General features: G+C 33.9%; 5 protein-coding genes across 6 annotated transcripts; 1 reads left to right on the plus strand and 4 right to left on the minus strand.

Annotated features, from left to right (window-relative positions):
* Window positions 1–3948: 3948 nt before the first annotated feature.
* On the plus strand, window positions 3949–8868 carry LOC108341439 (cytochrome b561 and DOMON domain-containing protein At5g47530). The gene is made up of 4 exons (XM_052879580.1): window positions 3949–3989; window positions 7730–8015; window positions 8097–8258; window positions 8332–8868. Exons 1-4 carry the CDS (start codon window positions 3949–3951, stop codon window positions 8866–8868), a joined length of 1026 nt encoding a protein of 341 aa, XP_052735540.1.
* Window positions 8869–16233: 7365 nt separating this feature from the next.
* LOC108342254 (uncharacterized) lies at window positions 16234–19388 on the minus strand. Its single transcript, XM_017580001.2, has 4 exons — window positions 19043–19388; window positions 18099–18294; window positions 16823–17500; window positions 16234–16662 (listed from the first exon to the last, which is right to left on the minus strand). Exons 1-4 carry the CDS (start codon window positions 19198–19200, stop codon window positions 16471–16473), a joined length of 1224 nt encoding a protein of 407 aa, XP_017435490.1. The 5' UTR covers window positions 19201–19388; the 3' UTR covers window positions 16234–16470.
* Window positions 19389–24700: 5312 nt separating this feature from the next.
* Window positions 24701–27705, minus strand: LOC108342015 (50S ribosomal protein L19-2, chloroplastic). Its single transcript, XM_017579714.2, has 5 exons — window positions 27542–27705; window positions 26182–26436; window positions 26012–26098; window positions 25784–25917; window positions 24701–25040 (listed from the first exon to the last, which is right to left on the minus strand). The coding sequence occupies exons 1-5, from the start codon at window positions 27671–27673 to the stop codon at window positions 24938–24940; spliced, it is 711 nt and encodes a 236-aa protein (XP_017435203.1). The 5' UTR covers window positions 27674–27705; the 3' UTR covers window positions 24701–24937.
* Window positions 27706–30932: 3227 nt separating this feature from the next.
* On the minus strand, window positions 30933–33349 carry LOC108341051 (zinc transporter 11). Of its 2 annotated transcripts, none has more exons than XM_017578660.2 (3): window positions 32776–33349; window positions 31675–31730; window positions 30933–31563 (listed from the first exon to the last, which is right to left on the minus strand). In XM_017578660.2, the coding sequence occupies exons 1-3, from the start codon at window positions 33248–33250 to the stop codon at window positions 31030–31032; spliced, it is 1065 nt and encodes a 354-aa protein (XP_017434149.1). In that variant the 5' UTR covers window positions 33251–33349; the 3' UTR covers window positions 30933–31029. The 2 variants fall into 2 exon arrangements, with proteins under 2 accessions (XP_017434149.1, XP_017434150.1); XM_017578661.2 differs by having other exon boundaries at window positions 31714–31730; window positions 32776–33348.
* A 29040-nt stretch (window positions 33350–62389) lies between these two features.
* LOC108341438 (isoleucine N-monooxygenase 1) lies at window positions 62390–64401 on the minus strand. Its single transcript, XM_017579122.2, has 2 exons — window positions 63399–64401; window positions 62390–63123 (listed from the first exon to the last, which is right to left on the minus strand). Exons 1-2 carry the CDS (start codon window positions 64380–64382, stop codon window positions 62494–62496), a joined length of 1614 nt encoding a protein of 537 aa, XP_017434611.1. The 5' UTR covers window positions 64383–64401; the 3' UTR covers window positions 62390–62493.
* Between the last annotated feature and the right edge of the window lie 7688 nt (window positions 64402–72089).

Consider the following 72089-nt stretch of genomic DNA (forward strand, 5'->3'; position numbering starts at 1 on the left):
ATATAAACTTTCATTTTCATGAGACCCTTGTTTTTTTTTTGCTCATATAGTCTATTAGATGACTTCAAAAAAGAGACAGAGACACTTTCTTTTCTTAGACACTATTTATGATTTTATAATTCATTAGATATCTTGGTCTAGAAAACGTTATAAAGTATTTTTTAAGACGTTATATCTTTAAACGACTTTTCATACACAACAATATTTCATTTAATACTTTCTGTTAAACTTCAAAACCTGAGTTGCTTAGACGGTCTATTCTCTAGATGATCTTGTCTTAATAGAGTCTATTACGGTAGAACGAACTAAGATTTGAGTGTTGTATTTTCCTCTTTTGAGAGGGTAGAAAGGGATAAATGTCTCGCCTGTAGAGTTCTGGCTCGTGTTGAGTATTGTGCCAGACGTGAGCAGCATCGAAATTTTTATTCATAAGTCTTTAAGGAGCAGGGGAAATAGGTCTGAAGCTGCGGTTGAAGACAACTTGAATCACCCTGTTTTGGTGAACAAGATTGGTGTAGTGGAGTATGGAAGATGACATACCATTGTAGAGATTGTTAATATTGACAAGGGTTGCTTTTAGATGATAAGCCTGTGTAGCGATTGTGGGTATAGGCATGATTCCTTCTAAGGGAAAGTATGGTTTGGGATTGGATTAATCATTATAGTTTTACTACGTATTGACTTTGGTTGATGTGATAGGTTTATAGTATTGACTTGAGGATTGAGATCGACGTATTGATGTTTTGATGTTTTTTTTTTCAGTTAGCTCACCCATATTTATTTGTGTGTGGGGGATGATCATATAACGTTTGTGTTATATGGGAGCAGATGCAGATATTTTAGGAGTTGCGTAGATATTGAGAGATGGGGAAAACTAATGTTAGGCTTTTGTAAGAGTTGTATTTTATTCTAAAAGAGGTTTTATAGATTTATGTATTTGCAAACAATTGAACTTGAATATTTGTGTTGTAAATATTAATTGTATTCAATTTATTTGAGAAATTATTCTTGATTGAGAAAATTTTTATTTTTGACTCATTTTAGTGACACTCAGGAAACTAAGGTGTTACAAAAAGTTACATTAAATGTATTTTCACTATACGCAGAGTCTTTTTTTTTTCTTATGCTAGTAACAATGAAGTAAAACTTATTAACTATATGAATAATGATTGGGAAATAGATGTTTAAATAAGAAAACTCACATTAGGATATGTATTTCATCTAGGTAGTGAAGTAGTATCATAGTCTTCAAAGGAATAATGAGTTATTGTCCATCTATGTTGAAGCAAAATACATTGTTACAACTAGTTGTTCAAGTTAAACAATGCGACTAAGGATAATTTGAAAGTAATACATCATAAACAACATACTTTCATAAAGATATCTTGTGACAAGTTTGCGATTACATTATGAAAAAAATCTGGTATTCCATAGAAGATCCAAATACATTGATATTAGATTTCAATAGATTTTGGAGTTGGTTGAGGAGAAGAAAGTGACAATCAAATATTGTCCAATTGCATAACAGGTTGTGCATATTTTCAATAAGGCAAGTTGAGTTATTTTACAAATCGAATAAAATGTTTGACATGATAGAATTTAAGCCTCATTAAATAAGAAAATGATAGAAAACAATATAATTTTACCAAGTCTAACATATATCAAGTCACCTTATTTTTCTCAAATATTTATTGTTGGTGAGTTTTCTCTCCATTTATCATATTTTCTTTATTTGCATATTCTTATTGCTTGTTAATTTAATATTCTACTAATATCATAGTATGTATGTGTGAGGATATTAGGATGACCTCATATGAATTTGTTAGTATTATGTAAGTGAATCTATGATGTAATAAATATCATTTTCTTTCAATAGTACTTTAAGTTACAAAAATTAAAATATCAGGCAATAAGAATCGAGGTGAAAGGTTTGTCAAAAAAAATAAATAAATAAAGGAAAAACTCTACTGCTTCGGTTACCTATGAACCAAGAAAAAATCCTACTCCTTTCTATCTTGGTTTTGAACCAAAACAAAAAGTGGTAGACTTTTTATCTCGCCTGTATATGTCTCGGTTCAAGAACCGCTTCATATAGACAAAAATAACCACTGTCGTTTCCCTTTACTGCACTAGTGATCTATCTATCAATCAATCTATATATATATATATATATATATATATATATATATATATATATATATATATATATATATATATATTCTGATAACTACTAAATAACTACTAAATAACTAGTATCATATTTTGTTAAGACTAATATTAATTAAATACATATAAAAGTTTGAATTGGACGCCTTACATATCAAATACTAATTATAGAATTATATTCTTACCGTCAACACTAATTAACTACATATATAATTTCAATTCAAGCCATAACTTAACATGTAGAAAGTAATTCAAATTGAAAAAAAAATTGCCAGTGAGAAAAAAATGGGGTAAATAGGAGGACATATTCAAATGAGTAAAAAGAAAAAGACAATGATGATGAGAATTAACGAGTTGACAACATAATACAATAAGTAAAAAAAATGAATAATTTATTTTATAAAAGTCAATCAACATATAACAAATTTTGTACTTAAAATAAAATGTTTTTGAGCTAAATGAAGAAGAAAAATTCTTAAACAAACACAACATATGGGTGTGATTGTATTAATGTTGTTTTAATCTAATAACCACCTATGTTTTATAGTTAAAGAGTCTCTTCTTAATTTATGGATAGATAACCAAGTGTATATCATAAGAAAAATATGTGTTATATGCTTTCTTTTTTAAATAAGATATTTTTCTTTCTTTTATAATTAGGTTTAATTATGTATTTGGTCTTTCTTTTTTGTCCGTTGAGTTGATCCTTTAGTTTTTTTTTAGTCTCAAATTTGATTCCATTTATACAATTTGGTTATAATTTGTGAAAAATTGATAGTCTCAATTTGATTCCATTTATACAATTGGGTTATAATTTGTGAAAAATTGATGTAATTTAGTTCTTGCCATTAAATTTTTTAATACAACTCAATTTTTTTCATTAAAAATGATACTATAATTATGTATTACATCAACAAAACAATTACTAACAACTTCACTTTTGATCAAAAATCTTTTATCAATTTTAAAAAATTTAACAGAAAGAAAGGACCAAATGACATCAATTTTTCACAGATTAAGACCCAATTTCATCAATTTTCACAAATCAAAATCAAATTGAGACTAAAAAAACTTGATGACCAACTTGATACTTTTATTTTATGAAAACAAATACCAAATAAGTAATTAAACCATGTATTTAATGCATACGCAGTCTTTAGTGAAACCATCAAGTGAGATATATTCAATGTTACAAGTCATAATTTTGAAAATAATAATATAATAAAAAGTGTTTTGATTTTCATCATAAAATTTAAAAATTCAATACAATAATAAAATCCTTTAAATTTAGGACAAACATATAGAAAAAGAAAAAAATTATTTTATAGTAGGATAAAACTTTAAACAATAAAAAAAAGACATAAAAAGTAAATATCGATATCTATAGTCTATCTTTGTTGTTGACTAATGGTAGAATGTTCTTAAGAGTTTGTGGTCCTCTCGTTGCAAACTAAAATCCGTGTTATGACCTCGAAAGTTATAGTAATGGTAGCCAACAATATGATTATGCCAAAATAACTCTTCTTCCACACATTCTCAACATTCAAAATATCAAAATCTTTCAAAACATTCCATGTGGTTAAGGCAATAGTTGTGTAACCAACTACGTAACGAAACATGTTCCAAAATATTTTGTACTTGTGATCCTTCTTAGGCCCAAAAAATACAACAATACAAATTTGTGCAGATGCAAGACACATTAGAATGATTCCAAAGCATTGAAGAGGAGCATGATGAACCCCATAATGATTTCCAATATACAAACCAGTCCCAAACCCAACAATGGCAATAAAAAAGGCCAATGATTGGCATGCTCGATGCAGGTGAAACCAATTGTCTCATAAACTGTCAAACACCTTCAAGTGACGACCCATCATCACTCCAATAGGCATCATTATTCCATGAACCTGCATAATTTACAAGCTCAAAACACACTTCAATTTAAAATGGGTAAATATGAAAATACAAATTATTTCTCATTTCTCAACACGGTTCGTGAGTTCACATCTTTAGTGGCTTTAGAATCCTTGCTGGATATGAAATCAATGGTTCCATAGGATCGGGGATTAAAGATTGAGAAAGAGTGAGGCCTAAGGGCGCCATTGTCAGAAAAGACACCATCTTACCAAGCATGGTTCACCACATTTTTGTTGGATGGAAGTTGAAAACCTGCAAATATGATGATGCAACCATTTGTGTATGAAGTAGAAAGGCTATAAACTGAAAAACATGGATTACTCTCTTGTAGCATTGTAGCATAATTGGTTATCAACGTGTGTATGCTCGAATGGTGACATTTGATGTATGAACTACAATGAATGCTTGTGAACCCAACATGCCATTTAATGTAGGATTATTGGGCCAAGCAACCCAACTTGAATCCTTTGCATTGACTTTGTTGAATGCAACATCAACTATATACCTGATGAAGGATGATAATTTCAATGCAAGGAGAATTCAAGAACAGAAAAATCCTCACAATCTGTATAGTTAATGTTCTTTGAAAACCTATATGATTTCCATGATTGTGAGATGCTAGGAACACTGCTAGCAACTAAAAATGTTAACAATAAGAATATTATATTTTCAATCGATAATGATACTTTAACAACAATTTTTTGACAATATTTTAACACTATCTACGTGTATTTCTGTGATTGGTCCATGTTGGTGTTTATGATTATTACTATTGATTGTGAAGTAATTTTGGACCAATCACAGAATAACATGTAGATAATGTTAAAATGTTGTCAAAAAAATGTTGTCATAGTAGCATTATTCATTTTCAATTGAACTCATAATGGAAGAGAAAGAAAAAAAGTAGAGGAAGATAATCAATTGTTATCGTGTTAAATATTGGAGTCTACGTAAACAAAATTACACCTATAATTTAAATGGTTTTTGAAATAAGACATTGTTATCTTATATAACAATTTAAAATATCTTTTTAAAATAATTTTTATCTTTCTATCTTAAAAGATGGAAAATATATTCTTTTCAAACTAAAAAAAATCCTAATAACGTATTTTTTATCCAAAATATATTTTCATCAAATACAGAAAAAATAATGAGATTGTCATGCATATCATAAAATCAAAGTTAAGATAGTGTACTTCTTATTTTAAAATATATTTCATATTTTTATTTTATTATCTTTATGTTTGAAGAAGTAGGATTTAAAACCCATTAAAAAAATATCTTTATTAAAAAAAATCCAATAAAAATATCATTTTGAATTTAATTTAATTTTAAATTTCAATTATGGGAAAGATCTTGTTCTCAAATTTGATAGAGAGATCTTAAATAAAAATAATATAATTGAGAAAAAAAATGCACAGAGTCATCCATAAAAAGAAGTAAATGGACTTTAAAAAAGAAAACCTTCTTTAATTCTTCTATACTATCAAATGTAAAGAAAATCATGAATAATATAGATCAATACATTAACTAAACTATAGTCAATAGAAAATTTAAATTGATAATCTGAAATATCTCAATAGAATATAATAGTGGATGAAGTAAATCGGCGCTCATATATTCACTCTTCCAGATAATTAAAAATTTAATCGAAATATATAAATTGAAGGAGTTTTTTTCTAAAAGTTCAATTGGAGGAATATATATATATATATATATATATATATATATATATATATATATATATATATATAACAAAATCTTCTCTCCTCAATATTTCTTCTTTTAAGTTAATTTTTATTTAAGATCTTGTTTAATCCTGATACGTTTTGAGAATAAGATATTGTTCAAAATTACTTTTTGAGTTTTAAATCATATGTTTTCAAATGTAAAGATAATAAAAAAGAAGTATGAAAAATATTTTAAATTTAGAAATACAAGTTCTTAATTCTGATTTTAAGATATGCGAGATTAATATTTTATCTGTATTCAACGAAATATATTTTTAACAAAACAAGATTGTTTAAACATTTTATCTATTCAATATTTATAGATAAAAATATAAAAGTATGACATTAACGATATATTACAAGTTTATTTCTAATAACTTTAAAATAATTATGGATTTAAAGTTTTAATTCATTACAATTTAATTAATACAAATAAACTATTTTATACACATTATATATATATATATATATATATATATATATATATATATATATATTAAGGTATGCTAAATTTTTATTTAAGATATATATGTCAACTCTTTTCTTAATTCTCTAATTTCTAGTTGACATATAATTTATTTTATTTGGAGAAGATTATATTCGCTTCGACTTTTGTATAAATTTAATTAAAAACAAACTAATCTTTCAATTGTATAATATATTTTAGTAAAAATATATTTTTTATAAATTTTAATTAAATACAAACTAAAACATATTTTAGTAAAAATATTTTATTGAGTTTTAGATCTTAACTTTTTTTAAATATAAAAGAAAAATATCTCAAGATAAATGTTCTTTCAAAAAGATATCTTAAATGATAATTATCAAACTTATAAACCTATAAAATTATTTTTATGAATTTCAAATATTATCTTTACTAAATATAGAAAATAAATAAAATTAATTTCAACTTTTAAGATAAAAAAATAAAAAGATAAAAAGAAAATCTTTAGAAAAGATATTTTGAATGGTTAGATAATTTAATATATCTTTATTTATCAATCTTAAAAACCTATAAATACATGTGTAACCATTGTTTATTCACCCTCAAATATCTTTGGAAAATTTAAAGTTAATTGTTTTTCTCTCAGTTCTCAGTTCTTCTCCTTATGGCTTTTACTGCAAACACAATCTTCTTGTTCACATTGCTTGTTGTCATTGCTGTTCCTATCACTTCACAGTCATGCAACTTATACAGGTTTTTAAATAATATATTTTATCATGGGAATAACCATTTTTCTTTTTCTATTAGTATTGCATATGTTTAGGGTGAAAAGTATAATCTTTAAATCTTAGATTCATTATCGATCTAAGTTTATTATTAGATTAGCTATTAGCATTTGATATGACATTCCTAATATAGGTAGTTCATATGTTTGTCATTTGTTGAATCTTGTATTATCGTTTATATGCTTATATTAATTGCTTTTTTAAATGTATGTATATACATGATATGTGCTTATCACTTAATTGTAAAATTATTTTAATTTAGTTAAATTAAAGTATTTTATGTTGTATTGCAATTCCATCTAATTATATTAATAAAGGTGGTTCGAGTTTTGAGAATAATTCTTATGAATGGCTTCCTTTCAAAAAAATAATAGTTTTCTTGACAATTATAGTTGTCATCATTGTCCTTACCACTTCACATTGTTGTAATTTATATTGGGTTTGAAAAAAATCATCATTTATTATGTGAATGAAAATTTTCTTTTTCTTTTTTTTACTGCTATTTTTTTCTTATATTTGGTTGAAACGTATGCTTTTAAAATGTATAGCTACATTATTTTTTTAAATTATGAATTTAAATTTTAAAAATTTGAATTCACTACTATTCAAAACACTATCTTTTTCTTGTTGACATTTTAAGTAGTTATTATTGTCTCTAACATCTCACAATCATGCAATTCATACAGATTTTCAAAGAACATCAACTATGAAATTTGTGAGGATCTTCCGATTCTTGAATCCTCGTTACATTGGAATTATCATCCTGCATCAGGTGTAGTCAATGTTGCATTCAACAAGGCCAACGCAAAGAATTCAACTTGGGTTGCATGGGCCATTAATCCTACCTCAAAGGGCATGTTGGGTTCACAATCATTCATCGCAGTTCATAAATCAAATGGCACCATAAGAGCATACACATCTCCAATAACCAGTTATACGACAATGCTACAAGAGGGTAATCTTAGTTTTTCAGTTTATAGCTTTTCTGCTTCATACACAAATGGTCGTGTCATCATTTTTGCAAGTTTTCAACTTCCATCCAACAAGACTTAGGTGAACCATGCATGGCAAGAGGGTGTGGTTTCTGATGATGGCACCCTCAGACCTCACTCTTTCTCACCCTCTAATCTTCAGTCCTATGGAACCATTGACTTCATATCTGGCAAGGTTTCTAAAGCCACTGAAGATGTGAACTCACGAACCATGTTGAGAAACGTAAGAAATAATTTTTATTTTCATATTTATCCATTTTAAGTTGACGTGTATTTTGAGCTTATGAATTATGCAGGTTCATGGAATTTTGAATACCGTGAGTTGGGGAATAATGATGCCAATTGGAGTGACGATGGGTCGTTACTTGAAGGTGTTTGATGGTTTAGGAGACACTTGGTTTCACTTGCATCGAGCATTTCAATCACTAGCCTTCTTGATCGCCATTGCTGGGTTTGGAAGTGGTTTGTATATTGGAAATCACTATGGGGTTCATCATGCTCCTCATCGATGCATTGGAATCACTTTAATGTATCTTGCATCTGCACAAGTTTGTGTTGCTGTGTTTTTTAGACCCAAGAAAGCTCACAAGTATAGAATATTTTGGAACATTTTTCATTACATAGTTGATCACGTAACTATTGTCTTGGCCATATGGAATGTGTTAAAAGGTTTTTCCATTTTGAATTATCACAATGGATGGAAGAAGAAGTATTTGGGCATAATCATATCACTGGCTGCCATTGCTGTCATTTTGGAGGTCATAACATGGATTTGGGTTTGCAACAAGAAGACCAAGAACTCTCAAAACCATGTTACTATTAGTCAGACATAGACTATATCATTGTTTACTTTTTCATGCTTTTCTTTTTTTCTCTTAAAGCTTCATTATACTATAAAATACTATTTCTTTCATTAATGAATTTTTCAAGTTATTAAATCTAAGCCTTTTATGTCATTTTCTACGTTTCATTATTGTTTTGGATTCTCTAAGAATTATGGTAAGAATCAAATCACTTTTTACTATTTTATTTTTTTAATTACCATATCGTATCCCATGTAATAATATATCTAACTTTTTTTTGTTGAGTTTCAATAAATGCTACATAGTAATTACAAAATAAACATATCACGTGTTTTTATTTTCTTTCTTTTATATGAATATGGTTATCTGTTGATAAATTGATAAGGATCTCTTTATTTATGGAGCATAAAGTTGTAGGTATTCAATTATAGCAACATTAATAAAATGATTTTACGTGTTTAAGAAATGTTCTACTTCATTCAACTAAACATTTTAGGTTATAAAATAGATCATGTCGGTTGATTTACCTTTATTAATTGATTTTTTTACTTATTTATATATTTTTTACTCATTTTAATTATCATTATCATTGTTTCCTTTTTTATACTTATTTAATTAATGTCATCCTATTTTCTCTTTTTTATTGGCAATACTTTTTTTCCTGTGAATTTGAATCATATTTTATATTTATGTAAAATATAATACGTTAAATTGAAAGTAATTGTATAACTAGTAATTAAGAAAATAATATGATATAATATTGTATAAATGAGTGATTTTTATGATGAATTGATTTTGATCTAAAGTTCATACAAGATGATACACAAACTAATTTCAAGTCATGTGTATGCTATTCTACTTTTTTTTTTCTCATTATGACTGTATTTGTGAAGACATAATTTTTTTTAGAGTTAGGTAAGAAAATTTAAAGAATAAATGAAAAATGATAAATATAAAAACAAACAATTTTATTCTTCATTTATTTTAATTAATTTTTCTCTAAAATTTTAGAGTTTTTCGTCTTATCCTTATTTTTGTGTTTTTACGATAGTATACACCTTTAAATTGTTTTACCATTAATGTGTATACATATATATATATATATATATATATATATATATATATACATATATATATATATATATATATATATATATATATATATATATATATATATACATATATATATATATATACATATATATACATATATATATATATATATATATATATATACATATATATATACATATATATATACATATACATATATATATATACATATATATATATACATATATATATATATATATATATACATATATATATATATATACATATATATATACATATATATATATATATACATATATATATATATATATATACATATATATATATATATACATATATATATATATACATATATATATATATATATATATACATATATATATATATACATATATATATATATATATATATACATATATATATATATACATATATATATACATATATATATATACATATATATATATATATATATATATATATATATATATATATATATGGGTTTGCTAACTCATACTTGTTTTTTAGTTGGTACATTTTAGCAATGTGTATTAAATTTTAGCAGACAAAAATACTCTTATTTTTCTCTGTCATCTTATGGTAACCCAACTGAAAAAAATTAGAAACATTGTCTCTTAAACAATCTTACAAAAAATGATTTTATAATGAGTTTTCATTTTATAATTTTTGTCTTATCTAATTTTATCCAATTTTCACAAGCATAAAGGAATTGATAATTGACCTGGAAAAAATCAAAAATACTCGTTAAACAATTTCTTACAAAAAAATGATTTTATAATGATTTTTCATTTTATAATTTTGTCTTATCTAATTTTATCTAATTTTCACAAGCATAATGACATCAAAGAAATTGGTAATTGGCCTGGAAAAAATCAGAAACACTCAGTTTGTAAGGACCGGTATTTTAGGAGTAGTGGGGACACGGTGGTCACCCACCTTTTTCATTATTGGGGTACAATTATTGGAGGTGCTGATTTCAAGAAGCTTAGCAAGGTGAGGGTTTTCATTTTTGGCATGTGAGAGGAAGAGAGAGCAGCCAGAGGGAAGGAACTCTTCTCCCGTTTCCAACCGTCCAAAAAGCACCCAAGGGAAGCAATTCCAATTTTAGAAGAGGTGAGAGGAAGGCTAGGAGGAAGCAACAATCAGAAAGAGAAAGGGAGAAAGAAAAAGAGAAAAAGGGAACCAGAGGAGAAGGGGGATTCCACTGGAGAAGGATCGGAGGAAGAACCTGTGGGGGAAGATCAAGTTCTTGAAGGAAGTCTTCAAGAGGTAAGGGGAGTTAGATCTTTTGTTTGATTGTTGATTCATATTGTATTAATGCAAATATGGAATTTGGGGATGAATATTGGGTTTCTGGGTTTTGGGTTTCTGGATTTCGCAATTCTGCAGAATTCTGCAAAAAGCGCGTACGTCCAATTTTGATGAGTCAAAATTGGACGTTCGTCCAAGTTGCTCGACTAATTAGTGGTCGGCAGTAATAGGTTGAGCGTTCGGTTATGGTGTTCTAAGGTAACGAGCGTTCACGTTCGTCCTTGTTTGTAATTTAGACGTTCGTCCTTAATATAGTGAGCGTTCGTCCATAAGTGTTATAGTGAGCGTTCGTCCATAAGTGTTATAGTGAGCGTTCGTCCATAGTGTTATATTAAACGTTCGTCCTTCTTTCTCAGTTTACCGTTCGGTCGAAGACATGTGTTCGGTTAAGTGTGGTTCAGTGAGGATGGTAGACGTTCGTCCGACTTTGGTAGTCTAGGCTGGTGAACCTGAGCGTTCGGTCTTGAATTGATTGGTTGCAATTTTGAGCGTCCGGTCATGGTGAAATAGTGATCGTTGGTGTTCGTCCCTAAATTGGTATTCTCAGGAAGTGATATTAAACGTTCGGCCTCGGTAGGGTTGTGAGGGGAGCGTTCTTACTTGGTATTGTTGTGAGTATGAGCGTTCGGCCGTGAGTTAGTGTTCTTAGGTTTCAATCGCTGAGCGTTCGTCCAAACAGTGATCGATCCAATATTTTATTCGGTCTTAGCATTCGGTCTAATAGTGTTCAACTCAGGTGTTGGGTTTAGTGTACGGCCAACTAGTGTTTAATACAAAATGGTGTTCGATGTTCTCAGCGCTCGGCCTAGGATTCGATAACGTTCGTTCTTATAGTATTCAGGAATTAGCGTTCGACAGAGAGCGTTCGGCCTTAAACTTTGGGTCTCGAACGATCGGTTTTTGAGTATACGTGAGCGTTCTGTAGATCGCGTTCGCCAGATAGCATGCGTCAGATAGCGTTCGACCAAATAGTGTTCGGACTTGATCTTTGAGCGCTCGGTCAAACAGTGTTAATTCAATAGGGTATTCGATGGTTTAGCGTTCGGCCTGTTGGTAAATAGCGTTCGTCCTAAGTATCAATTTCAGCGTTCGGCCTAATAGTGTGTTCGGTGAAATAGCGTTCGGTCTGTTGGTAAATAGCGTTCGGCCTAAGTATCAATCTTAGCGTTCGGCCTAATAGTGTGATCGTGAAATAGCGTTCGGCCTGTTGGTAAATAGTGTCCGTCCTAAGTATCAATCTCAGCGTTCGGCCATGTGGTGTGCAATTTAATATGTACTCTGATTTAGCGTTCGGCCTGATAGTGTAGGATTTGATAACGTTCGTCCAAACAGTGTTCGGCCTGGTGTTTGTTAATTTGCGTTCGTCCAATGGTGTTAGGTGTATAGCGTTCGTCCAATGGTGTTAGGTGTATAGCGTTCGTCCAATGGTGTTCGGTGAATAGTGTTCGTTCAAATAGTGTTTTGCAAATGGTGATGGATTCTAAGTTCACTGGTTCTGGGTTGAATTAAATGTGTAAAATGTTTGGAAGGTATGGTATGACGTGATTTATGTGGAATGTATATGTTTGGAACATGTGATGTGATGTATGTGAAAAGTATGTGAATGAATGAGGTATGTTGGATTTACTGTGATAATATGGGGGTATCTGGTTATTCATGACTTGGGTTAAGGTTCAAAGTAAAAATATGATTCATGAACGTAATTCCATGATCCTCAAGGAGAGGATACATGGTGGTGTTTTGGGGTTGTATAGAATGATTACATGGTAGCTCAGTTTTGGGGGTCATCCTGAAACTCCAATGGTCTTTCTTCTCATGTAGAGAGGATTGAACCATGTGGTGAGGAGTAGCAGGAGGTCCTAGTCTTGGGTGCTTCCATATGATCCAAGGTGAGTGATAACGGATTAACCTCGTGACTGTGGCCGGGCGGTAGTGCCCAAAGTTCCACCGGGCGGTAGTGCCCAAAGTTCCACCAGGCGGTAGTGCTAGAGCGGTAGTGCTCAAGTTCCATAAAGCCACCACGAGTGCAAGACCCGCCATAGCTCGGTAATCATTCTAGTCCGGACGAGTCGGGGTATAAAGTAACAAGTCTTGAGATGTCAATTTACCATGTTTGGATGACTTTTGCATGTTGTGTGAATGGGTGGAATTGTGGTTTAATGAATATGCTCTACTTGTTCTTTTATACGAATCTAAGTATGATAACATGAATTAATTGTACTATATGTATAACATGCTTTTTATACCTAGCTCACCCTTGCATTGTTTTATGTTGTGTGCTGTTTGGGTATGTTTCTTTGGCGATGATCATCCACTTGGATGGGAGCAGATGTTGTCGCGGAGTTTTCCTTGGAGCAAGAATTGGAGGTTGCTGATATTGCGGAGTAGTCTTCTTAGGAATTTTCCTGATTGAACACTTGTAGTGTTTAATCCTTTCATCTGTTCATGTTTAAATTTTTACTCCTTTTATTTGGATGACTGTAATTTCATATTTAATTACACGTCATACTCCGACTGTTCTCTATATTTGGATGTTAACGTCCTTATTATATAATATTGATTATTATATAATCGGGATGTTACACAGTTGTTAAACAATTTCTTACTAAAAAAAATGATTTTATAATGAGTTTTCATTTTATTGTCGTATATAATTTTATCTAATTTTCACAAGCAAAATGACATCCGAAGGAATTGGTAATTGGCCTGGAGGGTTTTTTTTAGAGATGATGATTCAACATATGCAGATGATAAAATTAGAGAGGTCAGTGAAGATGATGAAATTGAAGAGATCTTGAATGAACCTTTGCCTGAAAGTGAATATGTCAATAACTTAATTCTTTACAAAGGCAAATTGTTTAACGGCAAGTGTTTATGATTTTTTCAATTGGGGCTACGTTAAGGATGACAGATAAAAGGTTGGAGTGAGAGAGATGAAAGAGAAAGGGTTGAGAGGAACAAGGTGAGTAAGGGTTTAGGTTTATTTTTTTTAGTTTTGAGAATGAAAATTATTAAAATACCCTTAACCTTAAAAGTTGGAATCCATGATATATAAGGGTATTTTTGTGTACTAAAACCCGATACACATGACTAAAATGTACCAACTTAAAAAACAAACATACACACATTACTAAATCCCATATATATATATATATATAACTTTCATTTATTGAGTATCTCTCCATAATAAATTACGATAAATTAAAATTTTTAACCACTAAATCTTAAATAACTCTAATTTTGTGATCAAATATATCATGTATGATTAATCTACATTTAAATACAACCTAACCCAACTTACCACAAAAAAAATACACAAAAATTAATTTTTAACTACTTTAGATGAATTTTACAAAATATTAAAAAAAACGCGTTGGAAGCAGAGTAGACAATATGTATAATGAAACAGAAAAAAAAGAAAAAGAAATTAGGGAAGAAGACAAACATTTAAGAAGGAAGGGAAGCTTACTAAATTTTTGGCATGACATGTTTTCTTGATATTAATGATGTATTTGTGTATTGTGGGGATAAAGTTAAAACAGGCTTCTCCGATTGGAGTTAGGTGGATTTTTATTGGATAAAGCCGAGAAGGAATTGGCAAATTCTTTTTTAAGGATTTGGTGTTTTGGTTTTTTAGGTTTTGGCATTAAAGAAGTTTGCGGCTTATAAGTTTTGGTATTAAGTGTTAAACCATCTTTTTAAAAAAAAATAATAATAACAAATACATGTTCCTGGAATAAAACTTTGATTTTAACTAACAACACTAAAATTATACGACTTTCCATAAAACATAGAAACAAAATAAATCTATAATTTAATTTAAAAATAAAATACAATTTTAAAAATAATTTGACGATCAAAAAATATATTTAATCTATTTAATAATCATGAAGTGCGTCTAAATTTAAATTGTATTTAGTCCCAAATTAAATATAATATTACATCTTATTTCTAGAGGATTAAATTAAATTAAAATTTTAAATAATCACTGTAATACAACAATACCATTGCCACAGCCCATACCACTTGACACTACCAAAATTTATGGTATTTATGTTTTTTTAAAATAAAAAATATAAAAAATTACGGATTAATACGTGATATGTACAATGACAAAATTAAAATTTTTTTAAAATTAAAAAACCAAATTAAACCAAAAAATAATAAGAAAATCAAAAAAATGAACCAACTATTCAAACCTATTTAATGACATATTTTCAACCGCGCAAGACAATTTTTTTTATCAGCAACAGCACAAACACATATATGTTCACACTCTTGTTTAACATGGAGTAGTATATAATAGAACTGGTGAACGGGTAATTCAAAGTTAGAATCAATAAGGATGGGATAGCTGCAGGGGAGATTTTCAAATAATCACCCTGAAGCCTCATTAAAGATATGTTAGCGAGTGGCTCAAGAACACATAATAATCTTGCTATTGCTCATGTTTGTTTTGCCACATCTACCATTATCCCTCGTGATTTTTTATAGTGACAGAGGCAACCTCCATCAGAAACCAGAAATGAATTCGAGTCATTTCTTTCAGATAATTTCTGTGCCATTGATGAAAAATACAAGGTCTTGATCATTATTCATACAGTCACTTGCTTGCCTTTGACTCTGTGAAGTACCAGATTTTCCCCTATATATTGATATTGTAAGAGCCATTGCAACTACAGTGCTACAGCCAAGGGAGAAGGGGGATGTTCTATAAGGGTGCTTCCTTTTTTTATTACAATTTGTTAGACTCTTCGTAATGAATTCTGTGCACCTATATTTGGAGCATTGTACGGTGTTGGACTGTAGTTATTAATTTAAGCGAGTTTATATATGATCATGAATTATGTCAACTGTTAAAACTTGGATTATTTTGTGCGTGTTCATTTTTTATTGCTATTTTTCTTTGGATCTCCCTGTTTGAAAAGTACTAACATGTATGAACATAACACGAATCGCGAGATCTAAGACTAGAACACAGAAAGCACCTGATCAATTGTAAATGCCTTCTCCTTCATTAAATCCCTCGTGACAGAGTTCAAAGATGTTTCTATCCCTTGTGAAATAATAATAGGAGCGTCGAGCTTAATGGGAAAAGATATGATCTAAATCTAGACTGGTGCATAGAAAAATAAGAAACCAACGATAAATAATTAGGTGGAGCAGGTTTGTGAAGACTAAAACCAAAAATTAATCAAAAACCATTGAGCAAATTACACAGTTCTGCTATGTACCAACGTTAGGTGCCAGGGTTGACACTGGTGGACCACGAGAGTATCTCCATTGATCACAGGCATAGCACTTATCCAACTTCACATTGTTCTCCAACGTACAGAATTTGCAAGACCAAGTGTTGTACTTGGTACTAACATCTTTTGGCTGGTGAGTGCCGCACAACTCACAAATGGGAGCCAATTTCTGCAATGATCCACATCATTCACACATATTAGAAAAGTCGTTATTTTTTAATGCCAGAAATAGGTAGTGCTAATTATATATATTTAGAAGAATGAATGAAAATAATATACTTTCTAACTACAGAAAAAAACAATGTCCGCAAAAATATTTGGATACTTACGTTGTTCAATAGAGTGCACATCGTACATTCCCACATTCTAGATTCATCAGAACGAAATGTTCTACTATCACCAGATACGGACACACTTGATAAATTTGCCGAACTAGGTCCTTCATGAAAATTGGATTGAGAATGTGAAATGGTTTCAGACCCACAGCATCTTCGTTTAGATCCCGTTTTTGGTGTGTCCATAGTCAAATCTATTAATTCAGAACTACTAGATGATGAGCCAACAAGTAAACTTGAAGAGGTATCCTGACTTCTTTTTCGAGATAACAGCTTTGATGGTAGAGTAGAATTGTCTGTTAGTCTTGAGGTTCCCACATTTTCCCCCTTATGCACAATGTTCTCAGCATCATCATAGTCACCGTCTTCCTGATCCAAATGTGCGGAAGATTGAGAACCACACCATATTTCATCCTGCAATCTCTGTTCTGCAGCCATTGCAGCAGCTTGTGCTGGACTAAGGGCTTTCATTATAATACTATCTCCACCAATACGTTTTGGTCCAGATGGAAGAAGAGATCCCAATCGTGATCTCTTTTCTGCAGCTTCCAGAGCAGTTTTACGGAGGGATGGAAGTGGAGGTTGCCGGGAATAACCACCTAAACGCCTTCCTGGAAGGTCAAACCCCTGTCCTGCACCAGTTATTCCCTTAGCCATCAACTCTTCACATTCCTGTGCACGATTAACAACATGTATATATGAAGGACGCTCATAAAATTAATAACTTGCTATTAAGAATTCACAGCGGTAAACGAGTATTTAGAACAATCATAAGCATGAGTTATCCAACTATTCCTCTAATAAAAATTTCTCCACTTTAAAATATATTTTATTGAAAAGTGAACATAATTTATAAAAAGAGGATGTTAAATGGAGAGAATTCTGCAAATGTCTATATTGTTAGAAACCTTCCGTTTCTAGCATGACCAGCAGCTAAGGATAAGTTGCTGGGAAAATAAAATTCCTGCCTCCTATTACATTTCCTTTCATACTTATTTATTTACTCATTTGTGTTATTATATTTTTTTTGTCAGGGATCTTAGCTAATAAAAATGCTAAACAAATATACCTTCTCATCCTATGCTAATATCTTCCGGTATGGAAAGAAATGATAAACTTGAGGACTAAACCAGTAAAATATTAGCTAAAAGAATACACTTGAACGTAAATATGACAAATAAAGGTCACATAAAATCCAGAGAGTATTTCTAATGCAGGAAATCTAAAGAACATTTACAGATTATAACAATATCAGAGGAACAAGAAGAACCTTTCTAAGCTCATCCCAAAGCTTGTAGAAGTTGGCATTATGAGGGCCATGGGCATTATGGCAAAGCTCATGAAGCATCGTATCAAGAACTTCATTAAAAGGGTAGAAGTCCAAATCCCTGTTCGGCCTCCGTAACCGCAACTTCACATGTATACCAGCCCCAACATTCAACCCCAGGAGAGATGAATTTCCTGGGCTACAATCACAATAACCAGCCCCTTAGTCACTCCCCCCAAAATTAAAGGTGAACAGATGTAAATCAAGCCAAAATAAAAACCTATTCACCAAATGAAAAGCAATTTTCTCCTGTATAAGCAAAAGCATAACTCAAACTAAAAACTTTAAAAGAAATCAACAATCACAAAAACTGAAACATTCCTACTTCGAATCACAAAAAGCTGTTAATTTAATTACTTCCTACCAACATATCTTTGGTGATTAAAACAGTGTTATTTACTCCAAAAAGAAAACTCCACTCTTTCAAACGTCAATGCTCCATTTTACCTTAATTACCCATTAACAGAAAACTCAAAGGAAAAATGAAGTTTTTATATACGGTCAATAACAGGTATCATCCAGAGGAGGTAACAAATATCTTTCACCCGAAACTGTCGTCCTGGGTCCGAGTCTGATCACTGTAAGCAGAAAACTCTATACTGTCCATCCAAGTAACTTAAATAAAGAAAAACCTTAAGTTCCGGTTCTGCTTCTCTCCCATTATAATAGAAGTTTCACTTCAATAAGTTGCATAATCCATTGTTACAAATATTTACTACGGGGATTGTCGAGCTTAAACACCAATTATGATCGAAGAACAGCAAAAAAAAATACTGGCTGTAAGTTTTCTCCTTCAAGTAATTGAAACTGAATGGCATTGCACTCGTGAACAAACAAACAAACAAACAAATAAACCAATAAATAATGAAAATGGAAATTTGAAGTACCAAAATTCAGAGAGGAGCTTGACCCTCCATTTGTGTTTGCGCATGATGGGTTGGACCTGTTTAGCGATCTTCTCCAACATCTTCGTCGCTTCTTCTGTCGCGGGTTTCCTCTTCAGAGCTCTGATTTCCCATACCTTGTTGAGGTCGCCCACGTTCATCCTCCAAAACCCTATATCTCAAACTAAGCAAAATATACAGTAATTGAGAGAGAAGGAAGGGAATCGACGGTGAAAATTGAAGAATCTGAAAAGGACGATGATGGTTGGTGAACGATCGCAGAGAATTTGGTGTGAATGGAGAACAAAAAGGAGTGGAAACGACGACGCAATGAAAGGATTTAATTAACGCGCGAGTCTGGGCGGCATTTTGAATCTGTCACACGTGTGGCTGCCTCTTCTTTTTAGTTTATTTTTCGATAAATAATTATTGAATTTTACAATATTTTTAAATAAAATAAAAGAATATTTTTTTTCAATTCTTTTATAGAAATGCATAATCATTTATTAAAATTTAAGAAAAAAATATCTCAAAATATGTAATAGATTTAGTACATTTAAATATAATATTTATTGACAAGAATAACTTCAAAAGTATATTAAAATTTATTGGAAAAAACTCGTAAGACAATTTAGGATGTGAAAATAAGTGGATTTAGAATGAAATTTGTAAAAAATTGTGAATGATTTAACTAATATAATAGATAAAATATATTTAGTAGATAAAAATTGAAAGTTACCCAATTTTCTTATATGTAAATGTAATATAAAATTATTTTTGGATTAGTTAAAATTATGTTTTTAAAAATAAGGTTTATAAATAGTTTTGAAGAAAAAAGTAATATTGTAATAAATAAAAAATACAATGTATTTGGTATAAATTTATTGGCATGTTGAAATAATTTTCATTTTAATAATAAATTTTCAAAGCTTTATATTTAATTATTACTAATTAATTAATAATGTTTATTGTTGTGATTATGATTGCTCAAAAGAAAAGACCATTCATTGAAATATATTAGTTGAAATAGAACACCCTTTATAAATATTGGAAATCTTAGTATAGATATATTTAAAAATTTTCACATTACACATTTTATTAACATTGAACAAAGTTTATATTTCAAAACTTTAAAAATATATAATTCATTATTATTTTTTAATTATTTAATAACATTCTATAATAAAAAATTCTATTTAAATTATTTTCTTTATGCGAGTTTAAAAATTAGAAAATAGAACGTCTATTGAAATATTTTCGTGAAGGGAATAACTTTGATTAAAAAGAAAATAAAGAACGCTTGTAATTTTTACATTGATTATTTAGAACGTATTACATCGATCTTGTATCTGATAAAGATACTACTAATGTAATAAGTTTAAAACTTTATACATCGATTGTAGAACAACCTATGAATATATGACACTGAAGTGAAAAATAAAGGGCTCTCCATTCATCTCCCTTGCACATAGAAAGGCGGAATACTAACAAACAATAAATAAAGCCCTAAACCTGGTTACAAGTCCCCATTTGGTTATGGAAAGAAGAAAGCAAAGACCCACTTTCCTATCATTGGTGGCAACTTCTAGAATAAGAGAACAATCTTCCTACCATCTGTAGTGAGAACGTTAACGTGGGTGAGACAATGGGCGAGCAGAGGCGTGACCGAGAGAGGTAGTGAGCCTTAACTAGACCGAGTGAAGCGACGACGAGCTTCAATAAACTTCTTCCACGAATGTGATCGCGACGACAATGAGACATGATTTTGAAAATAGGTCATGAACTACAACAAGAGAAGATTCAAAACGCTTGGAAAACACAATGCATACAACGAGAACACTAAATAACCTTAAAATAGTGAGAATGAAAGAAAAAATGGATTGAAGAAAGCTTCACAATGTTGTCATGAAGTGAGGGAGAAATGAAGAAGACAAAACATGATAAGAGAAGTGCAAAATATATTTGTAGTGTAGGTATGAAAATAAGGGATACTACATCTTAATATTAACTGATGTAGTATCTTTTTTTAAATTATTTTTTAAATTGGAAATTGGTTGCATATATATTCTACAATTTTGTGTCCATAGTGGCCTAGTCTATGATGCCACAAATTAATATCAACACGTTCATAATAAAAAGCAGTTTTAGGAATGAAATCTTGGTCAGAAATGGAAAAGGACCACAAGTAATAGAGATCTTTCTAGACATTAACACATTCAATCATCTTCAAGGTAGACTTGTCCTATATCTGACACATCTTAGAGGAAAAGGTTAGGGTGTAGTTTATGTCCCTAGTTAAGCTTTGGACAGATATTAGGTTAAAAGAGAAATCAAAGATGTATAAGAGATTAAAGATAATAAAATCTTTTGAAAACTGAATGGTTCCTGCATGTTTGACAGTCATAATGGAGTTATTTGGCAGTTTAACAAATATGGGTTTGATCCTATGAAAAGTGACAAAGTGTTTTTTCTCATAGGTCACATTATCAGTAACCATAGTGTCTATAATCCAAGAAAATGTACCTAGTTTATCTTTTGTTGTGTTCCTCTGTATTTGACTAATGTTATGTGAAGGGTTATTAGTGTTTTTTCATCATCTTTAGCAATTTTTGCATATGTTATGGAGTAAAAGAACTGAAGACAGTGTTAGTGTTTATAGGTTATGCTTTTATAAGGGCAAAATCACTCTTGCAGATGTTGGTAGAGTTCCAAACATTTTGTCATCTTCTATCTTGATTGTTGTTGTCATTTTTTTTGTACCGCGGTGGGTAACCATGTTTAGAGTAGCATTCATCCACAGTGTGATTCATCTTGTGGTAGTAGAAGCATTGTTTCTCATAATTGGGATTTTTTCCTCTCCCTCTTTCTTGACCACGTGATCTAGCACCACGGCCTTGGGACCTTCAGGTTTGTTCTAGTTTTCACTAATTCTATTTATCAGCAGTGTTAGCTAGAATCTTGGTTTCAGTATTCTGATTGGTGATCTCGATACCTTGTTTTTCTTGCATTTCTTATTGCACAATGAGGGAGAATATACAATTGATGTTGGAAAGAGGATCCATTAGCAAGATTTGTGTTCTCACAGTATTATAGGTCTCATTTAGGCCCTTTAGAAAGAAAACAACATGTTCTATTTCTCAGAATTTGAGAGAGATTTTAGATAAATCACAACTACAAGGAATATCACAAGTACAACATGGTATGAGTCTAAGAAATTCTAATTCTTTCCAAAGAATCTTCAAATCAGTAAAATTTTTGACTTGCACTCCTTTCTCCTTGTTTAATTGAGTGAATATCTTGAAGTAAGTCATAAATCTTGAAGTAATCACTTTTTGATAACCTTTCTTTTAATTCATCTCATAATCTTTAGCATTTTCAACATATATGACCTTTCTACAATTTGTGAAGAAATGGTCTTTATAATCCAAGATAGAATCATCATTCTTCCTAAGCATCATATATCGGATCATTTCTTTTAGGTTTCTTGATTCCACTATATATGAATTTGATTTTGTTCTTAGAGAGAAGAACTCTCTTTATGTTTCTTCTCGAAGAAGAGTAATTAGTTTCATTCAGAACCTAAGAGATGAGAGTGAGGCCTAGATTTTTCCTAGGATGCAGGTAAAAGAGGTTGGAAGGATTGGGAGACTGGTCCATGGTCTCCATCATATTATTGTCCTAGCTTATATCTTACCTTCAAATTGTCTCACCTCAAGTGAGATTGAAAAACTCACTATCTTACCAATTTTCTTTTTTTCTTACTTTCAAATCGCATGAAACGAATACAAATGTGTCCTACAAATTTGCGCTTCACATTCCTTTCAAACAAAAAACATTCGCACAAGAGAGATATTATCAAAATAATTCCTAGAAATATAAACTCTATTAAACAATAGAAAAAAAAATCTCTACTAAATTAATTCCTAGGTAAATCAACTCATAAAAAAATATGATCCTATGTTTTTGTAAAATGTAACGAAATAGAGATATTGAAAGAGAAAAAAAGAAATAAAGAGCAATATGCAACAAATGAATGGAAATAAAATTTATTTTGTTGAAAATAAATAAAATTTGAAGACACGGTTTTTTAATAAAAAAAAACTGACAGTGAAATACAATAAATGTATTTTTAGGTATTTAATTTTACAAATTATATTATTATTTATTCATAATTACTAATTACTTATTTATCATCATTATACCAATTTATTTATTATTATTATTATAAAAAATTAAAAAACCAAAGAACATTATTACTAGTGCTGCCAAATTATGTTAGAACTCGTGGATCAATCCGACTCACTTAGAACCCGACTCACGCAGATTGAATCCATAGTGAGTTGGGTTGGCTCATCAACCCACCTAATTTAATTTAATTTTTTATTAATTTATGTTTCAAAATTATTAGTTAACACTTTTTTTATTGTGTTGTAGTTGGAAATGAAGAAAAATATATTTCTAAGAGAGAAAAGTATTATGAATTTATCTATTCAAAACTTTAATATTATAAAACAGATAAATAACACAAAAATGATCAAATTTTAGAAACTTATTTGTTTGCTTTTTGTGTTTGTTTTTGTATTACATTTAAATTGTTTGATACTTTTTTATTTTGAATTGTCTTTGAAATTTAACATTATTTTAGAAAAATTTATTTACATTTAAATTACAAAAAAAATTAATTTTTTTAAATATAAAAAAAATTATAATTAAGTAAACTAGTGAGTCAATCCGTTTAACCTACCAATCCATAATGGACCGAGTTAAATTCGAATATTTTTTATTCACTAATAAATAAACCGAAATGGTAAACAAAAAAGATTAGCCATTTTGACAATCCTAATTACAACCATTATTCAGGCATGAAGCACAAAAGAAAAAAGTTTTCATAATTTGTAATATATTTAAGTTATGTCTTGTAAAGAGTTTTGGCGTTTTTCTTTTTTCTGAATTTTAGTACTTCAAAGTTTCACTTTCATTATTTATTTTGTTTTTATTGATTTATTTAAGCAATGCCATCCACTTGTCTTTTGTATTTTTCTAAAGGAGAAAAGTATTACTGCTTTTGCTGTTTTCAAATTAAAAATTGCAGTTTTATAGCAACAATTGTTGAAATAAAAGTATGTATTAATATCTATGAACATTATCGAGGTGATACTATCTATACCTAAGTTTTGTCTTTATTTAAATTTAAATACTCAGTTTTAGAGTTCAGAGTTTGCTAGTGGAACACAGCTAAAAAAGATCGTCTCCTTTCAAAGATTGATGTAGCTCCAACAGAGGCACAAATCATTAAATTACCACAAATAATTAAATTACCCATAATACCCTTTTTTTCGCTTACTAAGTTTCTTTTTTCAAAGAACTATAGTTTAGAAACATATGCCTAAGTGTTTGCTTCACCAGAAAGTAGATTAGTAACCATTTGGTATGGATTGATAAAATTCTATAAGATAGTAACCAGACTGTAACTACCAATAAAAGGGGGGCCAACTGTTTTATCACAGCTTGAATGTTTCGATGCAAATGTGAAATTGGACAATTACATAATAATCAATCAAATCCCTGAAGCCTGCTGATCACAATTTCATCTTACGTCAAAAGGCAGCTAAAATACTAGCCCATTTTTCACAGATTTAACATAACAGGGGGAAACTTGCCTTCGATAAAACTTTAACTTCTTATTACTCGAGATAATACCCACCATTCAAAACGTGACAAGTTTTAAATCAGATAAAACTGATGGACCATATTCTTAGGTTGTAATAAGCCACATTGAAAAACAAAAAATCTAGTTGACGACATAACAGCAGCAAATAAATTAATACACATGTAAATGTAGATGCTAAGTATGAGAAATGAATCATAAAAAAATGTCCACCAAGATGAAGATTGACGTCAACCTTTAAGTGCGTTCATTCTGTCCCTCAGATAGTAGAGTTTAGCCCTTCTCACTTTCTTCTTGTCAAGCACCTTTATCTCCTTTATGTTAGGTGAATACCTATTATAGTTCACATATGGCATAAATTTCAGGCATTAAGCTTTATGTAATATGACTACAAGCACAACCAGCTGAAAATTAAAAAACCCCAACACAAAATCACATCAATTCCTCCTTCCCAACCCCACACAATAGTACATAAATCATATGGCAGACTGAAATGAGGATAAACAGAGGACCCTTTTAGTATAACAAACTCAAGAACTCATCCCAAACACAGAAAAACACCTCAAATTAAGCTCATGAAAGAGAACAAAAATTACAGTCTGAATGTACACTGAAGTAAAATAGACCACTTTTTCCCTAAAGATAATGCTTGGGGAAAATTACAGATTGAGCTGAAATTGAAAATCAAAATGTATATTCCAACAAGTCCTTTCCAAAAATCTAATTCTTCATTTGAATAAGTTTGGAAACAATCATGTTCACACTTTGTAGCTTATAAGAAAAGCAGTAAAATTGCGTTTTCCTTCCTTTTATTTTTTTTCTTAAAAAATTCATTAATCATCAATACTTTAGACATTTTAATTAAAAGATGGTAAACAACACAAATAACTGGGCCATAACTAGAATTTTAAATAATTATCACCACCTCAAATAATTATTTCTATAATCCTTTTATCTTTATGGTGAGTGAAGCAATTTAAATACACCGTCATCCAATGCCAAGATATGTGAAAAGATTATTTTACCAGTTCAAATAGAATGTATATATACTTAAAATATGGGAAGGTCATACTTACAGAGGGAATAGAGATTCAATCCCAACCCCAGCCACCTGCCTCCTAATTCTGAATGTAGTATTGAGTCCAGCATTACGCCTGGCAATAACAATGCCTTTTATAATAGAAATGCGCCTCTTATTCTCAGGTGATTCCTGTTACACCAGATGTTATTAAACACAAGATCATATCCCTATCACAAACAAACACGAAGAAAAAAAAATGAATAGAAAATAAAAACCTTCATACCACTTTGAGCTGCACAATATAACCAGGCTTTATGTCAGGTATCTCTCTTTGCCCTCTCACCTCCTCTACTGCTTCCTTGTCTAAAATCTAAAGGATATAAATACCAACCATTTTTACAAATGACAAAAAATGAATTTCTCATTAAAAAGCAATCCAGATCAGTCACATGCCTGCATAATATGCCGGCCAGTTTTGTCTAATCTCTTAAATTTGATACGAGGAGGAACTTCAGGTTCTGGCATCAAACTACCTTGAGAAGAAGAATCAACAGAAGGTGCCTCTGTTGACATATACCTGCTAGCTAAAGGTGGTGCGATCCCCCTAGAATTCTTAAATGGTCCCAGTTCAGAACTTCTCTGAACTGATGCTAAACCATAGCCACATTCAAATCTTGAGAATGCCCCAGTCTGAGGGGATTTCGTAATCTACAAAAGCAAGCACCCATAAGAGCTGATATCCCACATAACTTGTGCTAAAGTTAATCAGGTCACACTTTCAAAAAACTAAACTGAAACATAGAATTAGCTTGGACAATGATAAACTCCTCTATAAACACTTTTAGGAAAATAAAATAAGCATGTCCATAAGTTAAATTAGTTAGGCATAGGTTAAAAATTAGCTTTTGAAAAAGCTAACCTGAAAGAACTTCTACAAATTAGCCTCCTTAAGCTAATTTTCAGAATGAAGAAGCTTATTTAATTTTTCCTACTACTTTTATTCTCCTACATGAGTGACGTGGAGAAATTTATTCAAACAAACCCCAAATTAAACCCATTGACGAGCTCTTGATACTTTGTCATTTCAAATTCCTTTATTCATTCCACTCAATCATGCATAATTAACAAGAAAGAAACAAGAAAACTGAGAAGATCAAACTTTTAGTAAACATTATTATCTGCAAGTTAACAAATCTCCCAATCACAGTTCAAGATTATATCTTATTAATAGATCTTCTTTGTTACTTTATTTATATGTGCCAAATAACACACTTGAGATGAGATTTGGGATTCTACCGATAGAAACAAACACGGTACTAAAAGAGACAATTCTTGTAAAATACTATTCAGTGAATTAGAAACATGTCACACTTCCCGTCTCTATTCATTCTTTCTTTATGGGATTTTGATATATAAATTTATTTGACGATAAATCATGTATTTAATTTTAATTTCAATTTCAATATACATAAATTTAGGAGTATGTAGTATTCTTTATTAATTCTTATACCTTCAACCATTTAGCACCTAGCATGTAGCAGAGACCAACTAAACGACCGAAAATGGTAGCTTTTGGTGAGAGGATGACATCGTGCTTAATTATACGGGTAGAAATGAAAAAAAATGTAAGACAGGGATAAGCAATTGTCGGACTCATGAAGTACGATGATATGAGGACATATTTGGTAGTTATTTTATCAACCAACACGAGAAAATACACGGGTCTTCTTTGTTACTTTATTTATCATCATCACAACAACAAAATCAAGTATAAAAAAGTGTAAGGATATGAATGACACGAGGTGATGCTTACGGCGATCGGAGAAACATGAGAGGTGCATTTTGGGAGAGAGAACGACCGGGAAGATGCCGGAGCATGAAATTGCAGCGGAGATCGACGGAGAAATGGTCGGAGTAGAGATGATGAGAGCCTTCGAGAAGCCATAACCGAAACGCAGTGAGAGTGAAAGGGAAAAGCCCTTCGTTTAGGTTAGGGTTTATGGCTTGGACCATACGATATGGGTCGGGCGAATAAACCGGATTTTCGACCCGAACCGTATTATTTTAGTTAAAAAAATTCTATTAGTTTTTACTTTAATAATAGATTTCTGAAAATGTGATCCCTTCAAAATTTATTAAAATATTTAATGTAAGCCATAATAATAAAATCTATTTTAAAATATATATAAATAATTAAATTTAAAACATGATGAAACAATTAAAAAATTATAAAGATTTATTTAAAAGTTTATAAAAGATTAATTATAAACAACAGGTAAATTGATTTTTTAACATTACACTGTTCCAAAACTTAAATTCTTAAATTCAAAAGTATTGATTTATTTATTCAAGGTTTAATAATATTTTTTCTTAAAGATGGATTTGAGGAGAAATAAACGTATGAATTTGAAAATAAATTTTGTGTTGTTTGTTTTAAAAGATTTAAAAGCGAAAGTAAGTAATTTTGAAAATAAAATTTATAAAAAATTAAGTAATTTGTTTGACGTGATAAATGAATAAAAAATTTAATAGATTAAAAATAAATATTACAAATTATCTTTAATATTAAAACTAATATGAAATAATTTTGGATGAGTTAATTTTTTTTAAAAGAAAAACTGTTATTTAATAATTTTGAAAAAATAATAGTAATAAATAAAGAATACAATTTATTTAACATAAAAAATTGAATATTTAGATATTAATTATTCTAAAAGCTATTAGTTATGAAACATGAAACATGATTAATGATTATTGTTATGTTCCTCCTCAGTGGCTCTTGAAAAGAGGACCTTTGATCATAAGCTTCATCCTCATAGTTCCTTTTGTAGAAACTCCCCCATCTATTATACATGCAGACATCCCTCATGTGCCACCACTTTTTCTGCCTCATCCTCCGCCTACGGCGGGCTGCGCGTTCACTTCCAGACCTCTGGAAGAACCTTCCAACTCTGATGATAAACTCTATGCACGTGTCCACCCGAGACCCGTAAGCCATCTACAAAACTCAAATAATAGGACAAAAACTTATATTCAACGGTGGAGCAGTTTAAATTAAAAACTGATTTTTCAGACATTTAGAATCGGTTCATCAATAAGGAAACTGATTCCTACATATGCAGAGTTCTTGAAATCGATTCCATCACATCCAGAATCGATTCTCATCACTCCAACGTACAATTTATATTTCACAATCATCTTCCTTGACCAATGGAAATTTAGAATGTAATTTAAAAAAGAGTATCATTGTCAAAACTTATATATTATCCTCAAATCGTATCACCTCAAGCGAGATTAGAAAAACTCACCATCTTACAAATGTTTTCTCATTCTTAAATTGCATGAAATGAACAAAATAAACAAAAACGAGTCCCACAAATCCGTATCTCAAAATCCTTTTGAATAGAATTTTGTGTAAGAGAACATAACCTTAGAGTCTTTTCTAAATTAGCACCAACATTGCCATTTTGATATGAAACTATATAATATAGCACGACCTGATATAAAAATAAGATAAAATCCAATTAGATGAATAATTTTATTAAAATGAGATTGATTTTAGTCCTTTAAATTTAAATTCAATTGTTTAGTTCTATAATTTAAAAAGTTACAAGTTATTCACAAGATCATTTATTTTAATTTATAATTTTCATCATCAAAAACTCAAAAACATAATTATTATTTTTTTCTTTTAAAGTGTCCATTTTAACTAGGTATTAAAATAAATATTAATTTTTCAAATCACAAAGATCCAAGAAGATGACTTTAAATTTGAAAGGTAAAACAACATCAGCCGAAATTTCAATTACTAGAAAACATACTTAAACTCTCTTTTTAAATGTTGATCTTTCAAAACAAAAGTCAATATTATTAAATCATATACAATAACCTTTTTTTTTTTTTTTCATAAGACTACATGAATTAAAAGAGAACCACTTTATGATGTAAATAATGTTTGTACTACATGAATTAAAGAGAGCCGTATATAGTATTTTGATGTAAATAATATTTGTACTATAGATTTGTATATATTTCTTTTCCGTTCAATGTGAACAATAAGAAAGTAATTTATTTATTTGAAGAATTTAATGTTTTTTTAAAATAAAATTATTTGTTTGGACAAGAAAATTAAAATTGATAAAGTTTAAAAAGGTATTTTAAATAACTAAATTATAAAATTTGAAATTCAAAAAAAGAATGTAAATGAAATTCCTCAAGTTGTGGGATTTTTTTTAAGATGAAAAAAAGTCGACAAGTTCAGAAAGTCAACTTATATCAATATTTAACTCGGGTCAAGTTGTTTTGAAATTTAACCTGGGTTGATATAACTTGATCATGAATATGAGTTGATTTGTCTCAACCTTTGTCCAAAGTCGACTCGTCTCTATCTATGGTCAAGAGCAACTTGTTTTTACCTTTTGTCTAACCAATTTAGCTTGACTTTTCGACTAAGTCAACTCAACTTGATCCTTTGACTTGGGTTGAACCTCCATCCCGAGTGACTTGACTTTACTTTCAACTCGAACCTACTAAGTTGAACCTTTAACCTGAACCTACTCGACTCAACCTTTGACTAAGGTCAAATCGTCTCTATTTATAGTTAGAAGTGAATCTTCTCGACCTTCAACTAGGATCGACTAATCTCAACTTCTATCTAAGACCAATTAGTCTCAACCTTTGGCTAAATCCTACTAGTCACGACCTTTAGTTAGACAGACTTATCACAACCTTTGACGCTGAAGGTTGAGCCGATTTAACCTAGGATGAAGGATGAGTGGAGTCAACCATAGTCAAGGGTCTAGACGGGACGACTTAGGACAAAGGTCGAAACGAGCCAGTTCAAACCGAAAGTTAAGTTGAATTAGTCCGACCCAAAGATTAAACCAAATACTTTTAAAATAGAATTTTGATTCAAAGAGAAATGAATTTGCTTTATCCAAACAAGAGAATTGAAAATTCAGAATATTTTAACTATTTAAGAAATAAAGAAAACTAGTTAAGAAATAAAGAGAATTCAATAGTAAGCAATTCAAATATCATATATTTTAATTTTTTTGGAAATTTTAAAATTCCTTATCTAACAAGGTTAATTCTTCTCCATACTTCTTGCTCATCTTTTGCATCATTTGAGGAAATTTATGTAACCTTTTCAATCGTAGGAACTAGCACAACTTTTTCTAAAACGTATTCATCATCAACCCAGATGAAAACAGAATAAGAAAAAGGTCTGCATATGCTGTAAAGAGAAGTTATCTTGGAACTTAAGCTATCATTATGTATGTCTCCTATTTATGGACAACCTTAGGTATCCCAAATCATCACAACTGCTATCACTCCCACGCCCAACAACACTGCAAAAAACTTGAAATAGGCTGAGTCAACCTTTGTCGGGTTGTGTGGTTTGTATCCCTTTGCCAACAGATGGTTTACTGATACATAGATAAACACTCCACAGGCCAGACCCATCGATATGGCAAAGATCCAATCTGCCACATGACCTTGTGTTGTGGCATCCAAAATGATTCCAATGGCCACACCAATTGGACTGGAGATGGCAAAAGCGAAAGCATAGGCTGCACATGACATAAGGGGACGGTTAGGAATCATTCTAAGGAGTGCAATTCCCATGGCTATGGCTGCAAATATCTTGTGCAGACAGATTGTCCATAAGGCCTTCCATGCATCTGCTATTGTCTCAGCAACTCCTATTGCTAAGCCCTCAAACACAGAATGTGCACAAAGGGCAACAATCAACAAGATGGTGTCTCCAAGTGAATGGGCATAGCCAAGTGCAGGGCTTGCGAAGTTGTGATCGGTGCTAGAAACAGAATGGTTCTGATAGCACAGAGAAACAAGAAGTTAGTACCAAAAAAGAGGTAGCAAGCCTAAGATTACAACATCTTTTTCACCACTCATTGAACTGATACAAAAACATGAATATCTAACTTGGTTTTGTGACTGAGAAGTAACACCGTTTCCACTTACTTTGCTTGTATCAGCTCCTGCACAAGTAAAATATAATGTTACATTTTTTTCATTAGAGATAGTCGAACTTGAGGATATTCAAATCCAATTTCATATTTGCCAAATTGATAGGCCATGACAATAATGACAAATTCAGAAGTGCTACTACAATTCAATACAGCACAATGATCATGCTGAAATGAAGCAATATATGATCTTTGGTTTTTCATTTGTTTATGGCATTCAACCATCACCATAAACACACTTTTATAGAAAGTGGATGAATAAAAATAAACATTTTTTTAAATAAGAATTAATTACAAGAGAAATTATATCACAAGTGCTTAATTTCGTATAATCATTTACATGAGTAATTTTACGGTGGTTTGTAGTCTGAATCATGCACCGCCGCAATTCAAGCATTTAATCCCAACAACAAAAAACAAAACATAGTTCAGAGGAAGAGAGATTTCCAAAATCAAATTGAATTGCATAATCAGAAGGTATTGTAATACTCCATCACTCACAGCGACCAATCAGCTTATGAAAAATACAAATTCAACAAAACAAATTAAACAAAAAGAACAGTCTGTTAGCTGAATCATTATGCATTCCCCATCAAAATTATAATCCAAAATCACACCTCAAAAGAAGAGAACAAAAGTATGACAAAACTTGGATGCAAGTTCTTGTACCCTTTTGATTCTGATCTTCTATCAAAATTGAAGCTTCGCCTTAGCAATCTATATGGATCACAGAAACCCTGATTACACGAATTACCAACATACAAATTGCATCGAAGTTTCGGCTTAAAAAGGAGAATTCAATTTTTTTTACTAAGCATCCTACTTTGATAAAAAGAAAATATTGAAATGGAATGTCTAAAAAGTTTTGAAAACATATTTACTATTCCATTCGATACTTATTTACCCAAAAAACATAACACTGTTATTCCCTGAAAAAAAGCACGACTCAACACAGTAAAATACTTATAGCAGTAGTAGTAGCAATTCTAACTGAATCACATTTTCATTTTCGCATACCATTCAACGAGCCAACACAAGCAGAAGCCAGAGTACCAACCTTGAACTTCGACATCTACTGCATCTCCATCACGCCCCACCTTCGCTAAAACCGAAGAAATGACAGAATCAGCAAGCATGGTCAGCAAATAGCCGGCACAAGCCAGCATGAACGCGAAAGGGTACTCTGTGGTAGTCAAATCCCCGAAAGTCTCGTTAGCATCACTGAGAAAATGCATCATGGCAGTTCCCAGAAACACTCCTCCAGCGAACTGGGTCCCCAGAACCAAGAACCCCTCGTTCCATTTCAACACATAGGGAGACACCCCAGACACGAACGTGGCCAAAAAGATCACGATCAGACACCACACCTTCGCCAGGATCAAAGTCCTCGAGTGGAGGTCAACGGGAACGGCGTTGGAGTCGGGTTCACCGTCGCCGCCGTCGTCGTCGTCGTGGCCGCCATGGGCGTATATGAGGGAGAAGAGAAGGGAGAGCGTGAAGAGGAAGAGGAGTATGCGTGAAGAAGGAGACATTGCTGCAACGTTAGAAGTGAAGAAGAAGAAGAAGAGTAGACAAAATTTATGGAAATGGATGTGAATGTATTAATGGGAAGGGACCGTTGCTTTGTTTTTGATTGGTGGTAAGGTTTTAGAAGTTTGTTTTGTACTGCGCCTAAGTGAGAGTGACACAGTTTGTACTACGTTGGACCACTCAAGCCATCATAATCATGTTTTGCTTCAATCTCAATTCTACTTCTTTCTTCTTATGTTTTAAATGTAAAAAATCAAAATAAAAACTCATTATATCACAATTTAATGACAAAAGAGTTCTAAATTTACAGCCAAATTTCTTCTTAAAATTATATATATTTTAATTACGAAATAATTTATTTTCATTTGATGCCGCAACGTGTTGTTAGTTCCAAGTGAACCGGAGAAGAAAGCGTGTGTACTACAAAATCTGAGTCGTACTAAAAGAGGTGTCACGGGTCGTAAGTCATTGGAATCTTAATTATTATTTTCCAATGAAAACACGCGTTTTGATCTATAATTTTGTTTTCTTCTTTAAATTTGACGTATAACGGTCTCTAAACCTAAATTAATTATCCTTTTGAAACATTATATATTAAAATAAGATTGTATTTATGAACATTTTCTACCTACTCTTGTTATGGTATATATTAAAATAAAATAGAGAGAATTTTGGTTTCAGATCTATAAAACGTTTCTTCTATATCTGTTTCTTCATAGACTTCTACGTCGTTTTCTTTGTAGACTTTAACGTTGCTCTCTTACCTTCTTTGGCGTCAGGTTACCGTAGTCTCATTGATATTTTGTAACTGCAGACATCATATAAATGTTTGGTTTACGTAATTTCAATCATTAATTGACGATTGAGTTGAGAGATATGGTGAGTGAGAGAAGACTTTGATTAAGTCTTCTCTTGATATTTTTACTTTATTTGTTATTTTCTCCTGCATGCAATTTTTACTATAATTACATGTCTTAATGAAAATATTGAATTTAGTTTTTTTCTTTAATTACTAGTGTATTAAACTACTTTTATTCTCAATTTTTGTTATCACTATTGTACCATATGGACCAGATGGTCCAAGACCACACAGGATCAGTCTAACCGGACGGTGGGAGAATAACCGGTCGGTAGGTTATCTGGGTCATTAAGACCATGATTAAGGTAAGCAGCAATTAGAGCTATTGGGCTAAAATTGGACAGTGATTAACTTTTCACTAATCCCAAGCCCATGGCAAAAACTATAAATACAGGTCAAAGGTAAGTGGTAGGTACGTTGCATTTACTGCACATTTATTACTATTCTATTGAATTGCCGAACGGTTCACACACTGACTTTGGCATCAGAGGATCTTTGACAGGTTCCCTCCCGGATGGAAGAGCAAGACAACGGAGCTTGGAGTGAGACCGAACGGCGAGAAGGCAAAATTGTGAAAGAGTTTGGTGACTCAGCCCCATAACCGAAACATTTTGGCGCCCACCGTGGGGCTGAGTTGCTTGATAAACCCAATGGTGACCATGAGAAACATGAGTGTTGACGACCCAGTTGAGATGATTTGGATGTTGCAATAGAAGATGGAGGAGATGCAACAGCGCCACGAAGCAGAACTCGTAGCAGTAAGGGCTTAATGCTCGAGTTGAATTGCCCAGGAGAGGGAGTCAGGAGTAGGAGAGAAGGAGGGAGAGCAGCACGGTAAGGAGCGCGAGAAAGTTATGGTGGAAGATAAAACCGAGCATAGCGGTTCACTGGATGAAACGTGGAAGCCCACAAAACTGGAGGTTAGGGAAGTAAGGTCAAATCCATACATGCAGAGAGTGCCGTGGAGGACAAACAGTTGGTGGTGAAAGCCGAAACCTCATCAACCTTACTCCCCTTCGTCCAGGGAATCATGGACGTCCACATATCCGAGCAATTCATCCCGCCCCAGTTTAAGATATATGACGGGACGACGGACCCGGAAGCCCACATCAAGACCTTTTCAAACACAATGGCGTTCCGTACGGGCAATAACGCCATCTGGTGCCGAGCATTCTCCTTATCACTGGAAGGGGAGGCACTTGAGTGGTTTAACTCGCTTCATCCCAATTCCATAGAGAATTTCGCAGGGTTGCAGCGCATGTTCAACCGTTAGTTCGCCGGCAGTAGCACTCAGGACTTGACTATCTTTGAGTTGGTCAACCTGAAGCAGGGGAAGGAAGAAACTTTGAGAGCATTCATGGATCGCTACCAGAAGACCGTCCGACGGGTGAAGGGTTTAAGCCCGAAACTGGCCCTATAGTACGTTCTACCTGCTCTCAAGACCGAACCATTCAAGGACAGCGTATGCCGACGAGCATCCAAACCCATGGAAGAACTGCGAGAAAGGACGACCGATGAGATAAGGGTGGAGGAGATGAAGCAGTTGTACAAGAAGGAGAATCAGGAGAGTAGAGGAGAAAAGACCAACAGAAGAAAATCGGATGGTTAGACCGGGAAATCTGGAGGGTTCAAGCAGAGAGAACCACCCAAGGTACCGCGATTTCAACAGTACACCCCATTGAACGCCCCTCGGGCAAAAATTTTTCAGGAAGCCCTAAGTGCTGAACTGATCCCAGAACCAAAGAGACGACCTACTCCACCAGGGGCAGACGACAACAAACACTGTTTGTATCATAAAAACATGGGCCACACCATAGAAGAGTGCGTGACCCTAAAGGATAAGATAGAAGAATTAATCTGGGCGGGGCAGTTAAATAAGTACGTAAGGGTTGACCGTCCTTGAGCACCCTTGAATCGACCAAGTCCGTGACGGACTACTCCCAAAAGTCCGGAAAGACAAGAAAGGTCTAGGCATGACCGAACCGATCACCCACGATCTGAGAGTCGGCGAAGCAGGAGCCGCAGTAGGATCCATGACCGTCCCCTACAGGGGCATATCAACACAATATCCGACAGTTTCATGGGGGAGGATCTTCGTCGTCTGCTCGGAAGCGTCAGGTGTGGGCCTTACGATCTGTTCACGTGTGGGAATCAAACACGTCACTAGTTCGGTGGAGCATCCTCAGACAAACGGCCAGGTGGAGGCAGTGAACAAGACAATCGTGGGCGAACTAAAGAAACGATTGGGCAAGAAGAACGGAGCATGGATTGATGAGCTCTTGGAAGTGCTATAGGCTTATAGGTGTACCCCACACAAAACAATCGGAGAGACGCCCTTCAACTTGACATACGGTACTGACGCCATGTTGCCGGTCGAGTTGGGAGAACCTTCTTTACGGCGCCAGATAGAGAACCTTTAGTTCAATGACGTGGAGTTGCAGGTAGAGCTTGACACCCTGGAGGAGCGGAGAGATCGAGCAGTTTTAAGGGCGGAAGCGTGTAGGCGAATGGTGGAAAGAAGGTATAACTCTAAGATCCGACCTATGAGCTTTCAGAAGGGCGATTTGGTGTCGAGAAAGACTAGGGAAGCACGACGAACGACCACTCACAACAAACTTGCAGCCAAGTGGGAGGGACCTTTTCGAATTATAGAGGCCTTGGGCAACAGAGCTTACAGACTCTCGTATCCGGACGGACGCCCCATTCCAAGCACTTGGAACGCCACTCACCTCAAATTTTATTTCAGTTAATAGTTATTTCAGATTGTACATTTTCTTTTGGGATGATTAATACAATGACAGGGCGTCCCACTTTTGGCAAAGATCTCTATGATAAGGACATAATCCAATAAGCGTTTAATAAAAAAGAAATCCAAGTTGATGAACGGCGAGTTCCAAACAGAACCACTGTTAACTTGGCCGGGCGGTGAACGACGAGTTCTTCCCATGGAACCACTACCGCCCGGATTGTGAGAAAGTCCAAGTTGATGAACGACAAGTTCCAAACAGAGCCCCTATCGGCTTGGCCGGGCGGCGAACGATGAGTTCTTCTCATAGAACCACTACCGTCTGGATTGCGCAAAATTTCAAGTTGATGAACAACGAGTTCTAAACGGAATCACTGTCAACTTGGCCGGATGGAGAATGAAAAGTTCCTCCTAGGAGAACAATCCACCCGGTGCGTATGACGAAATGCGGATTTTACATATGAATTTCTATCGATAGAAGTCATTGACAAAGATAGCAAGATAATAAAATCAAACGACCGGCAGAAAAATAATAATAACAAGCGAATCGGAAAGAAGAAATTGTATTGATGTATATGGGGGTATACAAAAAGTCAGTAGCGGGCCGGTAAAGCCAATGCCTAAACACGTTAAGATGTTGGCCGCCCGGCCACACGAATGATTACATCAAAATTTTTAACAAAAAAAAAAAGAACCCCTAACATACGAAATTAAAAACTCTATTCGGCACCATGACCGTCATCATCAACGGCAGCATTAACCCCTTCGGCGTCACCGGCCTCTTCGTCTTCAACATCTTCAACCTCAACCTCTTTATCCAAGGCCTCAACGTTCGGAGGATTCTCCAAATCCATTTGCGTCTCCTCGGTAGCCGATGACTCGAGGGGGACCAGGACCCCGTCGAACACATCCTTCTCTATGTCAAAACCCAGGGCAAAAGGCTCCTTGAACCCCATCAAGACGGACGCTTGGCGAAGAGCTTGGTTGAAACCCTCCTCATGCTCGAACACGATACCCGCTTCTAACTTGGATATCTTCTCTTTGGCTTTCGTCAAATCGTCTGCCAGTGCCCGATTTTTCTGGATAAGCCCACTCTCCATTATTTTTTGGCGAGCAACTACCACCTTTAGTTGCCCGCACTCCTCCACCAGCCAGTCATAGTTCGCCCGGGCATCACGAAGCCGATTAATGGTACCAGCTAGTTTTTCCTTGGCCTCATCGAGCTCGACTTGAAGCTCGTCATTTTTCTTATCGGACTCATCCTGAGCCAAAAGTACCTCCTCATTAGCCGCCCGAAGATCATCATAAATCTTCTTCTCAGATAGCAGCTCAGCTCGGACGTCCTTCGCTCCTCTATGATCAGCATATTCCCTGAGATACTAGGCTAGAGAAGCCGCCCGGGTAGACATCTCCAACATCGCGTGGTCAACTCCGACTCCAACAGGGGCTCGATCAAGCCCGGTGTGTAGAACTCATGTGGAAATTTGTCCGTTTTTTTATGCTGAACGTAGGGCTGAATACCCCATTCGGAAGCGGTCGGAAGGAGGATCCCTCTTTCCCTTTGCGCCCTTTCTTGGAAGCCGACCGAGAGGAGGATCCCTCGTTCTCTTTTCGCCCCTTCTTGGAAGTAGATCTTTCCCCCTCTTTGTGCCCCTTCCTCTTCTTGACGAGGGGTTGGATGGAGGATGTGGCCGCTTTAGAAGATGGATCTAGGAATACAACTGGGTGTTCTGGGGGGGATTGTTTCCCGAGTAGCGATGCTTGGAGGAACCACAACATTAGCAGCTGGAGAAGCCTTGGAGCCGACCGGAGGAACAACAGGTATCCGATTGGTAGAAGATGTGCGTTTGATGATGGGCGGACAGAGAGCGGTCGGGGCAACCTGTTCCCGGCCGCTCTAGGAGCTAGCACCGACTTCTTTCCTCGAAGCCATGAAGTTGGATTTGCGGGGAGGAGGAGCATACATGATATCTGACAAACACACAAAAATTAAGCTAAGTTAACATCGACTTATTAAAATAGACAAATCGAACATAAAATACCATACCGAACGCCATTCGTTCACAATCCTCATGACGAAGGCATTCGACTAAGCCGCAGGCAGAAAGGCGGCGGGGAAGAGCGTTGATGATTCGCACGACCTCCAAGTCGACCAGTTCATTACACCAATCGTATTGGCTTTTATTTTCTTGGGGTTCCTTGTCCAATAAAAGGGAACAAGGAATTTCCCGCCGCGTCATGAAACTCATGACGGCCGACCATGTCAATGATGATTTTGAAGAACCGATTCTTGAAATTCTTGTACTAGTTAGAGTACGGACGGAAGAGGGTCCTATCTTTGATGGATGTCAAAGAAACCAACCTACCCTTGGGGAGCGGGCGAACATCGAAATAATGAAAGAAAACCGGGATCGTCGGGGTAATCCCAATGGCCGAACACATCGCCGTAAACGCTTGGACGACCGCCCTAGCATTTGGATGTAGTTGTGCAGGAGCAACTTTCAACTCCCGGAGAACGACCATTTGAAACATAGTAAAAGGTACCCAGACGCAGAGTTGATCGAAAAAATTGGCGTACATGAAAAAGAAATCATCCAGACTTGACCCCTTCCCGTGATAAACTAGCTTGTTCCTCTTGCTCTCTCCCGCCCGTATCAGTCGGGAGTCCTCTACATCTCTCACAATGTAGAGTCGACCGATTCTTCACGCCAGTGCCTTCTTAGTACCTTACTCTGATGCGAACAAGCTAGCATCATGCGACACCTAGTCGTACCTCGGAATAGCTGTCACGTTACCAACCGGATCCAATGGCGCATCATCTACGGGAATACCACCCTTGAGAAGATGGATGGGTATCCTGAAGATAATCCTCTTATCCACATACGTGGGGGAGTTAGGCTTTAGCGACTGACCCTCATTATGTACAGGAGAGCTTAACCTCGGTGACCGGTCAGACTCTTCCAAAAAGGAGGACGACATCGAGCTCGGAGAAGAACCACGCTCGCTATCACCGCCCGTTGACCCCCCGCCACTTCTACCCGACGACTCCAAAGAAGACTCAACATGGACGATCGCCACTTATTACCTGAGGGAAAAAGAATACTCTAAAGACAGAAGAAAAAGAAGTGAGAGTGAAAATGACAGCGTCCCCACCCTCCTATTTATAGGAAAATTTTTTATAACTGTCAATGCATCTTCACCGTCAAAAATTACCACGATTAACGGTCTGGATGCGGAGACGCCTCAGCTCCCACCATCACGCGCACGACACGTGTTTTCCCTCCTAAACCCATTTTAAAAAATTAGTGGGTCGTAGGATTTCTACAGCGTCGAACCGATAGTCACATGGCGCACTCACCAACACAAGTACATTACCAAGGACGAACGGTCCGCAAAAGGAGCTCACACACCCGCAACCATTAAACCCAACGTCCAGTATGTGCACTAGGGCTTGGGGGGCTTGTGTACCATATGGACAGGACTGTCTAAGGAAGACCACACAGGATCAGCCTAACCGGACGGTGGTAGAATAACCGGCCGGTAGGTTATCTAGGTCATTTCTTACCATGATCAAGGTAAGCAGCGATTAGAGCTATTGGGCTAAAATTGGACCGTGATTAACTTTTCACTAATCCCAAACCCATGACAAAAACTATAAATACAAGTCAAAGGTAAGTGGTAGGTACGTTGTATTTACTGCACATTTATTACTATTCTATTGAATTGCCGAACGATTCACACACTAACTTTGGCATCGGAGGATCTTTGACAGGTTTCCTTCGAGACAGAAGAGTAAGACAACAAAATTTGGAGTGAGATCGAACAGCAAAAAAGCAAAATTGTGAAGGAGTTTGGTCACTCAGCCTATAACCGAAACAACTCTTAATACAAAACACATATACTTTTAATATTAAGGTAGGTTTCTTCTTTTCTCATATATCACACTCCAATACCTCCATGGTTGAATATGACAAACTTTGGAATTTATGGTCATAAATATCAAACTTTTTTCCAGAAAGGGAAATTCAGGTTTCCCGCTCCGATTTCCTTCTTTTGTTTTCTCTTTTGTTTTTTATCCATGAAAAGTTGAGTTTTAGCACTTGCACTACTCAACCGTTCTTATTAAGTATTTAACTTTAAAATTATTTTTTAGTTAAAAAAAATATGTATTATATTTTAAATTATAATACAATCAATAATAAAATTATTTCTTTGTGTTTAATTTGTATTATTTTTAAATTTTGTAATAAATTTTTAAATTTTAATTTATATATTAATAACTATTAAAATTAACTACTTATATTAAAATTTATTTTAAAAATAATTATTCAAACATGAAAAAATTTATATTTATATTAAACTTAATGGTTCTTTTTTTCTGGCTATTCATTACGTTTCAAAAATTTAAAGAAATTCATTTTGAAATTATTTATTAATTAAGAATATTTATGGATTATATTTTTAGATTATAATAAAGTTAATGATAAAATATTTGTGTTTTATTATATTTTGATTATACCTTAAATTTTTGAATATTTTTTTCTGTCATTCACTACATTTTAAAAATTTAAAGAAATTGATTTTGAAATTATTTATTAATTAAAAAATTATGTATGGATTATATTTTTTTAATTATAATATAATTAATGATAAAATATATTTTTTTATTATATTTTGATGACTTTAAAATTTTTATTCATTTTTCGTATTTTTTTAATCTATGTATTAATTGCTATTGAGTTTTTTTTTTTGTTAAAAACTAAATTTAACAAAAGTTTTTGAATTTTTTCATTTAACTTAAAATAATTTAGTTGGTCAACTAGGTTATTTGTTGCATTTTTTTTTAATTTTTTCAATTTTTTTTAATCTTAGGTGTTTTTTGTGGTATTTATCTCACATAATCAAAGTAAATCATTCTTAGTTCAATAATCTTTTCACACAAGTTTGTAACTAGTGTGTGAAAATTGAAAAGAAAAAAGGTTTATAAAAAATGTTGATTATTTAGATATATTTTTTTGCATTTATTTGAAAAAATTATGGAAAACTTAATTCATTTAATTCTTAGTTTTTTTATAATATTCATATATAGGAATCTATCGAAATTATTTTTAAATCCATAACCTCTTCACAAAAGTTTGTAATAATAAGGACGTGAAAACGGAAAAAAACAAAAGATGTTTATATAGCATGAGTTATTAGGGATGTGCATTATTGTATTAGTCTTAAAACGTCTTTCTTTATGCCTCCCAGAGCACATGCATTAACCCCAAAGCATATGTATTAAGATACATTAATTACATCTTTTATTTAAACTTGAGAGACTCTTGAAAAGTATTTTCCTGCATCCAAATTATGTGTCATCCATAAAGAAATCCAAGACATAAGACAAAGAGATAGAGAGAATCTTAGTTAATATTGGGAAAGATTTAAGAAACTATGTGCTTCATACCCTTAACTCCAAATGGAAGATTTCGTTTTAAGCTTTTATGAAGGCTTAAGTCCAACAGATAGGTCATGAGCAGATACTACAAGCGAAAGATCTTTCTTAAACAAGTCACTAGAGGATGATATAGATCTAATAGAATGGAAGGCAGTAGATAATCAACAGTATGGAACAAGAGAAAATTCAGTGACTATGTTGAAGAGAGTGCATGAAATCGAAAATGGTGCAGTTGGATGAAAAAAGATAGATGAAAGATTAAATAAGCTAGAGAGAAAACTCAATGAGATTTCGAGCTTGTGTTAAAACTTCAACTCCACAAATTACCAAGAAATGTGGAATTTGCATCTCAACAGAACATTATACTAATGAATGCCCTAGCTTGGTAGAAATTACTGTGGAAAACCCATCTCAAGCTTTTGCTACAAACATGTTTGAAGGAAATAGACCATACCAGAATTATCAAGATTCATCCTCCAATAGGTATCAGCAAAACAGGCAACCTTATGTTCCACCTCAACAAAAGCAACAATCCCAACCTGAATTGTCACTACAAGATTTCATGAAGACAATACTTGAGCAAAATTCAGAAATCAATTGTAGAGTTGACTCAGAGGATGGATAAGTTAGAGGCTAAGGAATCAAATAAACTACCTGCACAAACATCAATCAAGCCACGAAATATAAGTGCTATTACTTTAAAAACTGGTAAGCAAGTACAAGGCTCTAAGGGAGCCCAAGAAGATGAAGATAAGGAGAAAGAAGACACACATATTGATAACAATGGAGGGCTAAATGAACTATCACCTGAGGCTACCACTGATAAATCCAGGTTAGTATCTTCTAACTCTTCTTCTAAAAAATTTTCTTCATCTTATTCTCCACCTCCTCCATATCCAAATCGATTGAAGCAGAGAAACAAAAAATGGAGGAATTAGACCAAGAGATCTTAAATACTTTCAAAAAGGTGGAGATCAACATTCCCTTGCTAGATGCTGTTAAGCAAATCCCTAAATACACCAATTTTTTTAAAGAACTTTGCACAAGTAAAAGGCGCATTAGGGATAATGAGATTGTGAATTTGGGAAGAAACGTGTCAAGCTTGATTAAGAAGCATATTTAAATACCGCAAAAATGCAAGGATCCATGTATGTTTTCTGTTCCATGTGTTATTGGAAATTCAAAGTTTGATAATGTCATGCTAGATTTAGGGGCTTCCATAAATGTAATGCCTTTATGAGTGTTTACTTCTCTATCTTTGGGACCTCTTAAGACTAAGGGTGTGGTCATTCAAATGGTCAACCGTAGCACAGTTAACCCTGCAGGTGTGCTTGAGGACGTGCTTATCCGAGTAGAGAAGTTAATTTTTCCTACAGATTTCTATATCTTGGATATGAAGGATGATGAAGGAATCAGTCCAACAACTATTATCTTGGGAAGACTGATACGCTGTCGTTGAAGCTATCATATTAATATTACTTTTTAAGACAACTTCAGTATTTCCAAGTAGTATTCAAGAAAGTAGATAGGGTTAAAGTAATCCTGAGTCGTCTCCCAACGAATACAAAATTGCTTTTCAATATTTGAATCTTATGAATGCAATGAAATGCTCAAGAATAAAAGTGAGAAATTATGCTAATAGAATTAATGTTTGAAGAACAAAGAGGAAACTTAGAAATAATTATGATAAAATAGGCTAATTCCACTGTTTTTCCAAAATAGATTCATCATCGGTTATCCACAGATTATTGTTCAATTCATTATTGTTCAAGTTTCAAATTAATTAAAGTACATTCTTAATTAATTTGAGGGTGATCATGCATTTAACCAAAGTAGATTCCCAATTAAATGCAAGATCTTTCTAGATTATTCATAATGAATTCAACCAAAGTACATTCTAGATCAAATTCTATTGTGTTTAATCATGTCTATTCTTAAATATCCTAACCAAATTAAAAGCTAATTAATCAAATTAAATTCTCAATTAATTATAGTTGAAATTATTACCACCAATCAAAGTACATTCTCAATTAGTAGCAAAACCCCATTTAATTATATGAAAGTTCCTAAATTTAATCAAAGTAGATTCTCAACAAAACCTAAAAACCCTTGAACTCATGTAATTAATATGCATGTAGATTCAAACACTTTATAATGCAAAAATCATTGCTTTTAATATGATTGAGAGATGAAAGACATTGAAAGAGAGCAACTCAAATCAATAATCAAAAGAAACAATTGCATTAATCCAACTTAACCTCAGAATCCATAATGAAATTATAGTTGAATAGCCTAGGAGCTTAGCCCTCCATGAATGGAGTAGATTACATGATGAAATAAAATGAGAGGAGTGGTGGATGAATGCTTCCAAGTGGAGGAGTCTCAGAATGAATGAAGTTTGCTTCCTCTGGGTCTCTTTATATAGGTTTTGATTGGGCTTGGACTCTGAATATTCTGTTGATAAAATCTTTTATCTTATATCTTCCAAATAACTGAAAGATTTAGATAATGATAAAATTATTTAAAAGATGGAGTTGAAGCAGCGACGACCATGGAGGTTGCTGGGTTGAAGCAGCGACGGCCATGGAGGTTGAACGTGGAGTCTGGCGGTAGCGGTGGGGAATCCACGAGGGTTTCTGGGTTCTGGACTATTGTACAAATTTTCCTTTCTCTAGTTCCGATTTCTGATGCAGGTTGGTGAAGGAGACGATTCTCGCGGATGATGGAAGCACTATGGCGATCTGGGGAGGGTTGTGGTGATGGCTGTTGGCGAAGATGGTTGGGCGGCGTCTAGGGTTTGGCTGGATTAGGGTTCTGTTGTTAGAGAAGATGGTGATGATGTGGAAGGTGATGTGACAGGGCTACTGATGTGGCATTCTGTCATTGGATGAATGGTGAATGCAAGGATCATTAACATGGCAACATCTGGTGGGTTTGATTTAGGAGTGGTGTGTTTAGGGAAATTTAGGGTTGTAAGAGAGAAGGCTTAGTGTTGGGTTTATTGCCCATTTCAGAAATAGGAATGTATGTAGGAAATTTTAGGAGGTGCAAGGGTAAAGAGTGCATGTCTGGCCCATTTGTATATTATTTTCCAAACAAAATCTGATTTTGGGTCTTAATTTGCAATTTGGGCCACTTATCTTCCAGCTTTCAATCAATTAAACTTTAATTTTAGCTGCATTAACAAACATTGTGACATCCAAGAATAATTTATGCGCTAAAAATTACTTTTTACGTCTCTTTAACTTCCAAACCCAATAAATCCAATCGCCACAAATTCACTTTAAATCAATCATTAAAGAACAAGAATCTCATAAAAACTTTGAATTTTAAAGCATAAATTGGGCATAAATATGCACTCATCAAAGACCCTTCATGGTGACAGCACGAACGAAGATAGATGTGCATGCAAGATCATTGACATTGGAGATAGGAGACGATAAGGTGCATTTTAACGTATTGGAAGCCATGAAGCAGTCAATTAAAGAGCATTCTCTGTTTTATATTGACTTATTAAGTGATGTTGTAAACAATTTTTCTTTTAGTTTCTTAGACGTTTTTTCAACTTTTTCTCTATCTTTGGATTTTTCTTTTTCAAATATGTCGTGCCTAATTTTAGACGACAAAGAAAATTGTAAAGCAGGTGATATTAAGGACGCGGTGTCAATCGATGATACCTCTATGACGTATGAGTGTGATGTTGAGGTAACTGAGATTATCTTAGGTAGTAACACTATAAGAAGTAATGGAATTACCTACAGAACTTTATATACGGATTTAAATTCGTATATAAATAAGGTATTATATACGGAAGTTATATACGGATATCAGAAAAGGTGTTATATACGGATATTATATATGGATTTTTATATACGAATTTTTCTGTATATAAATTCCGTATATAAAGTTGGCGCGTGGTGGCGGGAAAATTACCCTAGGATATATCCGTATATAACCCGTATTATCCGTATGTAGTTAGAACAAAGTTGTTAACTGCGGATATTATATACGAATGTGGGAAATAATTTAAAAAACAATGTTTTTCTGATTAATTGGATGGTAGAGCTACGTATCACTCTCATTCTGAAGTTTTTTCCCCTCTTTCTCGAACCCTACGAACTCTCTTCTCTCTCTCGAACTCTCTTCGCTCTCGAACCCTCTTCTCTGTCGAGCCCTCTTCATCAATCCTTCATCAAACACAGTCACCTCTCCTCTCCAACCTTCAGTCATCTCTCGTCTCGAACCTTCAGTATCCTCTCCTCTCGAACCTCTCTTCTCTGCAGCTGTCGGTTGACTTCTCCGGTCGCGAGCCCTGTTAATCATTATGTCGAACCTCTCTTCTCTACAGCTATCGGTCGACTCCACTGCTCTTCTGTCGAACCCTATCGTGCCCTAAATCATTCTTCTATCGAGCCCTAAATCATTCTTCTGTCGAGCCCTAAATTTGGTAAGTGATTCTTCTCTTCCTTCATTTATCTGGTAATCTGTAATGCCTATAAATCTTTAAAATTGAACCTTAATCTGTGTTAATTTTATTTTAATATGCCCATTTTTGGTTCGTCTGGCAAGGCGTAGTTGGATTTTGACGAGGCATCGATTGAGGCTACTGTGTTGCGGTTTAAGCTAAGACATAGAACTTGGTGATGCAAAGGCTGAAGGAACCAGAAAAAGGTGTTTCTAATTTCCTCTCTTGCTCGGTTTGGTATGCAATGTACTTCGGTGTGTGTATATATATATATATATATATATATATATATATATGAACTATATATAATGTTAATTTTTGAGTATTGTGGACTGTATTAAGTATGTAAAGTCGTGAATGTTATGATATATGTTAGTGTAATGCATGAACATGAATTTGTGGTTATTCTGCATTGCTAGAGTTGGTTGCCTTGTATTATAGCCTTTTTGAATCTTAACTTAGTGTAATATGTTGTTTTTATTTGGTTTAGAATTTTCTGGTGTAAAGTCAAAGAAATCCTCTGGTTCAAAGGACTCTAGCTTGCTTCCTTCAAATCTTCCTTCCTTTGTTCCTTCATTACAAGGAAATTTTTCTTCTATAGTAGTGGTAACAAATTAAGTATGCTCTCAAGAGGTGTCTTGTTATGGGTATTGTTGTTGTTGTTGAGGTACTGGTGTTGGATGTTACTAAGTTTTTTTATGGTGGTGTTAGTTGCTATGGTTGTGGTTGGTCTTCTACCACTATAACTACACTAGATTCCCCCATTTGAAAGGGTCTGTCTCCAGGCCAAGCCATTAGGTTCAGAACATGAAACTTTGAAAATCTCCTCAGTTATGACATCTGCTATGTCCAACAAGTATCCTCTTTTGATGTAGTATATGAATTAGGCTTAAGCAATGGTGAAGCTAGGTACATGGGAGCTGGGGGTCACATTAGAAATCAGAAAGAGTTTTTTATATTGGGTGTTGAAGAGTTTATAAGTAAAGCTTGTGAACAAGAACGTTATCGCATAGATGGGGTCTTCGATGTCCATGTTTAAAGTGCGATTGTACAAAGATTCTGAACGAAAGAGTTGTAAAGGTTTACCTCTACAAGGTCGGTTTCAAGCCTAATTATTTCATTTAGGAGGATCATGGGGAAAGAATGACAAAAGATGATGTAGAGAATCATGAAAGTTGGATATGTGTAGATACCAAAGGTGGTTCAATTAACCAATTTATGACAATGGAAGACATGATGCATGATGCTCTTAGGCAAAATGAGTCGTGCCAAGCATCTAATTCAGATACCATTGAAGAGGCTCCGAATGAAGAAACACAAAGGTTTTATAATCTTTTGTTGGATGCAAACAAGTCGTTGTATGAAGGAGCATCAGACTCGAAATTATCAATGTGTGTCAGGCTATGGACAGTACTACTCTCAATAAATGGCAGGAATGGCCTCTAACCTTTTAGAGTTTTGTTATCTAAGTGAATTGAGTCAAGGATCATGGGATGATCAACAGTCATGGGACAATAAAGGTGGCCATGGCACAAGCATATCCATCAAACAACATATATAGCTTCACATATATAGTTTCCTTCTTTTCCTCTTCCTTTTTCTCTTTTCTTTCATCACCTTCTAAAACAGGTTTAACTTTCAAACCAAAAATCAAACTTCTCTACTTTATTAACCAATATCATCGTGGCAAGAAGGACACCCAGAATCCCAAATAAATCTTATGACTTCTATTTTCTTTTTCGATCAAATTATAACAAAATACTTACCAAATAAATTCTAAACATCTTATTAGGATCAATTTCTCTAAAAATACTAAGAGTATAATGTTATAAGAAAATTTTATCACTTGCATTTTCTTTTTCAATTAGGATTAATGGTCTCTTTGTCATGCTTAAGTTCATTGGTAGCAGAAGGACTTAGGTTCACTTTGTCATGCTTTACTTAGAAGTTGAGAGGAAGATCATTTCTAAATGCTTTTCTCTTTTAATGTATCCAATAACCAAACATTAGAATACCTACTACAAGGAGGTTGTCAGGTAGTACAAACAATTCAAAACTAAGACATCCACCTCCAAAAACCATTATAAAATTCTACTTTGTCTTCAAGTGAGTCTTAACACATCAAATTTCCATAGCATTATATTGGATGTGTCTTACAATTTCTTTTTTGATTTGTTACAGAAAGAAGAGTTTTCTAAGAAAGTCTTGATTATAGTTTTTAAAGTTCTGCAACCTAACATGAATACAATGAATTTCTCTTGTTGATGGAATCATGTTTTCTGGCATGTAATTTATATTATTACCATTGCAACATATTTCTCTTGTTGATTGAATCATGTTTACACTCTTAATTCCATCATTACACCTTCAGCAATATGGCATCAGGTGGTTGTGGCCCTCCTCTTCCACCTTCAGGAAAATCTGATAAGGGGAAGGGGAAGAAATCTTATGTAGTCAAGTTGATGGAGCGTTTCAATAATGAAATTGGTTCAAGCAGTCAGCCAACTACCCCTACCTCTACCTCCACTGGTAGATCTGTTCCATCTCAATTACAAGTTCCTGGCTTCACTCCCACTTCACATACATCTACACCAACCTCTCTTCCATCTCCATTACAAGTGCCTGGCTTGACACCTACTCCATACCAAGTGCCTACTAATCAAATGGCAGCACTCTCTCCCAATGTTGGTTCTAACCCATCAACTCCCACAAATATTACACCATCACTTAGTACAGTGGATTGAGATCCACATTCCAGTTCAGTCGCCAATGACGTGGAAGAATGTTCCAACAGTCATCCAATGATTACACCCATTGGAGGAGGATAACAAAAAAATTTAACTCAATTAATATATATATATATATATATATATATATATATATATATAGACAATGCATTGTTGTATTATTCTAATGTTTGAGTTTAATTTTGGTTTAGGTTTTATCCTACAAGAACTGCATCGAAGGCAATCACAACTACCATCAAGCAACAGTTTGATGAAGGCTAACATGGGGACAAATCCCTAAGCCAACTAGAGATGTTTTCTTCGACCGTTTTAAGGTACACACTTTTAGAAATTAAGATACAAAGCAACATGATGTTGATTTATAATGTCTGTGTTTCTGTCTTTGTAGTACTACAATGGAAAATATTTGTTATACCTTCATTCTCTCCTTTACTCCCATTCTTCCTCATTCTCACTAACCATCATACAACAAACTAGTTATTCCTTAGACCACATGTATATGTTATAAAGATTTCAACACTCCTACTTATTCAAACCTATTCTTTCTAATATAACAAAGAAAGGTTTCATGGAAGCCTGAAGATGAGGAAAAGGTAAAAAAAAAAATTCACACCAAGGCATCTCATAGACTCTCAAAGATGTATAAAAAAGCTAGAATTGTAGGAAAAAAACCCAATTGGCAGGGGGATGATACTTGGAATGCTCTTCTGGAAAAGTGGAACATGCCACTTTATAGACAAAAGTGTGAAACAACTAAGAAGAATCGAACATCTGAAAAGGGTGGCTGTTTTCACACTGGAGGATCTATTAGCGTGCATGAGCATGCTATTCGTTTGGTATGTAACTTGTACATTTTATTTCTTAAATTTTTAATCATAAACTTTACAAAATTTTTTTAACAACTCATTTTGTTTGCAGTCACAGGAGCTTGGTCGGTCTGTGCATGTTGATGAAATATTTCAGCAAACACATATTCGTCAATCAGCTGGGGAATTTGTGGACGAAAGGTCTAGGCGGACCCATGTAAGTTTCTACTAACTCTATCACATTATACATTGTCGGTTTTTAAACCTTACATTCACTAATAATAGGAATAATTTCAAGCAAAATTTTCTCAAATAAGATCTGAGACTGCATCTGTTGGTGCCTCAATATGTAGTCCTCTAGACCCTACGGATGAGGAAAGATTGAGAAACCGATGTTGGCTAGAGGCTGCTGGTGGAAAATAAAAGGGACATGTATATGGCATTGGAAATGTCACTTCCCAAGATGACTGTGTCGATAGCTACATCCAACAGACACAAGCATCTTCTTCTACTCAGCAAAAAAATTCAAAAGAAATTGTTAACCTTAGATCACAGGTACAACAATATGGTTAGCAGCTTGAAAAGTTTCAAGGCTTTATTGGCGTCCTCCTGCCATTCCTTCTGCCTTTGGCAGCCGCAACTGCACAATAATTTTAAAACCTCCAAAATCCTCCAGCTCAAAATCAAGTACCCAATGATGTCCAACCAGAACAACAACATCCGGACCAGCAACCACTGGACCAACAACCACCAGATGGAAATAATTATATGCATTATTAGGCATTTTATACAACTTATTTCTATTTCTGTTGAACTTATTGAGAACTAGAACCAGTTTATGAACTTAACTGATGTTTAATGTTGCACTTATATTGATGTAAACGATATTTATCTATTCATGTACAATGTATTCTTTATGGATTAAGTGTATGTGACAAGCTTATTGGTTTTATGTCAATGTGCAATGTATAATGTCTAGGTCTGCTTATATTGTGAATGTTAAGTATATGTTAAGGGGAAATCTATATGCAGGACATGTAGTTATGTCTTCTAAAACCATTATATACGGATATATCCGTATATAAATTATATACGGATATATCCGTATATAACTTATATACGAATATATCCTTATATAAACCTAGCTACGATAGTATTATATACGGATTTTTACCCCTATGTAATCTGTATATAACCAAGTATTATATACGGATTTTGGGCCTTATATACGGATTTTGGCTGTAGATAATGTCGTTTTTTCTTGTAGTATAAAATGTTGCCATCTGTGGTACAACCACCCATTTTGAAGTCGAAACCCTTACCATCTCATTTGAAATATGCTTATCTTGAGAAGGATGGGAAACTTCCTGTTATTATATTTGCACTGCTTACTGATGAGCAGGAAAAACAACTATTACAAGTTATCAGAGATCACAAGAAAGTAATAGGCTGGACTTTAGCAGATATTCCTGGTATTAGCCCTTCTTTTTGCATGCATAGAATACTTTTGGAGGAGGATGCTAAACCAATGAGATAACCTCAGAGAAGACTGAGTCCTCAACTGATGGAGGTTGTAAAGAAAGAGGACACCAAGTTACTACAAACAGGTGTTATATACCACAATTCTGACAGAACTTGGGTGAGCCTTATACATGTGGTTCCCAAGAAATATGGAATGACAATGGTCAAGAGCGAGAAGGACACGTTGACTCCTATTTAGGACAAAAGTGGGGCACAAATGATTTTATATATCATGGTGAATTGTTGATGAATATGGAGATGGTATTTGTTTGACTTGGGATCTCGTGGAGAGATTTAGTGTTTGTAATAAATTAGTGTACACATTAATTTGGGAGTCCCGACATTAAAGGTTATCCTGATACTCTAATAACCATCTAGTATCACGTAGAGAAGGATGAGTTATGTGGTGAGAGTGGTAGGAGGTCATTATCTATCGGCTGATTTTGGCCATATATAGGTGCTAACGGGCTAACCTTATGGATGACATGATGTATTGTATTGGCCATGGTTTTGTATGAGGAGTGGAGGTCATTATAAGTGTACGACCTCTCGAGATTTCACATCAACGATTCATCTTGATGATTGAGTCTAGTATGATTATCGTATGATTTTATTATTATTACAAGTAAATAATGTGTATTAATAGTTTGATGTCTGCTTTATAAATTAACTTTTATATATTAACTCATACTTACTTGTTTGTGTTTGTATTACAATGTGTATATGGAAACAAATGAGGAAGTGATAACTACTCCAGTACAAAACAAAGAAGATGCATTATAATAGCAATGAGAACTTAATGATACATAAGTATTAGTCAAATTAGATATATGTATTTTCTTGAGAAATTTATACTTGATACAATTAATTATATTATGAATAATTATAATAACGTTATATTCATGAACGATTGTCGCAACCGGAATCGCGACGGGACGATGATCCAAAAAATGAAACGCGATTTGAAAAAAGATTTGGAGTCGCCACCATAGTTTATTATGAAAAACTAAGAAAAAACCATAAAATGATAAGGCATGGTCTACGAAAATGAGATTCTAAGTTCGGGAGTCGGTTACGTGTAGGTAAGGTATTAGCACCCTACAACGCCTACCCTAAGGCAGTACCTTTAACTAAATACATGAATGTGATGTGGTTTTCAAAATGTTTAAATATCCCCTAAAATAAAACTTTAAAGAAACAAAACATATTTTTTAGTTTTTTGTGCCCGACAAAGATTGACCTTGCTCCTAAGTATTCTCATTAAAATGAGAAATCAGGGTTACGTAGTTCTTTCAAAACTGTTTGAAAAGTTTGTTTGGAAATTGTTTGAGAAATTGATTATGGATAAATTTGGATTTTTTGGGAAAGTTAACCTGACAAGGACTAGCCTTACTCCTACGTATCTCCACTTTTGATGGAGAATCAAGGATCACGTAGTTCTGACCTAGAAATAGTTTGTTGTTTGAAAATGTGGATGTTTTTAGTTTTTGAAGATTTTATATTTTGTTTTTGAAAATTTTATATTTTTGGTTTTTTTTATATAAGAAAGGGAAAAGGTTTTTTAGCACAAGGACGATGCAAGCGATCACACATGTGCTTAACTGTTAAAATATATTTACATAGGGTTTAATAAAAAAAAATTATTTATCGAAGTATTTAAAATAAAACAATAACATCATAATAATATTTACATAGAGAAAAACAACGTCCAAAACATAAAACACATTAAAAATATATTCAGCTTATTTTCTTTTAAATTTTGTAATTTTATATTTTTTTGTGAGTTTTTAGAGATAAAAAAAACAAAATTGTTTATTCATGACAATTTAGAAAAAAAACAGTAAAAACAAATATAGAATAATAAAACCAAATTTAATAAGATAATTCAAAACAAAAAGAAAAGGTGAAGGGATAAGAACCTGGATGAGAAGACAATGATAGTCCGATCAAGATGCGAGTGAAAATAGAGGCTTCTAGCTATGTAGATGTTGATATGGAGGAGAAGAGGTGTGTTGAAGTGTTTCATGTGTGGTGTATAATAGGGGAGATAAGGAATGTGTGGAAAGATATGTAGTGTGGGAGAGAAGAATGAAGTAGAGTTTTGGGATGGAAATGAAGTGGTTTGGTGTGAGAGAGAAAAGATGGATATTGTGTAATTGTGTGTTTTGAAGTGAAGAGAATGTAGGTATTTATAGAGTTAAGGATGAGGAAAGTTGATGAATAAAAATAATATAATAAGTTGGTGAAAAATTTAGATGAAATAAAATATAATAGAAAAAAGGTAAATAGTAAAAGTTAATGTGGAAAATAAGTGAAAGAAATAATATAAAAAGTTGGTGGAGAAGTACGTGAAATAAAATATAGTAAATAATAAAAGTTAATGTGAAAAATAAGTGAAAGAAATAATATAAAAAGTTGGTGGAAAATTTAGATGAAATAAAATATAATAAAAAAAATGAATAGAAAAAGTTAATGTGGAAAATAAGTGAAAGAAATAATATAAAAAGTTGGTGAAGAAGGTAAGTGAGATAAAATATAGTAAATAGTAAAAGTTAATGTGAAAAATAAGTGAACAAAATAATATAAAAAGTTAGTGAAAAATTTAGATGAAATAAAGTATAATAAAAAAATGAATAGAAAAAGTTAATGTGGAAAATAAGTGAAAGAAATAATATAAAAAGTGGGTGGAGAAAGTAGGTGAAATAAATTTGATGAAGAAAATATAATTAAAAATGTAAGTGGAATAATTAGAAAAGTTGGTATATAAAATTTAATAAGGAAATGAGGTGGAAAAAGTAAATGAAAAAGGTAGATGATGTGGAATGTGATATGGAGGGTGAGGTGGATGGTGATGTGGAGAGTGGGTGTGATAAGAGAAAAGGGGTGGTGAGGAAGTAAAAAAGTGTGAGATTATTTTGGACCATTGAATTAAGGAATAAAAATTTAATTTGGGGGTGTAAATAGTAAAACAAATAATATATTTTTTTTATTCTTTTGTTCTTTTTTTTATTATTTATTTTTGTGAAACGTTATTTACCCGGACAAAATTAGGTATTGACAACGATATTTCTATTTTTAATTATTGGCTCTAAGAAAAATTGGAATATTACACGCCTAAAATTTCAAATAACAAATTGCATTCACTATCAACCACAACTTTGCTTTTAGTACATCCTCTTTCCTGGCGATCTTATAATTTGTTTCAATTTGATACGGGTGTAGTTAGGATTGACAAAAAAATCGACGCTCGCAAATATCCGTAGATAAAATCCACGACGGATAGTTGATACCCACTTATAAACGGGTCGGGTGTGGGTATTATACTATCCGTACACTCGGATATCCGAAACTCGCAAAAAATAAAAATAAAAAAGTAATTTATATGTTATTAAGTTAAATTTAATTAAAATTAAAATTAATTTATATTTTATATGTTTAAATTTAATTAAAATTAAATTTTAATTTATATTATATTTTATCTATTTTTTGTAGTTTTATTTAAATTTTATTTTAATAATTTATAGAAATATACGTTTTGAAATATTTGTAGATATCTGCGTGTATCCACGGGTATTCGCGAGTTTTAAAATATCTGAGAATTTTTTTAAGCGGATATCCGTGCAGGTAGCGGTTCAGGTAGAGGGTGGATTTCTTTTTTGAGTTAGGTTGCGGTAGGCACTATCCGTGTTCGACCTGACCGTAGGAACAATCGGTACCGTTATAAAGTCGCGCAGCGGAATAAAATATAGATAGCGAAAAGCGTGTAACGATCACAACACAAGTTAAAATATGTGCTAAGAGTTTAGGGATCAAGAAAATCAACACAGAATTTTTATCCTGGTTCGAATCAAAAGATTCTACGTCCAGTTGTTAATCACTATAAATAGTGATTAACCTTTTTCACTAAAAATATAGTTGTACAGATTGCAAGATAATGAAATGAATAAAGAATAGAAAACACCTTCCTTCGACAAACGAACCAGAAGAGTGCAACAAGTAACTTCCTTCGACAAACGAACCGGAAGAGCTTCCTTCGACGCACGAACCGGAAGCAACAACTCTGTCAACTTGAAGAGAACTGCTCCGACCTTTGACACACAAAGCGCGAGCTTCTCCTATTCACAAGACCAGACAAGAGCACTCTATCACTTTGAGAACTTCCTCAGAAAAACTGTATTCTCAAAATGGCATAGATCCTTTTCACTCACAGAGAGCTTCCCTTAGGCACAAAGCTCTAATACTCTAATTGAAACGTTCTTTCTAAGAGCTGTAGAGACCTCTATTTATAAGCCTAGTCTCGTGCAAGGTCAAAAACTGAAAATACATCTCTCAACTGCCACTAATAATCGATTATCAAAAGTGATAATCGATTATTTGTGTCCGTTATGGGGTTTTCAAAAAAGTGATAATCGATTATCCTGAGCAATAATCGATTATTCCAGAGACTTTGACAGAATTAAATGAAACAGTGATAATCGATTATTCTGTGTAAAAATCTTAATTATTTATGTTGTTATTAATAAATATTTTATTCTAAAATATATTTTCATTCTAATAAGTTATATTTTAGTTTAATAAATTTTACCGTAATATAATTAAATATCAAAATCAAATTATAAGGTTTTTTTAAAACAATTCAAGTTTTTAAACACAATGCAGTTTTTTAACAACAATATTTGTAATTAAGACCCATTATGGCACTCTTCATTTGTAATTATTAGGTAATTGATAACGGTTGAAATACCTTTATTTTTATACTTCATTCTTATATTAAAAACACCCTCTATGATTTAGAAACTATCTTGAACTCATGTTTTTGCTTTAGTTTTGTAACTAAGAGAGTTGAGGTTATACTTGAAAATTCCCTGGATTTTGTAGGCTATTGGAATGATTTGAAAGAAGTGTTAAAGTACCAAATAGTTGGAGTGCAGAAAAGTCAACCAGAGTGCAGAAAAGTCAACCAGAGTGTAGAAAAAGTGCGCTAAGCGCAGAAAAAGGGTGTTGAGCGCCAATTTCTTCTGTCTCATGCCTGAGTGCCACCGCTGAGCGTAAGTTTAGTGCCACAGCTACCGTTGGGCGCCCTTTTGGGGCGTTGAACATCGACAATGTAAGACCCGTTTAAATATAATGTTGTTGCATGCTTTCTTCCTTGTGTGTTGGGATTAAAATTAACATGTTGAGATTTATTTGAGACCCTTCCCGAAGCCCAAAATAGTCGTATGAGTAGTCAAATTAAAGATAATTAAGTCTAGTTTCCAACAAATCAAGAATCAACTCAATTGCAGTTCGGTAGAAAGAGTAATGATCAAAATAGTCATCAAAGGTCAAAGCAAAGCAGACCAGAGCATGGTTAAACTTCCAATTTTAATAATTTTACTACAGCTAGCCCTGTAGGCCAAAAATTATGAGTTTTGTGTCTAAAGAAAGATATTTGAGTCTAGTTTCCAAAAAATCAAGAATCAAATCAATTGGAGTTTGGTAGAGAGAGTAATGATCAAAATAGTCATCAAAGGTCAAAGCAAAGCAGACCAGAGCGTGGTTAAACTTCCAATTTTAATAGTTTTACTGCAGCTAGTCCTGTAGTCCAAAAATTATGATTTTTGTGTCCAAAGAAATATATTTGAGTCTAGTTTCCAACAAATCAAGAATCAATGCAATTGAAGTTCGGTAGAGAGAGTAATGAGCAAAATAGTCATCAAAGGTCAAAGGTGAGCAGAGTGGAAATTGAAGTGTTATGATGAGCGTGGAAGTGGCTTCCAAAGCCTTGTTCCACTTTGCTTGGGTGGGCACATATTGCTCCACTTTGCTTGGATGAGCACATATTGTTTTCCACTTTGCTTGGGTGGGCACATATTGCTCCACTTTGCTTGGGTGGACACATATTGTTTTCCACTTTGCTTGGGTGGGTATATGTTTTCTAGACTTAGGAGGCTTGTAAGTGACCTTGGGGAGGTTAAAGCTTGGAGAGTGGAGAAGAGATTTTGGAGAGCAACCAAGTTGGTGAGAGAAAGGAAGAGCCACCCTAGCCTTGGAGTTTTTTTGGACATCACTTATAGGAGACCAAGAGGAGTGGAAGCTTGTTGCCTAGTGAGGAAAGAAACCTAAGAGCCTTTGGAAGCTAGCTTGGAATTGAGGTAAGAGGTTTAACTTGGGATATAACATAGTGTATGATGGGTAAAAGGTAACAATATAATGTTGTTGCAAGCGTTCTTCCTTGTTTGTTAGGATTAAATTTAACATGTTGAGGTATGTACTTTTCTTTTTATTTGTAAGTTTTATGAGTTTTTGGGTATAACACGCACAAGCTAAAACTGAACTTTTATGAAATTTACAAGATTTATTTGAGACCCTTCCCGAAGTTCAAAATAGTCGTATGAGTAGTCAAATTAAAGATAATTGAGTCTAGTTTCCAATAAAGCAAGAATCAACTCAATTGAAGTTTGGTAGAGAGAGTAATGAGCAAAACAATCATCAAAGGTCAAAGCTGAGCATACCAGAGCGTGATTAAATTTGCCTATTCTTAATAATTTTACTACAGCTAGTCCTGTAGTCCAAAAATTTCGCCTTTTATATAGAAAGAAAGATCTTTGAGTCTAGTTTCCAATAAAGCAAGAATCAACTCAATTGGAGTTTGGTAGAGAGAGTAATGAGCAAAACAATCATCAAAGGTTAAAGCTGCACATACCAGAGCGTGATTAAATTTTCCAATTCTTAATAATTTTACTGAAGCTGGTCCTGTAGTCCAAAAATTTCTAGTTTTATGTCCAAAGAAATATCTTTGAGTCTAGTTTCCAGAAAAGCAAGAATCAACTCAATTGGAGTTTGGTAGAGAGAGTAATGAGCAAAACAGTCATCAAAGGTCAGAGTTGAGTAACCAAATCGTGATTAAATTTTCCGATTTTTAATAATTTTACTGAAGCTAGCCCTGTAGTCCAAAAATTTCTAGTTTTATGTCCAAAGAAAGATAGTTGAGTCTAGTTTCCAGAAAAGCAAGAATCAACTCAATTGGAGTTCGGTAGAGAGAGTAATGAGCAAAGTAGTCAGCAAAGGTCAGTTTGGACAGCATTCAATTTTACTCATTGGGAGCACTTATCTACACTCTTTGGCCAAGAGTGTGGGTAAGAGGGTATATAGAATTCTCTTCCATTGTTGAAAGAGGAAAGAATGAATTATGAGAATGAGAGGAGTGTGTTTAGAAAAAAAAGGGGTATATTAGAATTATGTTTTTCTTTGATGTTGGGTATTAATTAAAAAGCGGGGGGTGCACTAGAAATGTTGTTCTAGTTGATGGAAGTGTGAAATTAGTAATTTTAGAGGGGTGCGGCAGTAGGATAAATAATTAAATTAAGTTATTTAATTATTTGTTAGTCCATGAATTTAGTTGACTTTGTATATGATGGTGATGATTGTGATGGTAAAACTGTGAGAGAAAGCGTTCTGTCATATCCCTAGAATGTTGTTGAATCGATGGTGTTCGTATTATGATACGATAGTGTGTTGAGTCTCTGCGGAGACTGAGGTTTGAGTGTGATGGTTGTGATGGTAAAATTGTGAGAACAAGCGGTCTGTCATTTCCTTAGAATTTTTGTCGAATCGATGGTGTTCGTATTGCGATACGATAGTGTGTTGAGTCTTTATGGAGACTGAGATTCAAGTGTCACCCTTTTCTCATGCGTGGTGACTAGAGAGGGTTGGATGTCTCGCCCAATGACTTCGGCTCGTGTGAGTATAGTGCTCGGTGGGTGTGCCTAACCGAAGTTTTTACTCATAATTCCTTGAGGAGTCGGGGAGATAGGTCTGAAGTTGCGATGGAAGACGACTCGAATCGCCCTGTTTTTCGAAACAGGTTTGGTACGACAAAAATTCAAGGAAACAACAGAAGCTTGTGTCAATGATTTGAGTTGTGAGTTTAATACTGTGATGTATAAAGATGTTGTAAGTTTGATAGTATCAGTGGTGATGATCTGAGGTTTAATAATGTGACTTTGATAGTCCGAGTGGTTATGATCTAAGGTACTAATATTGTGACTTTGATAGTCTGAGTGGTGATGATCTGAGTTATGAGTTGAATATTATAGACAGGGTGGTAGTGATCTAAGTTATGAGTTGAATATTGTGTTGTATTGTAAGGTTGTGACTAGGATAATCTAAGTTATGATATTTTGATATTGAAATTATATGCTATGTTAGGTTCTTAGTTACTCACCCTTCATTTTGTGGTTGTGGTTCCAGCTACGATGATCGTACTTGTACGGGAGTAGATGGCGTTGTAGATGAGGCAGAGATGGAGTAGCCCGATGAGAGTTATGGGAATAACTATGGGGGATTTATCATGTTTTAAAGAAATTTTATGTCTTTGAATAACGAATTTGATATTTGTAAGGTTTTAACCTTATGTTGTAAGACACCTAGACTTTTGATGTTTACTTCCGCGATGATAAAAAAAAAACTGTTGTAAAATTTTGGATTTTTTTGGGGGTGTTACAGACGACGTGGGCTTGGACCTGTTTTCTGTTATTTTTATGTTCTATTTAAGGACTTGGACGTTCTAGGGTTCACATCTTTTGATGGCTTGAGCATAGAAACACACTTTTCACCCTTGGGGTTAGATTTGGGGATGTGACAATTCTCCTATTCTCTTTCTAGGATTTTTCTATCTCTTTCATTCTTTCATTCCATTGTTCATATAGTTTCTCCATGATTATGGTGAACTAAACTTTATTTGTGGTTAGGGAAGATGTAACCTCTAAACTCTCATATATAGAATTGATTTATATTACAAATGCTTTACTTCATTAATTGTTAGGGTTTTTCCTCTTCGCTCTATGCATGCTTTGTTTAACTCATTCAATTGCATGATTATTGATTTTGTCAATATGGACACATGGGAAAATCTAGAACTGGGAAAATTCTCCCAAAAGCAATATTACCTAGACATAGGGATAGGAGGGTTGGTTGCCTTTAAGCTTCTGTGCGAATGTAATGCATAATTAATTGATGGGGATACAAGACATTGTGATCTAGTAATTAAGAGTAGGCTTTCTTCACCGAGACATCGGGTTTAAGGTAAATTAGAAAGTGACATTAACATTAATGAAGAAGATGAATTCATATATGCATGAGAGTAATTAGGTGAAATCTAAACCCCAACAACATATTCATCTCATATTTTCAATATCATCCATTCACCCTTGGGTTTAGCCTCAATTGATCAAATTTGCATTCATGTTTATTTTTATTACATTTGCATTCAAAAATCCCAAAAATTGTTCTTAAGTCTTAATTGGTTAAGCGATTACATAACTGTTTAGTGTTGCGAGTCTCTTGGGAAACGATACTTGGTCTTACCGTTTTATATTACTTGATACGATTCGGTACACTTACCGGAGTGTTAACATTAATTATATATTACTCTGATACACAAATGTTTTATTATATTATTTAAGTATTGATACAAAAACTAAATTATAATATTTTTCTCTTTTAATCCAAAAAGTATATCTTCAGAACAAAATACTTATTGTTTCTACTGAAATGGGACAAGGATAACCGTCGAACGTCCTCTTGTCGCAGCCGAACGTCCTCCTGTCGCAGGCGAACGTCCTCCGTCTCCTAGCTCTAGTTAACCGAACACCAAATGGGGGGTGACCGTCTCCTAGCTCTAGTTAACTAAACACCGAATGGGGGGTGACTTGCAGAAGACACTCTAACGCTCATGTTGGAAATTTTCTCTCTAGGCCTTCTATAATTTAGTAGTGAGCAAAATGTGAGTTTACCTCGAACCTAAACCCTTATTTATAGAGTTTTAAGGAATCTGACCAATTAATTTACCTCTTAATGGTCATTAATGCAAACCTTAACTGTTTAATAGTAACCGTTGTCACATTTAATGTACCAAAACTCTGGTCAACGGTTATCGAGACCGAAAGGCTGAGAGGCTTCTTCCTCCAGCATGTTGATCGTTCAGTTCTTTTGGGTCGTATCTCATCCTAACCGATCAGTAATATATGAGTCCAAAGTAACGTAAAAGCTCTCCTGCATGTTTACCGTTCGGTTGACTATGAGTTCATAGTAACACTTATAAAATATATTTAATATCTTCTAATAAAAAAATATATAATATATCGTATTTAATGACTATATAATATCAACATATTTTCAAAATTTAATAAATTTGATACAAGTTATCCTAATAATTTGAAATTTAATAAAGTTTAGGTAAGACCGTGATGGCACAGTGATGAAACCAACTTGTACTAGAACTTGACTGTAGAAAACTTGTGTGAAATGGATGTGGCAAACGTGCTTACACAGGAGCCACATCATATTGATGGAAATTTCTCCCACGGACAAGAGATTAAGATTCGTAGACATTTGTTTTATTAAGTTAATTTATATTGGAAATATTGTTTATTTTCTATATTTTATTAATGTTATGTTTCTTCGATAAATCTATTCAAAAGAAGTGATACCTAAACTGATATTTATTGAGATGAGTATAATATGAATCTGAAATACTAATACAAAGAGACTCACAGTTAAAAACCATGTTGAGTCCTTTTTTACACTATAAGAGAGACGTTTACATTTTTTATTTCACACTCCTAAATTTATTTCATGATAAAATATAAACGCTTAGATAAACTAAATTTTGGTAAAATTTAGAGTTGGTATAGCTTTGGTGGTAACCTTGGCTGAGCAATGGCTACGAGTGGTTGTGCAAGAAGGATATCATGGTCTGACTCAGAAAGATTGATTGTTGAAACATCGGGTGGTGCAGTCCAAGTGAAGCCATGGATCAATCTAGCAAATAGCATCACTGTCATTGTCGTTCCTAGCATCACTGCGGGACAACCTCGTCTTCCTGTGCTAAATGATATGAACTTCAGATTTGGTTCAGTCAAAACCACATCATCTGCATCACTCTTCAGGTGGCGTTCAGGTTTGAACTTGTAGGGTTCATTCCACACTTTTGGATTTCTTCCAAGTTCTTGTCTGCTTAGCAATACGTGGCTACCCTTAGGGATGAAGTAATTCCCCACAACAGTGTCACTCATAGAGACATGAGGAGGAATGAAAGGTGCAATGGGATGAAGACGAAAAGCTTCTTTCGAACATGCCTTCACATAGTTGAGCTTAGGTATGTCTGATTCTTGGACCAGCCTGTCTTTTCCTACCACACTGTCCAATTCTTCAACAGCTCGACGCAGTATCTCAGGTTGGTTAATCATCTCAGCAAGTGCCCATTCAAATGCATTGGATGGATTGTCCACTGTTGCAAGCATCAATTCCTACAAACAGTTTGACTTAGAGTTAGAATGATATCAAATTTCACATTTTCAACGTGCATGATATGGAGTCAAATCAGAAATTACTGTATACCGTACAAACTATTCATACGGAGGTTGAAAAAAAGGTAAACGAGAAAATGGCAGAGGTGAGATGGAAAATAAAATAAAATATATGTATGTTTTTAAACCTTTTTCCCTCGTGGAATATGATTTGCGTTAACGTGTTAGTATAAGTAGGGAAAAACAAACAAAGAGAGAAGTGAAGTATATATTACTATGATTTGTGCACTGATCTCTTGGAATGTTAACGATGGGTTATTGTTGGAATCTTTCAGAGAGATGAGAACATCAAGCCAGTCCTCTTCATCAACCTTTAATCCATCATTCCATTGTTTGATTCTCTGTTGAACGATGGGATCATGATACTTCTTGATGATCCTCAAAGCTTCCCTCACTTTCTTCTCTTGGTCATCCAAGTGAAGTTTCCTCAAGTATGGCATATAATCAGAAACAGAAAAGGAATAAATGTAGTTGAGCAAATCGAAGATGGAATCAACATGTTCTACTTCTTCAAAACCGGCTCCTCCGTCCTCTCTACCATCCCCAAAATACCTTACATTGAAAGTAATTTTTCTGATGAAGTTGCCACAATAATGCCTTGCAGCATTCCTAACATTCACAAGGCCATAAGTACCATCGTTCACCATTTTGCACTTGTTGAAGACGTAAAACATAAGGTTGTCGGCCTCTTCAGTTCTTTTGTCGTGAAGCCATCGGTGCTTATGTGGAGAAAGCAAATCGTTGGTTACGATTTTCCTCATTTTCTTCCACTGGTCACCGAAGGGCACAAAAATTGTTGTTGAATATCCATTAGAAATGAGATCACTGGACATGCTGAGTGATCTTGATGCAAAAGTAGCATCTTGTTTTCTCAAGAACTCAGTAGCAATGGTGGAAGACGTGACTGGGATGACATAGGCATTTCCTAAGCGGATACATGCAATATCAGTGTTCATTTGTTTCATGAGATTATGTATCCACTTATAAGCAGGTTTGCTTGCAAGCATTTCAGGAAGGTTGCCTACTATAGGCCATGGTTTGGGTCCAGGAGGGAGCTTTGGCTTTTGTTTCTTGGAATAAGTCTGAATGAAGTTAGACCTTAGAGTTTTGATCATAATGGTGAAGCAGATGATTATCACAACCAAAGAAGACCAAAAGCTTTGAAGATTTGACAACAGAAGAAATTGGGTGTGGCCCATGGTTTGGAAAAGCTTTGTGACCAAGAAGGAAGAAGTGGATGATGATTCATCACCAAAACTTCATGCCTATTTATAGCCAAATAGTTCATATCCATTCAAATTCTCCTTTTTGTCCTATTTTGCAACATTCCTATTTTTTGTATTTACTTAAAGATTTTAAGCAAATAGTTGGACACAAATACCTTTCAGAATACGAGAAAGTTGTTTTTAAATATTTATGTGCGATCCAATCCAAACTTTTAAGTTGTGCTAGAGTTAATATTTTCTCAATATCTATTTTTGACAGTCTAAAAATGGCATTATTTCTATAATTTCAAATATTTCACAACACCGTCACCCACGTACATGTCGATAATGATTATATTTTTTTGTTCATTCCTAATTGCAAAAATTGGAAGAAATGTATCTCTGATGTGTTATATATAAGATTCTCAACCAATAATTCACTACCACATCAAAATTTATTTAAAAATTAAATTAAAATAATACAAAGTATGAGAGATCATAATAAATTCTTGATAAAAATTATAGTTTACTTGTCAAACTATATTTATTATAAAAGAATTCAAATAAATACTTGGAGATAAAATATTAAATTACTTATATTATTTTATATAAATCAAAGTTAAATTAAATAGTTTATTAGCATAATTATTTTTCTTAAGAAAAATATAAGAAACTTTAAATCGTATATACTTACACAATTGCAAATATCAACGTCATCTTTTTCTAAGCATTAATCTAAAAAAATATGACTGACTAAAGAAAAATTACCCTTCAATCAAAGTCTTTAAAAATTTTATCTTCAAAAATGCTTCAAAACATAAATAACTTTCATAGAAGTCAAAGTTTTTCAAATACTTTTTAAGTTTGAAGGAATGTATGTTATGTTGTGTTATTAAAATTGTCAATAATTTAAGGACTTAGAATTATTGAGATCAACATTGTAAGATTATATAAATTTGAGCTGATTTTTTTTATTAAAAATTTAGTAGGTATTAAAATTAAAGTTATATTTGATATTGTTAATTTTTTTCGGATTTTTTTCTCAAAAAGTTATGTTAAAATGAAATTTATATTTGACATGGTTTGTTGAAATGTATTATGATTAAAACTATTATATTATTGATTGTAATATTTTTCATAAAATTTATTAAATTAATATATATATATATATATTCGTAGGCATGTAAAAGAGTTGAAGCATCTTAAATTTTCATTGTATTATATTGATTTTTTATATTATTGATAAGAAAAAAGAGTAAAGTTGGATGTTAATTATGTTATAAGTGTATCATGTAAGACCAAAGTTGTGAAGATTATAATGAATAAAACATATTCGTAAAAAAGTCTTAGTGTCTTAGAAGCAATATTTACTTTTATGTGATAAGAACATTTATTTTATTTTTAGTTCAATATTATAATTTGAAAAAATTGAACACATAGTAATGATTTTTGTTTAACTAAAATAAATACAAAATATTATTAAATATAAATAATAAGAATATTAGAGTAAGATGAAAAGAAAATTATTAAAATAAAATAATTTTGAATTTTAATATGTACCTTCACTGATACGGATAGAGAACTTATGTAGGTGAGTACAAAAAGATGATTGTTTCACAATAGCATCATTGGTTCATACTTGGGGTAGCCAATAATAAGGGCCCACCACATGCTGCAATTTTTTACTATAGATCTACAATTTTGTGCTAAAATATTGATTTGAAAAAATAAATAAAATTTAGAGCTTACATGTATGGCTTTCTTTAAACAAAAAAACCTTTTGTGAAAATTTGTAAATATTGTTAGGTAGTTTATTGTTATTATTTTCTATTTGATAATCGCGTTATTTTTTTTCGTATGTTGTTTTGTTCATGAAATTTGATTGATAAATTAAAATTTAAATATCAATTAAATGCAATTAAGGATAATTAAGAAGAAAACGAGTAAAGAAGATTTTTTGCTTAACTAGAACAAACACAAAACATTATTAAATATATATAGATAACAAAAATGTTAACGAAGATGAAATAAATATTTGTAAGTGTTTGTACATAACCAAAGTCATCATTATTGATAACATTTACAATTTTTCCATCAATTGATAGATTAAATTTTAATATAATATCTTTTAATGCGACTATCTATTCTTTAATGAGAGAATGAAAACTATAAGTTTGTTTTCTATCTCTACTATAATGTTGTTGTCAAATGATGATTGATGTGAACATTTACAAATATTTAGAGCTAAACCCAAATTTAGTATGATGAATTAAATTTATACTTGTCCACCATTTTGTCTGGATAATATGGTTATGTTAAAGACAAAAGTAATTAATTATCGTATATGGATTAAGTTAAATATCATTTTATAAACTAAAAGTAGTAATAGTAAGTAGTTAAAATATCAATAATTAATGTTAAAGATCAATTTAAACTTTAATTCATAAATCAATTATAAATTTTTATTTATAATACCTACAATATTAGATACACATAATTTTAGGTATATAAAATGATATGTAACTTAACTAATAAAGTGATTAACTATATTTTGTCTCTAATATTGGTTGTTATTAATAATTTTCTTGTAATGATATTATATATATTAGGTATATAAAATGACATGTAACTTAATTAATAAAGTGATTGTATATTTTGTCTCGGTTGTTATTAATATTTTTCTTGTAATGATAGTATATATATTAGGTATATAAAATGATATGTAACTTAATTAATAAAGTGATTAACTATATTTTGTCTCTAATATTGGTTGTTATTAATAAATTTCTTGTAATGATAGTATATATATATATATATATATATATATATATATATATGATATCATAGTATTAACAAAAAAGGTATGAACTGTAACAACACAATTAAATATATGTTATTCAAGTCATTGAGGTATTTAAATTATAATTTGAATAAGATGTATATGTAAGAAATTGATAGGTGTATGTTCCAGTATTACATAACCAAGGAATCTAGGAATGTATGTCGCATTGTGTATGTGCTGTGTTACCCACGTGATCCTCGTCAATATGTTTGAATTCACGTTTTAAATACATTTTATTTAATCTTAGTTCAAAGCGTTTTTAAAATTTCACAAATATAAAATGACTTATTTAGAATGATTAAAGTGACTTTTCGAAAAAGGTAATTTTACGATAAGTTACTCATACTAGTTTGTCATTTAAATTACAACATAGAATTCTTTTTGTTTCAGTAGAATAGTTGAAGACGAGACGTAGGTATGATGAGTCACTTCTGCTCCTTCCAGTAATGCAATTAATTTCACGTCTTCCTCCTACGTAGAACTCTTTGGGGGAAAAATGGGCTGGGTACCTACAAAGACACTCCGACGCTCAAGTTAGAAAAAGGGATTGATAGAACCTTTTTCAGTTCAAACGAAGAAGAAAATCAATATATCTTTCTTAATTTCTCTCAGGGAAAAACGTACATTTTTTCTTTCTGGTTTTTCATATTTAACCTAACAATAAAATAAACTGTTTACCTAAAAATCCGGTTAGTTGGAGAACCTGACTATCTGGAAGACACAATCGTTAGGTCGTGCTTGATACTAGGTTAGTTGATTCCGTGATTTACGGTATTATGGCCAGATATTTCTAACCGCTTGTTCTTTAGTTCCTTAGGATTAATATGTCCATTTTGACTAAAATTGACCGAACGTTCTTTAGTTCAATCAACAGACGATCGCTAGAAAACGATCGCTGAATGATTGATGCCAAGAGCGGCGATGACAAGCATGTGATATTCCTGAATGATCGTTCTACCTAATGGGTGGACGATCGTTCAGGGATGGTCATAAGACAGCTCGCTATTGTGTGCTTTATTTATCTTCAGTGGTCGCCTGGGTTACCAGTCGATTGACTCAGATATCCTACTATACATAATGCCCCCTAAGTCCGAGTAAACGAGCGCGGTTTAAACGAGCGCGGTTTAAGCATGCGAGTTTACTGTAGGACGTTGAGTGTACAGTTATTGGATAAGTGCTACGCACTGTTTTGGTGAAAGGCTTTAGGGTTTCCCGCCTTTGGGGTATGCAAAAAGACATGAAAGCAGAGCCGTTGGATTAAGTTGATCCTACGGCGCGTGGCGGTCTGCCTTCATTTCGCCTTTTACACGAAAGGGAATGAAAAAGGTGTGTCACTTTTGCTGAAATAAAAAAACGTTCTTTTCCCTTCGGTGACGGTTCCCCTGCGTTGCTGCAAGTTGATTCTGCCTTCATACGAAACCGACGTTGCTTCCATACGAATCTGCCAGGTAAATCTTAATCCTTTCTTCGTACTAGTGTGCTTATTGCCGATAATGGAAGAAAAGGGGCAAAATGCCCGGGTTGATACACCGGGATCTTCGTCGACGGCGGAGCGTCATGAAATCACCACCATTCTTAGCGGCGAAAGTGCGTTCTTGTACGGAAACGTGTTGAGTGAAGGTCCAGAAGATTGCGATGAGCCCACGTCCAGTGGTGGTAACTACGATTGGGCTTCGCGGGAAGTAAGTGATTTTCGTAGCCTGTTTAGAAATAGAGTAGTGTTAGCAGATTGGGTAGAAAATAGTTATATCTTGAGAACCCTAGGTTATAGCTCTTGCGTCAAGTTGGTGGCCTGTCGTGAGAATGAGAGAGTTTTTCATGGAAGAGAGAACGCCACCCACGATTTTTTCTACTGCTATGCCTCACCGTTTTATGATCTGTATGTTAGATTGCCATTGACAAATTTTCAAATGGAAGTGTTAAGAACCCTAAACGTTGCACCCACCCAACTGCATCCTAATAGTTGGGGGTATATGCAGGCGTTCGCTGTCATGTGTCAAGCCTTGGCTATTAGGCCTACTGTGGCGCTATTTTTGCGTTTCTTTAGATGTCGCCCGGTTGCTAAGAAGGGTTAGGTGTCTTTAATTTCTGAGTCGGACGATGCCCTCCTAGAGCTTTATTCGCAGTCGTACAGGGGCTTTAAAGACAAATTCTTTAAAGTGTCGATTATCAACTCAGGGCGGACGTACTTTTTCGATGAAGATGGGAACCCGAAGTTTCCACTGTACTGGACGCAGGATCCATTGAGGTTCACCTTGTGGGCTGAGGATAAGATGACGATCGAAGAATTAGAGGCTCTGAGTGTGTTGACGGCATTGCCACGCCCCTTTTCTTCCCGTCGGCTCATAAATTGTCTCGAGCATGATGACTTCGACTCGAGGGTATTTGGTATGTTTCTCTTATTGTTGTTTTTGTATATTACTCGATTGTTGCTGACTGTGTTGGAGGGACTTGTTTTTTGGCAAAGATAATGGGGAGAAAGGGATCAGTCCGCAATTGGTTCCAAGCCATCGATGCTGGCAAGGCGGGTGCTGGATGTCCAAGCCCCTCTTCCAAACCCACTCAAGCCTTTCCGCCACCTTCGAGCGTGCGATTGGCTTCTCGTGACGATGTAGTGGTCGTTGAAGAGCAGCCATTGGTAAGGAAATGGAGAGGCAAAGCGGTCGACACCACTGACGCTACGTCAAAGAAGATGAAAGAGACTATAGAAGAGACAGATCGTCCTCTGCCGAACGGCGTATGGGATCCCTCCTTCAACCTGAGCCACAAGATCGAGTTCAACTTGGATAATTCTGAAAAGAAAGTGGTGGAGAGCATGACGGAGCAACAAATGGCCGACGCCATGTTAGAGATGGCGAGTCGAACAGCCATGGCCGCTTGGCACATGGCGTATGCTTCCGACAGGGGCGTGTTGCGGGTTGAGTTGGAGAAGGCGCGGACGCAACTAAAAGAGCTGACGGAGGTCCACGCTAGCTGCGACCAGAAGGAGAGGCAATCGGAGAAGTTATTGTGTGAGGCGCAAGTGTTGCTGAATGGTGCTCGCTCCGCCGGCCTGGCTTTGAAGAAAGAACGAGATGACCTTCAGAGAGAGCGCAACCAGGTGGTGGCCGAACTGGAACAGTCGAAGAAGACTGTGGCGGCGTTGACTAAAGAGAGGGATGATCTACGTGCTGCGGCGGTCGAGGATCAAGAGATAAGAGAAGAAATGACCGAAGCCATAATCCTTGAGCACACTAGAGGTTTCAAAAAAGCTTTGAGGCAGGTTGCGCATCTTCTCCAAGTATCTACCGAGGGAGTGGCATTTGACATGCAGAAGGATTTATATCAGGGTCAAATGCGGCCCTTAGGGGAGATTCCGGAAAACGCCTTCTTGGAGGCTGAAGATGGTGTTGATGATGAAACGGCCGCTGTTGAAGAACCCAAAGAGACGACCGCTGCGGAGGAACCAATTGCTGAAACTGTTGGAGAATCCGGTGTTGGATCTCCAAATATTGTAATAGATTAGATTGTTGAACTTTGACGTGACGATGAACTTGTGTTTTGTTCGGCTAGAACTTTTGTTACGTAAGTTTTGGTCATTCATGAAATATTTTGTCATGACGTTGTTATTATTGTTGTGTGAACGATAAAATTTCTTCGTTTTGGTGTGAGGTAGACGTTGATAGGGTTTATGAACGATCGTCTAGAGCGAGTGTGTTGGGTGTTCTAGGGTGAACATCTACCAGGGGAGTAATGTCCCGAATTAACTGGGTGTTCGAGGGAGAACATCTACCAAAGGGAGTGTATCCCGAGTGTTACTGGGTGTTTGAGAGAGAACATCTACCAGAGGGAGTGTATCCCGATTCAACAAGGTGCGGAAGCTCTTCGGTGAACTTACATCCGGCCGAGTACTTGCTTTTATCTGGCTGCTCGAGGGCGACCATGTAACATGCCGAGCGAAGTTGGAAAAATTTGACCCTGGGACTCGATATGTGAGAACATTATAAATGAAGAATAAAAAAGATATCATTTATTTGGAAGCGAGAAAAATAATGTGTCATGAACATAAGTGAACTTCAACTAAAATAGTATTTGAGGTGAGTAGCATTCCACGTGTTGGGGACAGGTTGTCCATTGAGGAGTTGGAGGCGGTATGCCCCATTCATTAGGTCCTCAACAATGCGAAATGGTCCCTCCCAGTTGGCCCCTAATTTTTCGTGTTCTCTATTCTTTCTGGCTTCTCCCCGTTTCCGCCACACAAGATCGCCATTTTTGAACGCTCGGGGCTTGACCTTGGTGTTATAACGGCGGGAGAGCATTCTTTTTTGGGCTTCTGCATGGACGGTGGCGACTTCTCGACGCTCGGGCAGGGTGTCAAGATTCATCTGCAACTGTTCATCATTAAGGGTCATATTGGTGATGCTGCGTCTTAGGGATGGCTCTCCTACCTCGACTGGGAGCATGGCGTCAATGTCGTACGTCAAATTGAATGGAGTGTCCCCAGTGGATCCGTGCGGGGTGCATCTCTACGCCCATAGGACTTCGGGTAGTTCTTCCACCCATAAACCTTTAGCCTCGCCGAGTCGCTTTTTCAATTCTGTGAGCAGGGCTTTGTTCGCGGCTTCGGCTTGTCCATTAGTTTGTGGATGCTCCACTAAGCTGGTCACATGTTTAATCCCCAGGCTGCTGAGGAATTCCTCCAATTTTCTCTCAATGAACTGTCTGCCGTTGTCGGTGATGATCTTTTGTGGCAGACCAAATCGGCATATCAAGTGCAAAATGAACTTCTATACTCGCTAGGCGCTGATTATGGACAGTGGTTCGGCCTCTATCCATTTGGTGAAGTAGTCGACCGCCACTAGGAGGAATTTGTTCTGAGC

Source organism: Vigna angularis, chromosome 6 (assembly GCF_016808095.1).
Source record: "Vigna angularis cultivar LongXiaoDou No.4 chromosome 6, ASM1680809v1, whole genome shotgun sequence".
Classification (NCBI taxonomy): Eukaryota; Viridiplantae; Streptophyta; class Magnoliopsida; order Fabales; family Fabaceae; genus Vigna; species Vigna angularis.

Excerpts from the sequence above, each read along its gene's own strand:
- LOC108341439 (XM_052879580.1), top strand. The coding sequence starts at position 3,949 with ATGGCAATAAAAAAGGCCAATGATTGGCATGCTCGATGCAG. Across the intron at positions 3,990-7,729 it reads GATTGGCATGCTCGATGCAG|ATTTTCAAAGAACATCAACT; the intron begins GTGAAACCAATT and ends CAATTCATACAG. Across the intron at positions 8,016-8,096 it reads AGGGTAATCTTAGTTTTTCA|GTGAACCATGCATGGCAAGA; the intron begins GTTTATAGCTTT and ends AACAAGACTTAG.
- LOC108342254 (XM_017580001.2), bottom strand. The coding sequence starts at position 19,200 with ATGAACGTGGGCGACCTCAACAAGGTATGGGAAATCAGAGCTCTGAAG. Across the intron at positions 17,501-18,098 it reads TTTGGGATGAGCTTAGAAAG|GAATGTGAAGAGTTGATGGC; the intron begins GTTCTTCTTGTT and ends AATCGTGCACAG. Across the intron at positions 16,663-16,822 it reads TGTGCACTCTATTGAACAAC|AAATTGGCTCCCATTTGTGA; the intron begins GTAAGTATCCAA and ends GGATCATTGCAG.
- LOC108342015 (XM_017579714.2), bottom strand. The coding sequence starts at position 27,673 with ATGGCTTCTCGAAGGCTCTCATCATCTCTACTCCGACCATTTCTCCGT. Across the intron at positions 25,918-26,011 it reads ATATTGTGCAGCTCAAAGTG|GAATCACCTGAGAATAAGAG; the intron begins GTATGAAGGTTT and ends CTGGTGTAACAG. Across the intron at positions 25,041-25,783 it reads ATTGAATCTCTATTCCCTCT|GTATTCACCTAACATAAAGG; the intron begins GTAAGTATGACC and ends GAACTATAATAG.
- LOC108341051 (XM_017578660.2), bottom strand. The coding sequence starts at position 33,250 with ATGTCTCCTTCTTCACGCATACTCCTCTTCCTCTTCACGCTCTCCCTT. Across the intron at positions 31,731-32,775 it reads AGTAGATGTCGAAGTTCAAG|GAGCTGATACAAGCAAAGTA; the intron begins GTTGGTACTCTG and ends TTACTTGTGCAG. Across the intron at positions 31,564-31,674 it reads CTTCTCAGTCACAAAACCAA|AACCATTCTGTTTCTAGCAC; the intron begins GTTAGATATTCA and ends CTGTGCTATCAG.
- LOC108341438 (XM_017579122.2), bottom strand. The coding sequence starts at position 64,382 with ATGGGCCACACCCAATTTCTTCTGTTGTCAAATCTTCAAAGCTTTTGG. Across the intron at positions 63,124-63,398 it reads AGATCAGTGCACAAATCATA|GAATTGATGCTTGCAACAGT; the intron begins GTAATATATACT and ends AACTGTTTGTAG.